The 60948-nt window shown below is 35.9% G+C and overlaps 1 protein-coding gene across 1 annotated transcript; it reads left to right on the top strand.

Moving 5' to 3' along the window:
* The first annotated feature begins 590 nt into the window (after positions 1-590).
* Positions 591-16461, top strand: CETN3 (centrin 3). Its single transcript, XM_012781486.3, has 5 exons — positions 591-748; positions 2555-2690; positions 4443-4557; positions 9930-10121; positions 16067-16461. The coding sequence occupies exons 1-5, from the start codon at positions 732-734 to the stop codon at positions 16108-16110; spliced, it is 504 nt and encodes a 167-aa protein (XP_012636940.1). The 5' UTR covers positions 591-731; the 3' UTR covers positions 16111-16461.
* Positions 16462-60948: the final 44487 nt, after the last annotated feature.

Here is a 60948-nt window from a genome sequence, read left to right as displayed (position 1 = left end):
TCCCTGTAAACAGCGTGATAACCTAACCCTGTGATAAGCCAAGTATAATCCGCAGCACCTGCTTCAGAATCACTTGGACCGCTTGTAGGGGTGGGAAAAGATGCAGATTCACATTTACTGAAATTAGAATGGAGAAAGGGACATTTCAATTTGTGTTTTAAATAAATTCCCCACGTACACAGGCCACCGAAAGTTTTAGAACACAGCGGGGCCAAGTTTCCCAGACCTCGTTCCCCAGCTACTCGCTCCTTCTAGCCAGAGGATAGTCTGCGGCGCGTCCTTCCCGGTCCTACTCTCGAACGTGTCCGCCTACTCTCCGCACACTCGCCCACAGCCCCAGGCCTATACAGACGCGAGGCGAGCTTCAGCACCCACCTCCTGCACCGCTACCGTGGGGCTCAGAGGCGGACCCCGCAAAGGATTCCGGGAAAAAGGCATCCGGCCAATCTAAAGGGCGGAAGGGGCAGCCGGAAAGGAGGGCAGCAAAATTTCCTTGATTGACGCAAAGTCTACCCAATAAAAACAGAGGATTGGTGAAACTTCCGCCCTACTGGGCAGAACTTTAGCGAATTTTCAACCAATCCAGCTCAAAAGTGCTTATCATGTGGGCGGCCCTTGCGGCCACTGAGGTCGTTTGTGTCTGTTGAACGAACGGCTTGTGGAAGTCTTTGCTGCCTTGGGTAGGGGTTAAAAATTGTTCTTGAGAAGAACGTCTTTTGTCCGAAGAGAAAATGAGTTTAGCTCTGAGGTCGGTAATAAGGAGGTGGCAATGATCTCCATACCCCGGAGCGGGACCCAGGGCGGGTGTGTGTGGAAGGGAGGCCGTTTGGGGCCAACGCAAGGAACGGGGTGCAGTTTGGGTCCAGGGAAATGAGCCTAGGGCAGCCTGCGCGGATCGGTGACGAGCGCAGTACACCTCAGCTAAGGTGGTCATTTGGCGCGTCGGGCTTTGGACAACCAAAAAGGGCTTAGGTGTGAGCGAGGTGGAAGTGAAATATCGCGAGGTTTCTACTCAGTGCTAGTGTGAGAAATCAGGCCGCAGAGCATCCTTTCATTCAGTTCTTCGTGCCTAGATTGGAGCCTTGCCTCGGCTGCACCGGTGCTAATGCAATCACTCACCTGTAAATTTTGGAAATAACACAAAACTTTTCCGTGCACTTCTCCAAGGGCCCCTGCTTAACGGTACAACCGGAGACTTGTTTTAGTGACTTCAACTGGCCATCCCTCTTTTGGATTTCCTGTTTCTTGAATTTCTTTACCTTTCATTCAGTTCTAACCTCTAGCCTCTCTTGCCCCCTCCTCCTATGTAGACGTTGTACCTTAAAAATACCTATGTAGTTTCGGCACTCTAAAAAAAGTTCCGTGTTCTGCTAAGGGATAATCGTGGTACCCTTTGGATAGGGTCAGTTGGTCGGTTCAGGATTTGCCCTCTCGGGAGCCCTGGGAAGGGAATGACTGACTCTGGGAATACCCAAGTTTTTGTCAAGTCAGGTCTCTTGTGAAAGAAAGATCTTCCTCAGATTTATTATACCTCACCCTTTACAGCCTTTTAAAAAAATTTTTTTTTGGTAGATTCAGAGACCCAAACACTTTCAGACTTTCAAATTCAAATAGATAACTTGTGTTTTAATACAGTCAACTGGTTTTTACGTTTAAAAGTTTTACAGGAGTCTGTGTTTCAAAACTCGTTCTTCTACAAGTGTTGCACCCCCATTTGAAAATTTGGAGCACTTTTAGATGGTCAGCTTTTAAGGAAGACATTCCTGGCTCTAAAATAATTTTTTGCTTATTATCTTTAAGCTTCTCCAGAGTTTGTTATGTAATTTACGTGTTAAGTGAAATTTACAAGACTCTTGATGTTATTGTATAGAATTAAGTACAAATATGTACTATTTGTGGCATTTAATATTCATGATATCTTATGTTTAGACTCATTAATATTTTGAATGATTTGTTAATATCAGTAGAGGAGATTAAAAGTAAAGTGCCAAACTGTTAGAAACATGTAATCTGAAACCGTTTTGAACCTACAATGTGAAGATACTTTATAAGTTAATAAATTATATGATTCCTTTTTTTGTAGTAATTTTAAGAACTTAATTATAAGGACTATCAAAAGTAAAATATATAGTGATCAGTTATGAATTCTATGAATTCATTTGGAGGGTTTATTTTTACACTCTTGTAGAATGATATGAATAACGAGTGCTTTGTTTTTTGTTTGAAGTTTCTGACATAAAAGTAATATTTCTTATCCACAGTACTTGTTTCTTCCACAGTAATATTAGTGGGAATAAATATAAAGCTGGGAAGAGGAAAAGTTTGATCATCATTTCTTTTAATAATAACATGTAACACTCTTCAGTTTTGGGAAATGCAAATATATAACAGTTTAGATTATGGAATGAACAGGACATTGGCTCATGGGGAAAGTTTCTTTACCTTTTTCCAAAATACTTCTTTGTTTGAAATTTAGAAAATTATTCATTGGCTAATATGCATAAGAGATTAGAATTAAAGTGGACTGAAGTATTTTTTTCTTTACATTTCATAGAAGCGAGCTTGTAGTAGACAAAACTAAGAGGAAAAAAAGAAGAGAACTCACTGAGGAACAGAAACAGGAAATTAAAGATGCTTTTGAGTTATTTGATACAGACAAAGATGAAGCAATAGATTATCATGAATTAAAGGTAATATACTTTGGAATATATATTTCTGTTTAAATGATTTGCATTTTGACAGTTGCTTTAAATAATTATTTTAACTAAACTGGTTTTGGAACTATGAAGCCATTTTAGGCATTCACAGTTAGATGCTATAATAAAACGGAATAGAACCCCTAACGTAGCTTTTTAGAAAATCTTTTTTACATGGTAAAATGAATAGCATTTTAAATGTAAAAATACATTCCTATGGAAGGTGCTTATTTTTCATTCACATAATGAAAGAATTTCAAGCTATGGAATTTAAACTGTTCTTACCATATTCTTCCCACTGTTGTTTTTGTTTAGTGACTCATATGTTTTCCCGATTGGGAGATGGTTTTTTGTCTTTAAATGTTTTAATTTGAACAAGTTAGTAAGACAGCCTCAATCTACTTTCTCTCATGCAAACAACATGAGTACAGTCTAATGTTGACACATGCTAATGGTTAAAAATGTCGACTTTAAGGCCTAGAATTATTTATAAAGAAGATATAAGGAGAAATTGGTATTTAGGGTTGTATAGGTCTTCGATTCAGTACAGTGGGAAATATAGCATTTTGAGATTTTTAGTAGCCTTCATGGATAGGTGAGTGCAAATATTTATTTGATAGTTTGAATTTTGGTGACTTTAAGCATAAGAATTCCTAGTAAGAACTATACATTGACAGGATAGACTGTGTAGAAGCAATAATAGACCTATAAGTTTAGCTTTCTCAATCTTACAGACCTCTTTAGTGCTCTTTTCCCACTATTTTTTTAGTTACCCAGATTTGATCAATTCTTCCTTTATGATGTCTCTTCTACTTGTTGCCATTGACTATCTTGGTTTGGGACTTCATTTCATACCTGGAGCTTCCTAAATGGTTTCTTCACCTCTAGCTCACTTTGTACACTACAGTTAGATTTAGATCTTTCTAAGATTCTTTTACCATATTGTTCATTGCTTATAAATCTTTACTGACTCTTCATTGCATACTGAATAAAGTTCAGTTTCCTTTGCTTTCTATTGAATGCTCTCTACACTTTTGTTACCGTCTCCTTTTTTCATTTGCTAATTGCTTTCTTCCACCTGTACTTTTCCCATTCAGAGGAGGTAAATTGCTGTGTTCAGTGTCCGAGTCTATTCTTTGTTTCAGTATCCTTTGAATACCCATCATCCTTTCTGAATGCCTTACTACTCCTCTTCCTCTATCCATGGAGAACAAGGCGAATCTCTCCAAATAAGGCTTCTTTAACCAGTTACATGTCTCTCCTTCTCTGTTACTAGTAACAAGATCTCTTTTTTCTCTAAAGATCCTTAGACTACTTACTTGATAACTAATCATTTAGGGTCTGATGGTAGTTCTTATTTTAATGTTTTTATTTCTTCTATCATAAAACACTTTAATATTTATGCCATGCCTTTTTCCTATTGTGGTTATTAATACCTTGAGAACAATTAGCTTGTTTAAATTATCTGTGCATTAAGTCAGTGCATTATAGTGTATTATGTAAACATTTGTTGATTATTTTGTCCTATAAAAATAATAACTAAATAAAAAAAATTTTTATTTAATTGCAGTAGTGAAGACAAATTACACTATTGCTTTATTATTTTAGAGATGTAAAACATGCAAAAGAATTATATTTTTAATATTAATGTGTTGTCATCTCTTAAGATATAAAAACTTAAGAACTTGAAATCACTTCTTTCATACAGAGTGCTTTATAATTTGCTTTTCCCTTTTAATCCAAAAGGTGGCAATGAGAGCCTTGGGGTTTGATGTAAAAAAGGCTGATGTACTGAAGATTCTTAAAGATTATGACAGAGAAGCCACAGGGAAAATCACCTTTGAAGATTTTAATGAAGTTGGTGTGTATTTTAATGGTCTTTGTAATCAGCAGTTGTTAGGAAATTTATCTGGTTAATATCAGTTATTTTTTTTAATTTTCTGGGTTATGGGATTTTGTTACTGAATATTGGTGTATAATGTGGCTCTTATTCAGGCTTTTTTGGTATTCTGTTTTTCCTGATTTTCAAAGAAAAAATAATAGCTTTGCTGTCAGATATATAGTTTTGTCTTTTGTTTTGTTCTGAAGATTCTAACCAAGGAACTATTGTGTAGCTTTTTATGGAAAGATGGGTTACGAAGTTATGTGTATTTATATTATGTGATAAAACTAGAAAGGTGATAAATGAATTATTTTCATTTAGTAAAACAGAGAATTTGGTATCCTGCTGTTTGGAAAATATTTCCCAAAGACCTTTCTGGTATGTGATTTTTGTTGGCAAAGTGGAGAGGAGGAACTGGTAGCTGTTAGTACCTTTGGCTATAGATGAAACACATGCCTTCAGGTTGACAAAGTTTATGAGGGGCTACATACCCTGGATGACCTTGATCTCAGTGAATAAAGTCATCTGTTTAAGACCGGGGAGAGGGCTGTAGTGAAGGAGGCAGTTGGCAGACTGGAAGCAGGAGAAAAAATTTTAGAACCACCAGCTGAAAATGTATCATAGGCTTAATATGGTTAAATTTTTGTACAGTTGATTTTAGGGAATTATTTATAGCATATAGAGGAGGCTTTTTCAGAATAGGGGATTCTGGAGGGCAAGGACATTGATACTATAACTTAAACATATTGCCTATAATATTATATACACAATATATAAATATTTCTGTTAAGTTATTTTTCTAAACCCATGGGTCATGATATAAGCATGTCATATAATTATTTTAAGATATTTAAAAAATTTGGAAGCAAATTCAATTATTCATACACAAACCCCTTATTTTAAATATTCAGTAAGAAGCAATATGGGAAGCAAAAAGAAATGGCAATTAGTAGACAGAGAAAAATTATATTCATATAATTAGTCATTGTGTGTGTGTTTTTTTGTTGTTTGTTCTTTTAATTTGAAAGCTCAAACCAAAAGCAGAATATATGGAAAGTAAATGATAAACCTAAGAGAAAGAAACCACAGCACAGAAGATCCCCAACTTAGGGACTAATAGACTACTGTTTAGAAAGGCAACTTGTCCCTTTTGGGAGCATATTCTTTTTTTCCTCTAATATGTAGAATTATTATGAAAGGGAGAGAGCCACTTTTATTCTCCTAGTATGGATGCTCTCTTGGGGTTTATGATCATAATATTTCAAGTTTCAATTTAGATTTTTATAGAAATGCAATGGTAGAATATAGTGGAAATGATACTATTAGGAAAGAACTATAATTAAGGTACACCGGTTCACTGTTGTAGTGGTTTAACATGGACTACCTTGGTCAATTTCTGGATTCAGATCTGGTTTTTGCCACTTTATTTCAGTGTATCTTGGTTATTTTTTTACTTCTCTGTGCCTCATTTTCAACTATAAAATAGGGTAGTTTTGCTCTCTATCAGGGTACTTGTGAGGATTTAATAAGTTAATGATATGTAAAGTGCTTAGAAAAGGGCCTAGCATATTGTAAGTGCTACTAAGTGTTTGCTACTATTTATTACTTTAAAAAATAGTCTTTGTTTCAGTGAATGGAAATAATCATGCACATCACTAGGACATAAAAAGTATTCTACTCTGTGTTGTATATTTTTCTCGTTATCTTTTTTTCATAGTTGAAGGCTATTTTAAGCACTATATCATCATCAGTAATTTTACAAAATAAATTATTTCATCTTAGATGAGTACAATTTTCAAACTGTGATTTTTATTAGCAGAGATCAGAGTCTCATGCCACCTAAACTATGTATTCCCCTATTTGTTGATTATTTTTAACCAATAACTGACCACAGATTAATATATATTTTATACTTTGGGACAGGTGACTCATTTGAGTCATAGTTTTATGTACCAACTATTATTGCCTAAGGATACTGTCCTACGTATATATCTGGATAAAGTTTGTCACTTAACTGGATTCTTTCCAATACTGGAAAAGAGCATTAAGATAAACTTAATGTAAGTTTAGAGTTAAGGTAGGCTGAGGCTAATGAGTAACATAGGTGTTTTAGGAATTACTGTTTTTAAAGACAGACCAAGATAAGACAAATGTTTGTATTCCATTATTTTTATCATGTACTACTTATTTAATTGCCTATATAGAATATTGTATTATTTTCTTCATTTTGCTTATTTATATAACAAACACTGAATTTTTTGGCTTTAGGTATTGTGCTGGCATGAGGAAGGGGAATTAATTAAAAGTTACTAAGATGTTTTTCTTTCAAAGAGCTTATAATTTAAATATAGGTGACAACATGCAGTGGTATTATGTGATAAATTGTAATTTTGTCTAGAGTAGGAGTCAGCAAACTGTAGCCTTGGGCCAAATTTGGCCGCTGCCAGTTTACCACCATACCTATTCTTTTATGCCGATTTTGTGCTACTATGGCAGAGTGAGTTTAGATAGAGACTTTATGGCCCTTTGTAAAGCCGAAAATATTTACTTTCTGACCTTTTGCAGGAAAGATTTGTTAATCCCTGATCTAGAGGAATTGAAGAACACTTTACAGAGGAGATTTTAAATTAAGGCCTTTGGGAATGTGAATAGGATATCATTCCAAGGAGAAATTACAGAAGGAGTAGAGAAAAGGCATTCCAGGTGTAGAAAACAGCAGCAACAAAGAATGGTACTAGAAGTGTAGTGTGTTTGGGAAACTTCAGGTAGTCCCCAGGGATAGAGAATAGGGGAATGACTGGAAAGGTAGGAATGGGCCAGATTGGTAAAATTTTGCATAATTTATAGAGTTTTGATTTTAGCAGAAGATCATTGACAATTTTTAAGGAAGGGGATATTTTATGTTTTAGAAAGATAACTGATGAGAGTGTTGAATGAAGATGGGTGGAGGGGAAAGAGACTGCAGACAAAAAATACTAGGTTTTTTATGCTGAGGATGGTGATGATGAAAAGAAAAGCAATACATTTAAGAATTTTAAAAAAGATGGTATTCTCAGTACTATAGGACCTAATCACTGATTAGGTTTATGGGATTGATAATGATTCATACTTTTCAAATATGGGATACTGGGTGTTAATAATGCTGTTATCTTCTGGGGGTTGAAGGTGGAAGAGGCAGCTACAGCTATTATGGTGATAGTGGAAGGAGTTTGTATTCTAACATGCTGAGTTTAAAGTAATTGTGGTATGTTGGGATAGAAATTTCCAAAGGCAGTGAAAAATGTATTAAATAGTTGAAGCCATATTTTTATCATTGCCTTTAAAGATTTTTAATTTAGTTTTAATGTGATGTTTTTGAATTTCCTATCTTAAGCAATTTTTGTATGTGAAAGGTCCCATGAACTACATTTCTGATAGTATAGTTAAGTCATTCGAAAATAAAATTACATGGACAGAAATTATGGAGTTTTGTGAAATAGATGAACCCACCTTAACTGCCTGTATGTCAATTGACTTATTTTTGTTGAAAATAAATATATTTCTTATAATTAAATCCTACTTTGTAGAACTTTAGAACACAAAGGCATGGAGGAGAGTCATCATAACGTTATAGACTAGGTAATGTTTTAGCTGTCCAGAATGATGAACACTTATAATTCCCAATAAAAGCTGCATTAAATGAGAGTATTGATAAAAGATTATATAGACACATAAATCTAAAATAACTAACACAAAGCACCAGTGGGATAAGAATTTATACATCTTGGAGCCCCATCTGTTCCCCAGATCACCCTGTTGCTTCTTTAAGTACATTAATACTTTCAGCAAGCTGCTTTTTTGGTTCACCTGTCATGCAAATTATTTAATTGGTGAAGAAAATTTCTTAACACTTTTTTTCCTTGTCCTGCTTTTTTGTTGGGACTAAATTCAAAATGAGTTGAGTATGAGCCATAGAGTTAAGTGTGGTATTTTATTTTGGTGTTATGGCTGTAGATATGCCAGCTCCTTTTTGACTGAATATTTATGAGCTGTGATGATTTGCATACGTATAGTAATATACTTCAATTAGTTACTTGGAAGACTTTCTGGATAAAATTAATGGATAAAAGAAAACTGTTGAGTGTATGAGTCGATGGTCTAATATTAGCTTGAATAGGTGGTGCCTATTCAACCAAATGTGGAAGAAACAGCAGCAAAACAATAACTTGTTGGAGATTTGGATTGTATTTTTTTCATTGTGGGTTCATTAAACATTCCAGTACTTTCCATCTATAAGCAGTTGCTATTTTGTAATGATTCTGTAACCCTTAACTGGACTGAGTTATTTTTAATGACAGAGTGAAAGTAATAAATACCTTTTCTTGTAATGGTAGATAGCATGTAATATTACTTCAGAGATGTTTACTTAGATAGCTTTAGAATTTTATCTACTAAGTTAAAAAAATCTTATACCATGGATTTTTACTTCAATCTTTGTTGTGGCTATTGATTAACGACTGGTAAAATAAAAAATATTTAAGTTTATTATTAATATATTGTTATATATTTATTATATTAAAATATAAATGAAAATGTATTACTATTAAGGTTTGAAATTACTCACATTTGTTTGTAGTTAGTGGTCTGAAAGTTATCTTTTTGAACTAAATGGTGAGACTTTAGAGAGACCTTCTTTCCAGAGTTGTGATTTTTTTTTTCTTTTGGTTTTATTACTATAATCAGATTCAAGCCTTTTTACTACTTTCCACATTTTGGAAAACCAAGAGGTTCTTCTAATCTTGAGGATATCAGTGGAATTTTCATCTACTGTCTGAGATTGTAACTGTATCAGTGATGGCAGTATTTTTTTTGTTAACTTCTCAGCCTTTGTGGTTTTTGTTGTTTAAGTTGGATTAAATTTGAGGAAGAATCGGTGTTAGTATTAAGTTTAACCAGCAAACAGCTTTTATCTAGTTAGCTTTAATTATTTTGTTGGTAAATCTCTCTACAACTAGGTTACACACTCCTAGACTTGTGTGCTTAATGTCAGTAGAGCCTAGTACAATTCTTGATAGTAGTATCCCTTAAGTAAATATGGTATAAATATGGTCCTTTTATTTTGCTTCTATGTGATATAGTTTTGCTTACTCTTATAGAAAAGACAAATCATTGATAATAAAAGATTATAATTTAAAATATGGATTTGGCTTTTCTAATTTCTTTGGGTTTTGAGGATCTAATCTGACATTTTATTGTTGGACTAAATGTTGACAGATTGATAGTTTTAATTGTCCAGTATTTAGTTAATTTCATATATAAATGCCTTTGTGATTATGCATGCAGGTTTACTTTTTAAATTTTTTTAACTGTAGTGACAGACTGGATATTGGAAAGAGATCCACATGAAGAAATACTGAAGGCATTTAAACTATTTGATGATGATGATTCAGGTAAAATCAGCTTGAGGAATTTGCGGCGCGTTGCCAGAGAATTGGGTGAAAACATGAGTGATGAAGAACTCCGAGCTATGATAGAAGAATTTGATAAAGATGGTGATGGAGAAAGTAAGTTTTGAGTAAAACATATTTTCTAAGTATTCCTGGTGGTACACATATAATAAATTTTGCTAAAACCAAAGAACTTTCAAGACCCTTTGTAAACTTATCACTTCTTGTAATGGGCTTTTTGCATAAATATTTTATATATTCAATTTAAATGCTTAAAACCAATTATACACATATAGTGTGAGGTTTTGTACTTTCAGAAGGTACTTTACTTTTTCTCTAAAGATAAAAACATCACCAAAAATTCAGCCAGTCAGTAAAATTTCAGTCATTGATGCCTTCTCTTTCAACCTATGAGTACTTCTAAAGTATTACTAAATTCTATTGATTTTTACTCTTTAGATATTTTGAATCTTTTTTTTTTCTTTGTCCATTGCAGCTATCTTAGTTCAAGCCCTAATTTCTAATTAGGAACGTTATAATAGCCTTATTTATCCTTTCCTTGGCTGCCTACTCGGTGTGCATAATGAAAAAGGCAGATGTGGTTTCTACCTTCACTTTGCAATCTCTCGCAGCCTCCTAATTACTTTCTAAGCATATAAGTCTCTAATCTCCTTCTTCTTCTGTCTATTGATAGCATTCTTTTCCTAAAATACTGATTTTATGATGCCATTTCTGTATTTAAACACTTGGAATGATTCTTCACTGCCCACACAGTAAAGTTCAAAGCCTTCTGTGATCTGTCCCCCCCCAAATAATCTCCTACTGTATTCTGCTTTTCTACCTTAACCCTCACCTCCCATATTTACATACTTTGACAAAATACTCATCCTGACAACTCTATCCAACACATTTTTTATGCTGTGCCTTTTGTCATTCAGTTCCTTAATCTTAGAATACTCTAATTGCCAATTTGTGTCTGCTAAAATGTTATTCACCCTCCTAGGTACCTCTTAAACATCTTTTTCTCAAAAGCCTCCCCTAAAGCTATTTGTATGAATTATGAGACTTCCATGGAGGGCCCATGGCATTTAAAGGAACAAATTGTTTTGATAGTTTCATACACATAATATGTATTCTTTTGGCTGAAAACCAAGTTTTGTGTAGAGATACATACTGCTTTCTTTGTATGTTAAATTGCTAAAGATTTTCTGCCTTTTTTGTGGAGTTTAGTAATTCTTCTGTCTTTGTGATTGTGCTTTTCGGTATCTTAAGAGCAATGAAAAAGTTTTGTTATTTTATTGTATGTATAGAGTAATAAACATGGTGAATGTAGAGTTAAAGGTAAATATGATATACTACAAGGTAGACATAAAGCATAGTAATGATAAAAAGTATCACCCCCTCCCCAAGATACATAAAACACAGTATATCTTTTTGGAAAAATGAAAACATTTGAAATACCAAAGTGGATCATCTTTTAAATGGTGGTGAAAATTGTTAACATTTATTTAACAGTTACTGTATGTTGGGTATGTGCTTAGCATGTTACATTGTGAATTATGTCACTTAATTTTCATAACTTTTGTAAAGTGGGTAAAGTATTATACCTATATAAGCATAGGATAGATGCATATAAAGATGAGGAAACTGAAGCCTCGAGAGATTAATAACCTGCCTAAAGTTGTCACAAATCTAATACTGTACACGGCAGAGTCAGAACTCAAATTCAGATATCTATAATGTCAAAGAACATGCTTTTGTATATGCTGTGTTGCCCTTTGGGCTATAAAGTAAAATATTAACTAGGCTTGTATTTTTATGGAGTTTTGAAAATTACATACTATTATAGAAAGCAGTGTATTAGCAACCTATTCATCTAACACTTCCAATGCTAAAATTTGTTTTTCCTTTCAAAGCAAGATGGTCTCTAAGTTACTTAATCTACTTAATTCTCTAAAATTCTTAATGTTAGCAAGTTGTATTAAGATTTACCCTATGAAATGATTGATTTATGAAAAATTTTATTAAAGCAGTGTAGAGAGAAAGTGATATTTGATTCAATAAATGTTTTATCAAATGCTTATTTCAAGCTAGACATTGGGCTAGATTTATTAGATACAGGAAGTTGATGTAACATACTGTTGATAGAGAAGATTATAAAACCAAATGTACAAAGGTATCACAGATTCTCTTTTGTCTGAAAGGCTCTCTGGTAGTAAAGTAGCTAATTTAATTTCCTTAGCTACTTTCTACTTTCTAAATATTACGTTTTTAGGTGTGAAATCATGGAATAGAGTTGTCCCTGGGTATCTATCCATAGATTGGCTCCCAGACCTCCCAAGGATACTAAAATCCATGGATGTTCACTTCTTGTATATAAAATGGTGTAGTATTTGTTTGCATATAACTATGCATATCTGCCCGTATAGTTTAAATCATCTCTAGATTACTTTGAATATCAAATACAATGTTAATGCTATGTAAGTAGTTGTTATGCTATATTGTTTTATGTGTATTATTTTTATTATATTGTTATTTTTAGTGTTTTTCCCCCCAATTTTTTTGATCTGCAGTTGGTTGAATCCATGGATGTGGAACCTGTAGATAGTGACAGCTTACTGCAGTTTAAGAGACTTTTGAAATGCTATGATACTTTAAAATGTGTACATATAATCAAACTAATAAAAAATTGTTTTGTGGGTTTTGAACTTCTGTATGAAGTTTAATTTGAAATTCGAGTATTGAAATTTTACAGATTGAGAAAAAGTTCTAAATCTTTAAGTAGTAAAACATACTTTTCAGATTTTGAATATTTTTTTTTTTATTTCGGCATATTATGGGGTATAGATTTTAAGGTTTCAATAAATGCCCATTTCCCCCCCTCCCCCCATAAGTCTGAGTTTCCAGCATGACCATCCCCCAGGTGGTGCACATCTCACTCATTATGTATGTATATACCCGCCCCCCTCCTCCCTCCCCCCTCCCCCCTGCCCAGTACCCTATTACTGTAGTACCTATCTATGTGTCCACTTAGGTGCTACTCAGTTAATACCAATTTGCTGGTGAGTATATGTGGTGCTTGTTTTTCCAAGATTTTGAATATTTTAATTGTGGCTCTGTCACGCTATTAAAATGATTTCTAGCCAAATTGTTCCACGGCTATTTTCATTATGTTCTTTTTCTTAAGAATACAATATTTCTTTTTTTTTTAAGAATACAGTATTTCTTCCTGTTTTGGTCTAGTTGTTTCAGTCTAGATTGCCTAAATTGAGGTTCTTAAATGAAGAAGGTGCACAATTATTAAATTGTTTAAAAATTTTGTGTATTTTGAGTCTTATTTTTTTATTGGGGTGAGAGGGATTATAGCTTTATAGATTTTGTAGTATGTTCTCACCATGTCTGTCATAGTGTCTTATAGATGTTTAATACTGATTTCTTGGATTCATTGTCTTCTGTATGCTTCTGTATAGCTCATTTTTCTTAACTCATAGCTTATTTTTGATAGACGTACACTATTCTCTTATTGTGACTGTTTCTGATGGTATTCTCCCACCCCAGCTCTCTTTCTACGTTCTTTTCAAATCCTGTATTTCTATTTTAGAGTACAAGTCATGATTTACTTTTACCTGAATTTTTGTCATCAGTAGTGATTTTTCCTACAATGATAGATTTTTTTCCAACGCTAATATTTGGTTTTTATTTTAGTAATAGATCATATTTTGTGTTATATAATATTCTCTGTTTCAGGTATAAAACCTGACTAACATATTATTGAAACTAGTTTTCTATGTGGTTTCTAGAATGAGTGCAGTATATTCTTTTTATTCTTTTTTTTTTTTTTTTTTTTTTTTTTTTGAGACAGAGTCTCGCTTGTTGCCCAGGCTAGAGTGAGTGCCGTGGCGTCAGCCTAGCTCACAGCAACCTCAAACTCCTGGGCTCAAGCGATCCTTCTGCCTCAGCCTCCCCAGTAGCTGGGACTACAGGCATGCGCCACCATGCCCGGCTAATTTTATATATATATACATTAGTTGGCCAATTAATTTCTTTCTATTTTATAGTAGAGACGGGGTCTTGCTCTTGCTCAGGCTGGTTTCGAACTCCTGACCTCGAGCAATCCGCCCGCCTCAGCCTCCCAGAGTGCTAGGATTACAGGCGTGAGCCACCGCGCCCGGCTCTTTTTATTCTTGATGAAAATGTTTTATCTTCTCAACATTTTTTAATTGGTTAAGTTTTTCTAATTTTTCATTATGAACAGTCTCAAACGTAGAGAAAAATTATTAGACTAGTATAGTGAACACCATTGTACCTTCTACTTAGAGTCAGTAATTAATATTTTACTCTATTTGCTTTATCTATGGTGTGTATATTGCTTTCTGAACCATTTAAAAATTTCCATATTTCAAGAACTTGATCTCCTTAATATTTTAGTATGTATCTACTAAGAGCAAGAATTTATCATAGCTATGATACCATTGTTACACCTAAGAAAATTAACAATAATTTTATAATATCATCTAATATTTTCCTGACTTCAATTTTAATATAGTCTAGAATAGGAAGCCTGGTGTCTGTTTTGATATATTACACAATACCTAGCATGGTGTTGGTACTCACTAGGCACTTACAAATGGTTGGTTCAACAGGGTATTTTCATATATTACCATTTAGGGCAAATAAGAGTTAGAAATAACCTAAAACATCATCTCGTTGAGTGTTTTTCAGATGAAGAAAATGAGATGAGAGCTGTGACTAGAATCTAGATCTCTTATGTCTCCGTGTAGTGTTGTTTTACCATTATCAAAATTATCATTCATAACTTTTGCCCTGTTAAGGTGTGTATTAAGTATTAGGGCCCATTAACTCATCTGTTTATAAAGAGGAAGTATTTTCTGAACATTTTTATTAATTGGTGTGTGTGTGCATTGTTTTTTCAAATTATATTTAATAAGATTATCTGATTTTCTGTTTATTTCTAAGTTGCTGTCTTAAACGTTATGCTTTATAAATTGAAGGTTCTTACTGAATTTTATTTATAATTTTAGTAAACTAACAATTAGTCCTTATCAGTGATTATTTTCTGCATTTACAACTATTTTATAGTTGCTGTATTACCTTTGTACTTAAGATTAAATCTGTGCCTTTTTTTTTGAAACAGAGTCTCACTTTGTTGCCCAGGCTAGAGTGAGTGCTGTGGCATCAGCCTCGCTCACAGCAACCTCAATTTCCTGGGCTCAAGCGATCCTCCTACCTCATTTTCCCGAGTAGCTGGGGCTACAGGCACGCGCCACCATGCCTGGCTAATTTTTTGTATATATATTTTTAGTTGGTCAATTAATTTCTTTATTTTTGGTAGAGACGGGGTCTCGCTCAGGCTGGTTTCGAACTCCTGACCTCGAGCAATCCGCCCACCTCAGCCTCCCAGAGTGCTAGGATTACAGGCATGAGCCACCACGCCCAGCCTGTGCCTTTTCAAATTGCCATTTCTGTTGATACTTTTAAAGTGTGACCTGGTTTCAATTAATTTTTTTCTTTAAAATAGCCTTTTAAAGATGTGAAAGTTAAACAGAAATTAAAATTTTTTCTAGTTTTAATATTTTTATTTTTTGGAATTGTAATTTACATGCATAATATGTTGAAGCTTACTTATAAAGGAAGGATTTGCTAAATGAATTAGTAGAATAAAGATTATAAAGAGAGTGGTTGTTGTTTAACCACTTAAGAAATTTAAAATGTCACGCTTTTAAAACTGTTTTAGCAAGTGTGTACAAATGTTATGACTATGACTGACTTTTTTTGTAACATATATCTTTTCCCCAATTAATATTATTGAGTACTAATTTATAATGTTTATCACATTTTATTTTGTATTCAAGAAGTTCTGTTTAATAAACTTGTTCAGCTTCCTATCAAAGAAGTAAAAGCAAAAAGCTATGTCATTTATTGAGAATTTTGTATAATATAAAATTTAAGAAATACTTAGTGTAAAATGGTAGTTATATTTTCTGGAAAAGTAAGATACTTGTATTTCTGACTGTTTTAATTTTTTTTCTTTTTTACCACAGTAAATCAAGAGGAGTTCATTGCTATTATGACTGGTGACATTTAAAGAATTGCAAGGATAAACACTAAGAATGTTGCAGTTACCATCTTATATTCTATTTTTGTGCCTGGAGCCATATAAAAAAAGAAACTAACTTTGTTGTTTTTTTTCCAAAAGGACCCAAAATAAGCATCTTGTGTATTTGTATTTTACTACTGTTAAGTTTCTTTGTATGAACTGTGTTATTAGTACTCAAATAGTTTAGCTTTGTATTTATAATACAGCTTTTATATAAAGTTTTAAAAAAATTGAATCATGTGATGTGCATTCTTTAAAGATTTTTTTTTAACTTAACATTAGTAATTTTTATTTTGGTGCACACATTTTTTCAGACTTTCATAAATAAAGTGTTAATTAGTATTTTATAGTTTGGTAAATTTTTATTCTGATTTCTAATATCTGTTAACCCTCAAGAGCATATTTCTTAAATCTCTTCTCTTTATACTTTTATTAGTTTCTTAAACAAAAACTGAAATACTAGTAACAATAGAGTAGCACATTTTTCCTTTACCTAAGATTTCATCAAGTTTGATTTTCTATGTTTCATACAGGATGACTCAATATAGTCTAATTCCTTTTTTCTTAAGAGTCATGTCTTTTAGTTTGGAGGGAGTAAATACTGTGCAGATAAACCCATTTATCTTCATCTATTCTTTAACTCTTGGTATCTTAACATATAAGTATGATAATTTGAATATTTCCTTTTTTGAATGAATATAGTTTGAATCATTTAGCTTCTTGACTAAGTGAAAGATTTAAATTTTGAATTTTGATCTGTTAATATAATTATCACTCAATTCAGTATCACAATGATGAAAATAGAAAACTAAACCATAGAAATGATTTAAGGCTGTTTTGCTTATTGTATAAAGGAACATTCTGTGATTCACCAGGAAACAGTAGAGACAGACCTTGCAGGTATTGGTGGCCTTTTCTGCCTTATAGAAATGTCTGTTAGGGAGAAACAAGTGGTTATGGAGATGAGTCATAGAAAAATGGTACCTTACCAATCTTTCATTCCCAATCCAGTCCCTGTTTGTTATGTGCTCTCTCAGGAAAAAAAGTTGTCTATTTCGATCTTTCCTTAGATTTCTTGTTTTAAATTTAAAGTGCAGTATAATTTGAGGCACTTTAAATGTTGTGAGCCTTTTAGAGTATTAAATTAAGAATTATCCACTAGCCTTTTAGAGTATTAAATTAAGAATTATCCACTAGAATTATCCAAAAAACCAGTAGAGAATAATGAAACTGGTAGCATTTCAAACAGTTATCTAGAAAGCAAGTTAATTGTTCACCTAGAGTAAAAATTTTGAATATGAAATCAGTGATCACTGTAAACAATATTCAGGGCAACAAATAGAACTTGAAATTTAAAAATTTTGTCACCCTTACTCTGTCTTGATAATGAAATATATTGATTTCCAGGAATGTAAAGAATAAAACAAAAATCTAGGTTTCTGGTCTTCTACCACTTTATTGGAAATATAACTCAAATTACTTTTTTGTTACACAGATACCTTCTTTGTTCTTACTATAAATGCTTCCTCCTTGGGATACTAGTACTTTTGTTTCTTCTACATTTACTGTGGATTAAGGAAGAGTGCTCACCTTAGCTCTTCATGTTTGTGAAATCTTTGTCTTATAGTAGGATATGAATTACTTTTAAATTTCTTCTAATCAGTAACTGTCGAGTTGGAAGGCCACAAAATTGGCTTAGTAGAGGTGGCAATATGAAGAAAGTTAATTTTCTGTTAAGAGGGAGGTGGATATTTGTCATATTTATAATTATCTTGATCAAGCAATGGCATTTCATGACGTGAGAAGATATATTTTCTGCGAAAGTTTCCTGGTTCCTTTATATAATAAGTAAAACAGCCTTAGATCATTTCTATGGTTTAGTTTTCTATTTTCATCATTGTGATGTTGAATCGAGTGATAAATTATCTTAACAGATCAAAATTCAAAATTTAAATCTTTCACTTAGTCACGAAGCTAAATGATGCTCTGGTGTTCTGATGAGCTTTGATAGGTTGAAATTGTCAACTAAGATCTTTTCCTTCACCTTTGTTATAAGCCAATAGAGCCTGCTTTCTAAAGAAGCTATGTGCCTATTAGCAGCTCTTAGACCAGAAGATTGGTGGGTAGGCAGTTGGAAATGGGGAGGAAATTGAAAACACATTTGTTAAGCTCTTAGTATGTGAGAGTATAAGAGATAAGGAAAACCAAAGTGTTTTTCCTACTCTCTTAGGCAGTCACTCAACACTACTGACACGAAGTTTTCCAGTATAAACTAACAGGGTGTTCTATAATTCAATTTAATTCTGACACTATGTACCTAGAGATAGTGTCAGATCCCACAAGTTAAGGTCTCAGTCCCACAAGGCTGCCCCTTCAGATGCCAATCCCAAGCCCCAAGTGACTTGTGCTCCTGACGGACTGGCTATAAGGGGTTCCTGCTACCCCTCAGGCTTGATTAATTTGCTAGGATGGCTTAACTCAGGGAGACACATTTACTGGTTTATTATAGGGAAAATTACAAATGATGCAGATGAAGAAATGCATTAGGGCAAGGTATGGGGGAAGGACTGCAGAACTTCCATGTCTTTCTCCAGGAGTGCCACCCTCCAGGCACCTTCACACATTCAGCAAGTGAAAGCTCTCCAAACCCAGTCCTTTTGGGTTTTTATGGAGGCCTCATTACGTAGCCGTGATTGATTGCATCATTGGTCATTAGTGATCTACCTAACCTTCACCCCTTACCCCTCCCTAGAGGTAGGGAAGTGGGACGAAAATTCCAACCCTCTAGTCACAAGGGTGGTTACCCTGGCAACCAGCCCTCCACCTCCCCCACCCCCCAATCCAGAGGCTATCCTGGAACCCCCAGCCACCAGTCTGTTGTGGCCCGTTTACAGGACGGAGGATGAACACAAAACACAAAAGAAAAACACAGACACACATACAAAGACGGTTACATGACTTGAGTGATGAATGCACTGGGTCAGTTTATTTTTATACTCTAAAAAACTAAAGTTAGTTCCTTATACGTGACCATCCAGGCATTACAGCAATGGCCATAAATTTTGGAACATGTAGCCTTAAGGACACAGATATCTCCTGACTCAAGGTTTCCAGGTGGTTGCTCTAGGCACCAGGCATAGATCACAGACCGAGATTAGCAAGGTTGGGCAAGGCAGCCACAGGGGGCATTTTTTGTCCCCAGTTCCTCTTAGGCTGATCCCTTGCGGCTGTCCCTGTCTTAGGTGCCCCTCCCTTGAGGGATCTTACCCGTCATTGACTAATCAGCCATCTTATGGGGCTAAGCAGCAATCAAAGGAACAATGTGTTTATTGCGTGGCCTCCAGGACCCCACTGCCATGGGGCTGGGCAGCTCTTGCCTTAGTGCAGAAACTCAGGTCCTTTGTTATGCCTCTAGGCAACAACATTGTTTGTCACAAGGATCCTGTCTGGAACACATTACTCTCAAATGCTCTGGGCAGAGCACATACATTACTCACTAAATTTAATTCTTAAACCAGGAAAGTATAATGTCAGTCCCCAACACCAGTCATCTCATTAACATACAAAAAGACATCATATGGAGATCCTAGAACTTTGGGAGCTGTGTGCCAGGAACCAAGGGCAGAGACCAAATATGTATTTCTTATATCACAATATCACAGGTAGGTACTGTGGTTGCCTTATTTAATCCTTTATTGCAGGAAATTTATATATTACTTCTAATGGGAGACTTTAAAATTTATTAATAGTTGATATATCAGTGTTAATGACCTTACATTACCAAACAGCCCATGGAGAGTAGACAGTGGCTATGGCCTCAACTCCACAAGCCATGGGATGCTAGTCTGTGGAAGTAAATTTTCTTGGGGATTTAAGAGTGGGGGATTTAACCTTTAAAGGTCATTTACAATGTTCTGAAGTCAAATATGAAGAAGGAAAATAGTTTTGAAAACCACAATATGTAATTAAATGTGAATTACATAGGTAATATATAAAAACATTCTATAAAGTAAAAGCAAAAGTTCTCCATCTCCTCTCCTCCCCAATCCCACTCCTCTCTGAATAATATCAGTATCAGGGGCCAGACAGGATGAAGAGCACAACTAAATATTTTAACAGAGTGTAATATAAGGAACAGATTAAATTGGTACTGGAGAAGCAAAATAAAAAAAAAAGCAGAAAGGGAACACTGAGGTAGTTAACTTCAGAAAGCAGCTATCACTCCTCGGCCTAGGAGAACAAGGTAGAGGTTGTCGTTATTAGAAACTAGGAGGAGAGGTTCAGAAGAGCAGGGACTCAGACATTTGAGGAGTGGGTACTGGTAGGTGGTACCAGTACTGATGAGGAATGATGAGGCTGGTGGGAGTGCTGAGAAAAAACTGGAGGCTGGAACCAAGTGTTACCACTGGAATGAAGAGCTGTTGCTCCAGGGATGCTGGCAGGAGCAACAAGCCAACAGGAAACAGCAAGATTCCTTGCCCCTCCTGTCTGCCTGTCTCCATCTTCTAGTCCTCTTGTTAGTGAGACCTAACAAAAATTCAGCTGGCAAAGGAGAAACGTAGTTTTTGTAGTCCCAGCCCTGGTATTATACAGATGATTGTGGAATAGTAGTTTGGAGGTGTAGGGGGAAAATAGTTAAATAACTAGCACAGCAGGTTATATATTTTATCATCTGAATGAGGCTACTTTTGAGAGTAAAGGAGCTTGGGGGGTGGTGAGGAGCAGTTATTTATGCTAGGATAACAGGTGTAAATCAGAACTGTCTTTGGCAAATCAGGTCATATCATCACTTGCTCTCTGGGAAAAGTAAGCATTGTTGTTTCAGAGAAGTTATATTTTTTTTCAATTTTTTATTCTTTTTTATTTTTATAAAAATTTTAAATTATATTTATTTAAAAATTGTTTTTCTATAACATTTAGTTTTGTGTCAGAAGTTATATATTTTAATCTTAGTAACCTTCTGGGTTGGATGCTGTTGGTTTGTCTTTATTTCACAAACAAGATGACCAGAATTTGGAGGGCTTTCAGTAACATGTTTAAGGTGTAAGGTAATAAGTAACTGAATTGGAATTTGATCCCAAGCTCTTACTCTAGAGCCCGCTCACAGCCACTAGGTGATTCTGTCTCCTTACTATGACTTTTATATACTCTCAAGATGTAATGGATCAGACCTTTGAAATCACAAAAAATAAAAGAGATAGAATTTGAGATTCAGAAGCTTAGCATAAAAACATTAAGCACAATTAATCTAGTCTGGCATTGTATTATGTGGTATACATTCTATGTGAATTAGTGTTCGGTGTCAGATCTCTGGAAGATTACAATCTTAGGTAGACAATATTTTTATAGTCATGAAGGCAATACATTAAAAAGTAGAAGAGTTTGGAAAAGAAACACTATAATTAAAAATACAGTGTTAAGCAAATACATATTGAGAAAGTGCACATTATTGAGTAGTGAAGGCTGATAAAAGATTTTCATTTTGAGGGAAAATTTAGGAAAACATTTTTTCCAACTAACTTCTTCATGGGGATTTTATCTTAGGGACTGCTTAAATGGAAGGAACCTTGTGTTTAGAAGTATGGTAGATAAAAGAGTGTGGGAGAGAGTCTTTGAGGCATTAAGCCGGAGAGGAGGAGGGGACAAGGTTTATGAACCTGAACCTGATAGTCTAAAGCAAAGCTCTGGTAGGTAGGTCTCCATGGAGGTGCATTGGCGGCGGTAGTGGGGGGTATAAATAAAGGTCATTTTAACTGTAGAATTATTAATTGTTCAGAATCTGGGTAAGCAAGAAATCTCAGAATGAAACATGGCAGTTGGCACTCACCTGGATGAAAGCTTACTTAAACCTGAGAGATCATGGGTAAACAGCCTAGGCCTACCCATACAATTGAAATGGGTTTTGAATTGGAATAGAAAATTTGTTGACATATCCTGATTCTGAATGCCATAATACTATGGTTAAACCATTCATTGAAAACCTAATCCTAGATGCTATGAAAAATCACCAAGTAAAGTCTAAAACTAATAAAAACCAAGTCTCTGGTTTATCTGAGATATATGAAGCTATGTTACCTTCATAAGGTGTACTCTAAATATTAGGTATAATTATTAATAATATTATCTAATTGTCTACAAAAATCCAAATGATCTTTTTCATTAGGACTTTAGAAACCTATACATCTTTTGCTATTCTGAGAATATGCGAAGTATTTTTTCATTATTTGATGATTTGGGGAAGATTACTGACATTTCATAGAGTCAAAGATCAGCATACTTACCTCCATTTTATACTTAATTAAAATATTTTAAATAGGTTTTCTTTATCCCATAATAAAAGAAATCAGGGATACTTAATAGAATCCCTGGAGTCCAATATTTCTGATTTTAATATGCTTGTAACATTTGTCCAACACACCACTGTGCTCTCTGAAAAGAGCAATCATTTTCACTGTAGGGCATTACCATAGCCTGCCTTTCCCCAGGGCCTTCCAAAAGGTCCATGTAAGTTTGACAGCAAGGAAACATGTGCCATTGTAGAACATAAATTCTGGTGACTTACTGATGAATGCCTACTTCTGATAGATGGCTCTTTAGAATAAAAATCACTCTATATATATCAACTAAATGTTAAGTGATAAAAATATTTTCAAATAATATTTCCCACCATTGAGGGTCTCCTTAAATTTAACAGCAGGTTAAAGGTTTGGGGTTTGCCTACTAAGAAGCAATCTTTCTTTAGAAAATATGCATTTTCATTGTCTTGAAATTTTATGCATTTGAAGTTCCTGCCAAACAGGTAGATACTCTAAGCAAGATCTACATTTCCCTTTTTCATTTTCTATTGAGATTAAAAATGTTCAATTAAATCTGGATAGCTGGCCAAAACTAAGCTTTCCAGGAGATCTTTTTCTATACCTGTCTTGCTGGGAGATAATTGTTACTAATCTAAATCTGAGGCGATGGTGGGATGTGTTTCAACATTGGCAATAAAAACAAAATAACTCCCTCAAAGCGGGGATGGGAGGGAGAAGCAAGATTTGGATTCTAAGAATTTTCTTTGTGAAAGTAAACTTTGTTCAAATCTAATTGGGTGGTTTCACTACTGTGGCAAAGATTAAAAGAAAAAAAAAACAAAACCAAAACTGGGAAATATTTTTTTTTTTTTTTTTTTTTTTTTTGAGACAGAGTCTCGCTTTGTTGCCCAGGCTAGAGTGAGTGCCGTGGCGTCAGCCTAGCTCACAGCAACCTCAAACTCCTGGGCTCGAGCGATCCTTCTGCCTCAGCCTCCCGGGTAGCTGGGACTACAGGCATGCGCCACCATGCCCGGCTAATTTTTTCTATATATATTAGTTGGCCAATTAATTTCTTTCTATTTATAGTAGAGACGGGGTCTCGATCTTGCTCAGGCTGGTTTTGAACTCCTGACCTTGAGCAATCCGCCCGCCTCGGCCTCCCAAGAGCTAGGATTACAGGCGTGAGCCACAGCGTCCGGCCGGAAATATTTTTAAAAACTAGAAAATTTCAAATCTCTTTACCTCATTTGGTTTTGGAAAAAATAAATGAGATTATATTTGTGAAAATATTTTGTGAATTGCAAAGTTGTATTAAAATATAAACAGTTGTAATGAGACTTATTTTGTAGTTTGAATTGTTGACCTGTGGTCCTAAGTGCCTTCAGTTCTACAATCAGATCCTGGAAGTTCTGGGGTCCTGAGGGCTTTGAAGGAACTCTTGGGTGTACCCAGACCCAGGTAGCTAGGATATTGCTTAGGGGTAAATTCTAAACTCAGTTTAGTTTCTTTGGAGTATTCATAAACAAGTGAACAAACCAGTATTCTGTCTATCTGGAGGAAATATATTCTTAGGGAGCCCGGATGAATCATATGCTGTTAACATTTGGTTGAAATCAGCTTAAAAATCATGATTTCTATTTCTACCTAAGTTATTAAGGTCAAAGGTTTTTAAAAAATTATTTTCAAAAAGGTAAACTTTACTCCTAGCAGCTATCTGGGTTAATTCATATGAACAAGAGATATAAAAGTCAAATCTGTTTTTAAAGAGTTCTTAGTTTCTTTTTATTTATCACACACACACATACACACACACACACACACACACACACACACACACACACACACACACAAAATTATCTTTTTTTCCAAAAAATAAAAACTTCTCTGGCACAAATACAGAAAGCTTATTAAATTAGAAACAATAGTTCCCAAACCAGATAGAAAGAAGAGACAAATACAGTCAACTTCAGTTATTTGGAGTCAGATGGAAGTTCAGTTTGATCGTGATTAGACCCAGCAGAGACCTGGGACAAGACTCATCTCCCAGTCAGTAATTGATGCCTTTTACTTTTGCTGTCTCCTTCTCCACACCTTCTCTCCCATGGGATTGGAGAAGTGCTGAGTTAACCAAGAAGAGGCTCTGCTGGAAGTAGGGGTGGGAACCTAAAGGAGCCTGCCTCAGCACTACAGAGAAGGGCAAATGCTAGACTTCTGCTATGCCTTAGTATTGTTCATCCGCAGACTAGTTACACTGCTGCTATATAATCAGGAATGGAGGCTGAGGTAAAAGATGAATGAGGGCCTAGGGGTAAAAGAGACTTTGACTTAGAATATGGCTTATAGTATGGACGTAGAAATTTTCTGAATTGCCAAGTAATTCACATACTCATGATTGGCTCAATGACATACCCCATACATTAATTTCTAAAAAAATAATCTAGGAACATGAAATTATAGGAATTAAGATTGCTATGGTGTTTGGCTAGTTTAAAACATGGCTCTGAATGCTGATGAATTAAGCAATGAGGAATACACTAACCATATTAATAGTTGCTCAGGGGGTTTCTAAACCTCAGGGAAGGCAGAGATTTAGCATTGATATGGGGGAAACTGGCAGGAATCACAGGGAAACAGTGAGTGGTGGTGGGAGATTGATGGCAGAGAAAGGAACACTGAGTAGTTATTAACCCATGGGTTCAAGTGATTTCCAATTCTACAATCTGATCTTGGATGTTCTGGGGTCTCCAGGACTTCTACTGTGTGGGATGCAGCTGAAAAAAGACACTATGCTCTAAATTTCAGTTTTTGCCCCAGGCTGCCACTGCTTGAACATTAGTTTTCAAGAGGTTAGGGAGTGAAATCTGAGTTCCATACTGTTCCAAGGTGATTATGCCTCTAAGTGGGCATCCACTGATGGAATTGAACGAGAGCACATGGCTCTCGTTTCATTTCAATAACTTGTTTTATTTCATGCATAGAAGAAGTTGGCACACTTATTTCTTCTATTTTATATCACTTGTTTAGGTATCATCTCATGTAATCGAATAATGAAAAGTGTGTTTTTTGGTACTTCAATTTGTTAGTTTTCTTTGAGTTTTCAACAATGATTTTTCTTTCCCATTCGAGGAGCCATTTGCCTTGTATGAATGAATATAGACCAATAAAAGGACTAGATTTTTGTAATCTATGACTCTGATTTTTAAAGGCTTCATTATATTGCATATTAAATTTTGTTAATCTCTATCAACTCAGAGTTTATATTTTGAGGGTTGTACTTTTTAGGGGGAGGGGTTTGATTTCTGCAATTATGAACATTGTTAAGTACAAATTCATAAGGAGTTGTCATTCCACAGCCGTCTAACCTCCTTCTTTAATCAGCCAGTTTTTCTCTTAAACCTTTCCCTATGCATTTCTTCAAGAAAGGATAGTACTTACTCCAACTGCTCAAATTAAAATAGTGATTTGGAAAGACAGAAAAATAGGGTAAAATATATTTTCAATCTCCACTAGGGGGACCTATTGCTGCAACTAAAAAATTGAATCTGGGGAAGAAACATGCATTTTACAGACAGTTACATGATATTATAATTTTTATTTTTTAAAGTACATACACCTGTTTGAAAAAAACTTTTAAATTACACATAATGGTATTTCTCATGTTATTTTATTTTACATTATTGAAATAATTAAAGTATAAAATTGGAGAAATAAGAGATCAGGTTTTCTTGATTTGTTGGAGTTAAGCTTTTTTAGTAGAATGACTATAAGATGAAAATATAAATTCAGTCCTTATTTGAGAACAATTTTTACGTAAAATATCCACAGAATTACCTACAGAAATCAGGAAAAAAATCTTTTTTCATGAAACACATCTTTCTCAAATGTACTAATTTAGTAGCCTACTCCACTGGCTTTTGTCTGGGATTTAAAGGCTTACAGTTTTCATTAAATATTTTTATATTACAATATTTATAATCACAAAATGGGTAAATCTGTCTTTTTGCCTCACGTCTAGTTGTGAGGACATTCTATTTTGTGCTTTCAGATTATACATGCTTTCTTAGCATAAGGTACTATCCTATTTGTTTATACTCTTGTATCTCTTAATAGTCTCTAATTTTTTGTGGTTCAAATATTCTCTTTCTGAGAGCTCAATAATTTTCTATATTCTGGATGTTTTTACCTGACTCATATGACTACCTTCTTTCTGACTTTACTGATTAGAAGTAATTAACATTAATGGTTCTCAGTGGTGAAAAGAGTTTGCAAACACTGTGCGACAGATATTAGTATTCCCATTTTTTTAGATCAGGAAATTGAGGCTGAGAATGATTATATTATTTGGCTAATGTTATGTTCTCTGCCTTGTAATTCTAGGCCCAATATTCTTAAATACACAGTTAATTTTAACCTATCCTAGATAGGTTAAAATATCTATAACTTTTAATTTCAATGTTAGTGGACCTTCTGTCCTAGCCATGCTCATCTGTATGAGAAATGGCTTGCTTTAGATAACCTATTTGAATAATTTCCATTGTCCTTAATAAATATCAACACGTGGTATTTTAGATGTAGCAAGAGACTTTTTTAATATACCATAATTATAAATTTGGCTCAACAATAGCATAATGAATGCCTTTGAACTTCTGATTACATGTACACACACACACACACATACACAGACACATAAACACACACTACTTTTCTTCCCAAAGAAAAGGATTAACTCTACATTATAAAGAATAGAAAGCGGCTTGAGCATAATGAAATGAAAATGTATCTTAGATGTATGAAAAGTTTCACTCATACTAAAAGAAATGCAAACTTAAAGTACACTGAGATACTAGTTTTACTTATTCAATTATTTTTATAATATACTTTGCTAAATGCTAGGAGGTAGAGAAAATAAATAAACCAGACACTCTTACACTCTTGCAGTTAAAAATCGGTACAACACCCATGAAGGGAAATTGGCAATACTTATCATTATTATAAATGTATATACCACTTTTGACTCAACATGTTTCTTGGAATTTAGCCTATGGATATATTTGTATGCATGCAAAATTATTTTATGTTTTGGATAATTCATTATAGGTTTGTTATAGTAAAAATCAGAAAGAAATCTAATTTCCCTTGACAGGAGGTTGATTAATTGGAATAGTATACAGTTGTTAAAAGAATGAACAAAAGCTCTGCTCTGATATGCAAAAAGAGCTTTAAGCAATATCAAATGAATACCGTAAGTGTAGAACAGTCATGTAGAAAGCTATTTCATGTAAAGAGGAGGGAAATGAGAATATATATTCATATTTCCTTTTATATACATAAAGAAACTCTTGATGGATACACAAATGACTAATAAAAGTGATCACCTGCTTGGGATGGGAAGCAAAAGAGGCAACTGGGTGGCTGAGAGACAGGAGTTAGTAAAGCACTTAATTTCTTTATTTAGAATGGTCTACCGGTTTTTAAACGTATGAATGGGTGTGACGGAAAGAGTGAGAGAGAGGGAAAGAGAGAGATAATATGAAAATCAGAGTTTAAGTTGACGCGTACACTTTTGCTCCCTAAAATGACAATAAAGGGATATTTTTAAAAGGCATACGCCCACAAGGACGAAAAGAATGGAAGAGGAAGAAATAGCAAGATTTTGGAAGCTAGAAAGCAGATGAATGAATGGTATTGACTCAGCAAACCTAGAAAGCCCAATTCTTTGCTGACAGTGGGAAAAGTGGAGAGGCTTTTGCACTGCAGAATATCCAAAATATTCAGGAACTGGCATTTCCAGGTACCTCTGGAAATGAGATTGAAGGTGGGGCTAAAAATAGGAGGATTGGTTGAAAGTCTTTTTAAGAAGCAGTTAAATAAATCCCCAATTGCACAGCTAGGCAACTTCCCTTCCCCAGCTTGACAGAATATTCGAGGTTTAGTTTCCAACGTGGATACAACCAAGCCAAACCTCTCTGGATTGAGATATGGGAAGGGAGAGGGGAAGGAGAGTAACTTGCTGAAAAAAAGTGATCAGGTGAGTATTTGTATGTTGAATATCCAGACTCTCCCTCTAAACTCTCTTTCCCCATTTGGCTCTCAGAATGTTAATAATCCAATCTAGGCAGAAGATACATCTTTATGCAATCTGACCAGTCAAGAGAAGAGAAAACTGGGGAACCCAATGAAATGACCAACCAGAGTACCCTATACTAGAGATCACAGCTGACAGTAGCCACCTGTACCCCAAGCTTCTAAACAACGTTTTAGTACCTCACTCTTAAATAGTACTCTTAAATATGAAAAAGCAAAGATTGCCAAGTAACTGGGGAAACCTTTTAATGTGAAGATAAAGACTATAGTGGATGCTGTGTTGCACTGCTAAGATTTACCCTGCAAAGCTGGGTGCGGTGGCTCAAGCCTGTAATCCTAGCACTCTGGGAGGCCGAAGTGGGTAGATTGCTCAAGGTCAGGAGTTCAAAACCAGCCTGAGAGAGACCCTGTCTCTACTAAAAATAGAAAGAAACTAATTGACCAACTAAAAAATATATATATACAAAAAATTAGCCGGGCCTGGTGGCGTATATCTGTAATCCCAGTTACACAGGAGGCTGAGGCAGTAGGATCACTTGAGCCCAGGAGATTGAGGTTTCTGTGAGCTAGGCTGACACCACGGCACTCACTCTAGCCTGGGCAATAAAGTGAGAATCTGTCTCAAAAAAAGAAAGAAAAAAGATTTACCCTGCAAGGATGGAGGCATTTTTCCCCCAGGGGCTGTAGATTGACTGCCAAGGCCTTGCAGTTGAGTGGCTAAAGATGCTATCTTGCCCAAAGTTACATCCCTCCCCCGGAGCAGTCCATATTCAAAGCCTGGTTGAGATGTGGGGTACAGGTAGGGGGCATGAAGACCTGGTCCTCTTGACTTAATTGGGAGCAACCCTAAAGAAAGCTTTATTCCAGCTCTAGAGCTCACCCTGAGACTGGCTGTTACGACTGCATCACAGTTAACTTCTCAGTTGGCCCGGTCCTACTTCCTTCACTTGCTTAAAGGTGTTGTTCCCAAAGGCACGTCCCAATTAACCACCTGCCCCTATTTTTGGTCTCAGGAAATCTTATCTATGACAGAATCCAAAACAAATAAATAAGACAAAGGTGAGAAGATAAAGATTAAAAACCTCAGATAAATATGAGAGGATATTACATATCCATGATATAAAAGGAAGACACCATAAGAAAAAAAAACACACACTGAAAGAACATAAAAGAGCTTCTGGAAATTAAAAAATAATATGATAGCAGAAATGAAAAACCCTAATAGGTGAGTTTAAAGATAGAGTGGAGGAAATCTCAGAAAATAGAGCAATAACACAAAGGAAAGAAATGGTATTTAGCAGGTCAGACTAAATATCTGGCATCTGAATAAAAGACATTTCAGAAAGAACAGAGAAATGAATGCCATGAGGGAGGACAAGGCAAGCAATTATCAGCAATATAATCCAATAACATTTCTCAGAACATAAGGATACGAGTTTCCAGTTTGAGTGCGTGGCCCAGTTATGAATGTAAAACATCCCATAGCAAAATTTCAGAATACTGGGGGCGCAAAAAGAAGAATCCACAAGCTTCTAGAGAGAATAGACGGGTCATGTATAAAACATTGGGAATCAGAATGGCTTCTTAACAACATAATGGAAGTTTGAAGACAATAGGTCAATAGGTTCAAAATGGTGAAGAAAAATTAATTCCAACCTGATATTCAAACCCAGCCAAACAATTAATTGTGAAGTAGAATAAACACATTGTTAGACCTGAAATTTACCTCCCTATTAATCTTCTCTGTAAGTTCCTGGAAGATAATCTCTTAAAATGAGAAAACAAAACAATAAGAAACTTAAAGATGTGGTGTCCATGGAAGAAGGGATCTAACAAAGTAAAGTAAAACCTCTGAGGTGTGAGTTAAGGGAGATACCAAGGTAAACACTGGAAATTGATCTAACCAAAACTTATAGAATAATATTGGGAGGATGAGGGAAGTGTGTGTGTGTTGTGTGTTAGCTGGCATTGGAATTAAAGCTGAACATTCATCTTTCATATAAGGAAATTACAATATAAGGATGGAACAAACTTTCATATTAATAACATGAACTTTGAATCCAGATGGCTTAGGTTTGAATCATAGCTCTGTGAGTTTCCAGGTAGTATGACCTCAGTCAGGGTACTTGATCTCTATGTGTCAGTATTCATCTGTAAAATGGGAATAATATTATATACATCTCACAGGATTGCTGTAGAATAATGTTTATGTGAGTTTAAAATGCCACCACCATACTGCTATATAGTAACTGCTGTACAAATATTTTCAATTTATATTATCTGTTATGGACTGAATTGTGTACCCCCAAATTCATACCTTGAAGCTCTAACACCCCGGAACCTTAGAATGTAACTGTATTCAGATATTGGGCCTCTGAAGGGGTAATTAAGTTAGAATGAAGCTGTTAGGGTGGGCCTTAATCCAATCTGACTGACGTCCTTATATGAAGACGATAGTAGGACATACAGAGAGGACACGAGGGATTCACAAACACAGAGAAAAGACCACGTGAGGACACAGCGAGAAGGGACCATCTATAAGCCAAAAAAAGAGGCCTCAGGAGAAACCAAACCTGTGGACAGTTTGATCTTGGACTTCCAGCTTCCAAAACTGTGAGAGAAATAAAATTCTGTTGTTGAAACCACTCAGTCTGTGGTATTTTATCATGGCCGCTCTAGCAAACTAATACGTGACCATATTGTTGAAAGATTTGGAAATGAATACCAAAAGATTTAATTTAAAAAGTTGATAGTAGTTGCCTCTGGGAAGCAGGGTATGATGGCAGAGAAAGAGGGATTTTTTTTTTAATGAAAAGTTTGTATGACTCACTGAGTCTATGTATATTTATAACATTGATTAAAAACACTAATGAACAAACAAATAAAAGAAAGGCAATGTGCGATAAATCAGAGTTATGTCTTACCTCTTTCCATCTGGGTGATTAAGTTTCAGTTGGGATACTCAAGCATTGTGGACTTTTGGGAACTCTATAGAACTATTAATATATATACTATATAGAGAACAATATGTACTTCTATAGGGACTAATGGCACTTTTATTTATGAAGGGTAGATTTCGCCTAGCCTCGTTAATATCCAGGTAGCTAACTGGGACTCATTGTCCATGGGTAGGAACCTGGATTCACCAGTGACTCTGTTGTACACAAGCCACCTCAGAAAGAATTGTGATGTGATGTCACATATGTCTCACATCACTTGACAAAAGATATTTATTACAGAGATTATATTTTTATGTTATATTTCAATATATTTTCCTTTATCTGGCATCTGCTTTCTCTCCCTGTGGCCCTCTGAACATTTTGACCTCAGAGAGGATAAAGTTAGCGTGCTTTTGACTGCAAGCAACAGAAAGTCAACTAGAAATGTTTAACCAGAAGGAAATATTACCTCACATAAAAAAAAAAAAAAATCTTGAGATGGAAGGTTCTAGGTAGGGTATCTAGCTCAACTGCTCAGTGATATTATTAAGGACCAGGTTTTTTTCTTAATTTTTGGCTGCCATCCTTAGCATGCTGGCTACTCTCCTCACAGTTGCAAAGTGACTGCAGCAGTTGCAGGCCTTGAGTCCTCATGAACAATATCTATCTATCTTCACGTCCCTCTTTAAGAAAGGATTACTTTGCCAGAAGCCCCCAGCATGCTTCTCATATTTCCATGGCCATAATCGCATCACATGCCAGTTCTATACCAACTAGCCGGAGTAACTGAATTGCCATATCTGGTGTAATACAAATTATATTTCACTCTCTGAAATTGGGGAGGGGCTCAGGCTCCCCTAAAAGCACCTCTGACCCATACTTGAACAAAGTCAGCATTATGTTACTAAGGAATAAAGGAAGACAAGGGCAAATACCATGGAATAGGGAAGAAGAAATACAGATTTTTAGAGACAGTTCTGGTTAGATGGGAAGGGAAAGTAGAAAATTCTTTTACCGGGAGGGAGAGAGAGAGAGAAAAGGAAGGGTCAGAGATAAATGTCCTGGTGTTATCGCCCAACTGGGTTCTTTTTGCCCACTGTTCAGAAAGAGTCAATGCACTGAGGCAGGAGGTGTTGCTGCAGACAAGGAGTTTAGTAATTTTGGGGCAGGCAGGCAAGGGGACAGGAGAAATTTCTCAAATCTGTGTCCCTGAGAAGCTGTAGGCTAGGGAATTTGGTGGACAGTGGGCTGGGGAATTGGCATTGCTGATTGGTTGAGTTGGGGGTGAAATCACAGGGATGTAGAAACTGCACCCTGGTGCTGAGTCAGTTCCTCAGCAGGGGCGAAGGGACCCATTGAGTCAACTCCATTGTATGGATCGCTGGTCTGGTTGGTGTCATTGGGCCATTAGGAATGCAGGGTCTGGAAAACATTTTTAAAAGGCAGATTTAGGTTTCACAACAGAGGTGTTATCTATAGAAGTGATTACGGGACGTTATAAATAAATCTTCTGATCAGACTCTTAAGCAGTAAGCAGTTAAAGGGAAGCAGGCTAAGGGGGCAGAAGCTGGTTAATTCTTAAATATTGCTATAGTTTGCAAAGCTTAGGCCTCTAGTAAAGCTTTAATCTGTTGGTTTCAGTTGATTTTATAGGGACAGTTTCACTGGCTCCCCACTTGAGGCTTGAACTTGGGGAGGAGCACTGTAGGTAAGGAGTTGATAGAAATGCCCCCAGATTCCCAGTGAAGGGAATCTTAGTCCTGACTGTTTAAGACATAGCCTAGAAAGTTGCAAGTCTTTTAGAGAAGTCCTGAAATGGAATGAAGCCATATCCAAACATGTTACCGTGTAGGAGATAAGACAACTGAGGGATGGTGTGCAGGTTCCATATAATCAAGTTTCTGCAGAAGGTGGACTTTATGCCGGGTGACTGAAGCAGAGGCCAAGGATTTGCCACCCAGTCATTCAAAAGAATTGACAAAACCTGCTGCACCACATGGAAGGCCCTCTATTGCCACTTCCTTGCAGGACATAAAAGCTTCACCCCACTGCACTCTCTGAGAAGAGAAGGAGAAGGAAAGTAAAAACCAGTCCTGGCAGGGACTTTGAACTTTGCATTGGCTAAGTATTTACAATTTTTAAATGCAATTAAACTGAATTGAATTTAATTGGTAAATTTCTGTCATCTTCTGGTCTGGGGCTCCAGAATAGATCAGCTCCAAGGAAAAATTACCATCTTTCCTCACCTCAAAGTATGTGAATTTTGGCCTTGCTATATCTTACATATTTCAGTATTATCTTCTTTTCCACCTTTTGGGGGAACATTGTGGGAAAGTGGAAAAGAAAAGAAGAAATGTAAAGATAGAAGTGTTATACATCTGGCTTCTTTGAGAAATGGTTAATGCTAGATTTACATGTGTCCAGAGAACATCAATTAGGATTATGCAAAAATAATATAAAATTATTTAGCTAGCCACTCTTTTTCCTAAAAAGTTAGTATGGTTAATAAAAACATTTTTAGTACAAATAAACTAAGTATGATCTCATCTAACTGGGTGTTTAAAAATGCATGCATTAAAATATTTATTATTATATAATGATAACCATGATTTAGTGCAGAAACAAGCTACTAGGTTACTTATATTTATTTTGTTTGCATTATGTTTTCTCTTTACTACATATGTTGAGCCAGGTGGAAAACAACAGAAAGTTTCCATTTTTTAAAATAAATATAACCTGGTCAGGAATCAAATTTACATTCTAATTGCATTATAATAAATCAGGAATGTTTATGGTCACATCTAGCACCCAGTTAAAACTCAACACATGTATAACAATAATAACAAAATTTGTTGGCCAAAATATTGTAATAGCTACTAAAAATACATGAATAAATTTTAATACCCAGACAGGAAACAACAGACATGCAGTGTGTATTTGAGGCACATGTATCATTTGAACAGGTGCCAGAGTTATGTAGCTAGAGATTAAAGTGTGATTTAGAGATATATCCCACTCCGTATGCACGTGCGTTGCCTCCATTAGCATTAATAGAATTTACATGCACATAGTTAGAGGAGAGAACTGAAATTTGTTGAAAGGCAAAGGAGGAATGATTTTTAACTTTGCCTATAATTCCAGGAGCGTGGGCCTGTATTATTAAAAGCTCTGTGAAAGGCCTTAATTTAGGAACTGAGATATAGAAGCTCTATATCAAACTACTACATGTATACTTAGTTGTATTATTAGAGAAAAGTGGGCCAGAAAAGCTAAAGGATTTGTCAAAGGCTGTTCTGGGATTATGGTACTGTGTAGAAATGGGAAACAATATATGCATTTTAGATGTGGATTAATTTGAGGAATGGGAACAGTTTTTAATCTGTGAGAAAATGTCACCAATGTTATTGTGGCCATTAGCAGGCGTGCACACGCACGCACACTCGCACGCAGGTACTTATATTATTTGTACTTGTCTGTAAGCGTCTATTCTCTATCCAGTCTTTAGGAAAATACAACTATATTTAGCCTAGTAAGTGCATTTCTTTTTGCTGCAAGATTATCAAATAAATTATTGAATCCTAGTGTCAAGTAAAGGTTTTGGGGAATTGGAAGGAAAAGTAATTGTGTCCTCCCTATGTACTACTTCCTAGAAACCAGCTCCTATTAAATACATGTATTCCTTTAATGAGTGTCAGGAAGAAATAAAGCAGCTAAATAATGGATCGGACCAAGATGGCAACAAGTGATAGACAAATTTCTGTGGGAATAATTGTATTTGAAAGTACTATTTATTTTGAAAAGCCCTTGGGTAATGTATTCATTCATTAATTTAGCACATTCTTAGTGAATGTCTGCTACATACCCATCACTCTACTGGCTCTATTGACTCAGAGGCAAATAAGATAAAGTTCCTGACCTTGAGGTTCTTACAAGCGAGCAATAGGCATTAAGAACTTTGAAATCTCCATGCTTTTTGACTTAATTATATTTTTCTTAGCATAATCTAATAAATAGTTGGTTATATACATGAAGATTGATATATACAAATTTCCATTAAAAACTGTAATCTTAAATGCACAAGAGTAGGAGAATTCCTTGTAATACATTCCTAAACATTTTCCCATCCACAGTTTACCCTTGAATAACAGCTTTGAACTTCATGGATCCACTTATATGTGGATTTGTTTCAATAAGTATACTGGAAAATTTGGGGGAGGTTTGCAACAATTTGAAAAATCTTGCAGATGAACCATATTGCCTAGAAATATAAAAAAAAATTAGAAAAAGAAAGGTATGTCATGAATGCATAAAATATATGTAGATATTAGTCCATTTTATTATTTACTACCACAAAATGGGCACAAATCTATTATAAAAAGTTAAAATTTATCAAACTTTATGCAGACACTTTCAGACCATCTATGGCACCATTGGTGGTCCAGGAAAATGTAGACATAAAGATGCATGTAAACAGACATAAAGATGCAGCATTAAATTGTAACTGCATAAATTTAACTGCAGTAATACTGCACTACTTTAATAATTTCATAGTCACCTCCTGTTGCTATGGCAGTGAGCTCAAGTGTTATGAGTATCCACTTAAAACACCATGTGATGCTAATCATCTCAGAGTGAGCAGTTTGTTTCTCCAGTAAATTGTGTATTGCAGCAAAAGTGATCTCTCATGGTTCTTGAGTATTTTTCATCATGTTTGGTGAAATACTGTAAACCTTGACTAACGCCATTAGACCCATACCAAGCACCACTAGTGATGCTGAAAGTGCTCCCAAGAAGCAGAGAAAAGTCCTGACATTACAAGAAAAAGCTGAATTGTTTGATATGTACCATAGACTGAGTTCTGCAGCTGTAGTTGCCTGTGATTTCAAGATAAATGAATTCAGCATAAAGACCACTGTAAAAAAAGAAAGGGAAATTCATGAAGCTGTTGCTGTAGCTATGCCAGCAGGTGCAAAAACTTTACACTTACTGCAAAATACCTTTTTATCTTGTATTTAAAATGCAGCTTTTATGTGGGTGCAGAATTGTTATAAGAAAGGCATACCTATAGACTCTAAGATGATTTGAGAAAAAGCAAAGTTATTATTCCACAACTTGAAGCAAAAGAAAGGTGAAGGATCTAAGGCTGGAGAATTTAATGCCAGTGAAGGATGGTTTGATAATTTTAGAAAGAGGTTTGGCTTAAAAATGTCAAGATAACAGGAGAAGCAGCTTCTGCCAACCAAGAGGCAACAGACAAGTTCCCAGATGCCAACAATTTAAGGAAATTATTCAGGAGAAAATATATCTACCTGAACAGATTTTATTATTTCAAAGTATTATAGGGGTACAAATATTTTTGGTTACATGGATCACTTTTGTAATGCTTGAGTCGGGGCTATAAGTGTGCCCATCATCCAGATAGTGTTAATTGTACCTGTTTGGTAGGTTTCCACCCATCCCCTCCTCCTCCTTTCCACGGTTTGATTTCCATTGAATTATACTCCCCCCTGTGCACACGTGTGCTCATTAGTTAGTTCCAATTTAATAGTGAGTACATATGGTGTTTGTTTTTCCATTTGATACTTCACTTAGGATAATAGTCTCCAGTATCATCCATATTGTTGTAAAAGACATTAGTCATCCTTCTTCATGGCTGAGTAGTATTCCATGATACACATATACCACATTTAGTTAATCCACTCATCAATTGATGGGATTTGGGGTTCATTCCACATCTATTCAATTGTGAATTGTGCTGCAATAAACATTTGAGTGCAGGTATCTTTTTGATGAAATGACTTCTTTTCCTTGGGTAACTACTCAGTAGTTGGATTGCTGGATTGAATAGTTAAGGTCTACTTTTAGTTCTCTGAGGAATCTCCACACAGGCTGCACTAACCTGCAGTCCCACCAACAGTGTATAAGCATTCCCCTGTCTCCACATGCAAGCCAGCACCTATTGTTTTGGTACTTTTTAACAAAAGCCATTCTAAGTGGGGTAAGGTGACACATTATTGTTGTTTTAATTTACATGTAATTTACATTACATTTGATGGTTAGTGACACTGAGCATTTTTTCTGTTTATTGGCATTTGTCTATCTTCTTTTGAAAAGCTTCTGTTCTTTTTTTCTTTTCCATGTAAATAGTCATTCCAAAGTTCCAGAATTTATATGACCTCAGTTTTTTTCGTATGATTACAGTTTTATTGTAGCAAAAGGATACAAATCAGAATCAGCCGAAAGAAGTAATACATAGGGTGAGGTCTGAGAGGCTCCCAGATGGGAAGCTTTTGACGTCTTCTCCCCATGGAGTAAGGATATATCACCCTCCTGGCATATCAATGTGTATTAATACACATAATGTCACCAGCCAGGGAAGCTCACTCAAGCTTGGGTGTCCAGAGTTTTTATTAGGGTTTCATTATATAGGCACGATTGATTGAATCATTGGTCACTGATTGAACTCAGTCTCCAGTCCTCCTCCCCTCGTGGTCAGGTGACACCATATGGCTCAAAGCCCCAACCCTCTGGACACATGGTTCGTCTTTCTGGTGTAGCCAGCCTGCATCCTAGGTCATTTCATTGGCAGAAATTATTTGGAGGCCCACCGTGAGTCACCTCATCAGCATAAACTATCAGAGTCCATCATGAATAACAAAGGTACTCCTGTCAGTTGGAAAATTTCCAGGACTACCTTCCAGGAGCAGGGAATAAAGGCCAGCCAAATTCTTCATTACACAGGATTCATTGCACGCCCCTCCTCCCTTTCACCAATATAATTTCTGATCTTAATTCTTTGTAATTTCAATAACATAGGTTTTTTTCAACATTTTGATGTTTTAGTTCTTTGAATTTATCTCCTTCAGTGAATTTGCACTCCAACTTACCTTAATCATTAATTTCCATAGTCATACCTTAGATCATGACTAGTAACTATAACTCCTCTATAATTTTAGTTCATATATCCACTCTCTGACCATTATATGATATGTTTCCATCTTTCTTCCTTTGATACCCTTTACTCCAATAATTCTTTAACCCTATTAGGACCTCTAATCCATTGATTTTTGGCATCTTTTCACTTCTCACCATTTCCCTGTCTTTTTTCCCTTTCTTACTTAGGGAGGGAGAGACAGTTAATACACTGACTGCCACCTAGAAAAACATTTTTTTTCCCTGGGGCCATAGTGTTCTATTAAGACAAAATGATCCTTTCTAATTTACTTATTATTTTTTTCTCTGTGTGAGTTATATGGAGCACAATCCATGTTTTTAGAATTAAATTGTCAATATTAATTGTAACAATAAGAATATCAGCAAGTGAGATTTTCACGAACGAATTGCATGATTTTTGCTTCACAAGGCCCCAGGCTCAAAACGAGCCTGAGTTAAATACAACTCACCTGGCAGTCAATGTGTTAAATCGATTATGATTCTCCCTTGCATGTACCCTTGACGCTATTTCCTCTTTCTTGAATATTGCCCTTGCTGAGCCCAAACCACATTCCTGGTTAAATTCAACCTTCTACCTGTGCAGCATGCCTGTACCATGAAGCTGGATGTGGTTACTGAAAAGCAGACTACCTTTCTGCTTGGTTTCATTTTAAATTCATGATCACAAACCTCAGGTAGGACCCTGATGCTTGCCAGGTAATCATGCTAAGTAGTCTTGGTGTAGGAGGTAGGAGAATGTATGGATTATAATTTTATACTTTTTCCTCTCATATCATACGTCTAATACTTGCCATTCTTTTTCTCAGCTAAAGACTTTTATTCCTACTTTGCTGAAAAAGTTGACGAGAACTTCACAGAATCCCATAGTCATATCGACCAGCATTTGCATCCATGGCCTTAGTTTTTACCATCATCAGAGACAAACTGGAGATGGTTAATCAAAATTACAACTCCCTGGAAATAGAATCTGAATGGACAAGCTTTGGTCTAGCATCCACACTTGGCCCAATTAATTGTGGCTTATAGCACAGGGTCACCGAATAACATATGGCTTCCAGGACCCATCTCTGGATGGAGTGGAATATTTGTTCCCAGAGAAGGAGGTGATACCCTAGAATGTGTATGTTATGTTGCAGAGAGCAGTTGGAACACTGTATAGTGGGTTCTTTTCTTAATGCTTCTTTTTTCTTAGGCTCTCCTGAATCAGAATCTCTCCAGAGTTCTACCCCAGACATACATACTAAATTGCAGTAGAATCTTTTGAAGTGGAGCCTAAGAATCTGTACTGCAGCAAGTTTTCCAAGTAATCTTCTGTACAATAAAATTTGCTCTGCTCAGTAAAACAGAGTTAGACAGATTTCCAATGGCAACCTTGAATCTATAAAAAGGATGTTCTCATTCATGGTTAGTTAACCAAGGATTATATTAAAACAAACAATCTTCTAATTGTTCTGATTAATTGAAGCTTTGTTGTAATATGATTGGTTGATTGATTCTGTTTTAAGGATTCCATTTGTATCTTTTAGTCAGACAATGAGTAAGAATGAATATTTAATGACTGGTTTTTATGAGTCAGGTATTAAGAGTGGAGCAGTAATAGGATGAACAATATAATCTAGAACCCACATCTCCTACTTTTATTTTATTTTATTTTTTTTTATTTTTATTTTTATTTTTTTTTTAGAGACGGGGTCTCGCTATGTTGCCCAGGCTGGAGTGCAGTGGCTATTCACAGGCGCGATCCCACTACTGATCAGCACGGGAGTTTTGACCTGCTCCGTTTCCGACCTGGGCCGGTTCACCCCTCCTTAGGCAACCTGGTGGTCCCCCGCTCCCGGGAGGTCACCATATTGATGCCGAACTTAGTGCGGACACCCGATCGGCATAGCGCACTACAGCCCAGAACTCCTGGGCTCAAGCGATCCTCCCATCTCAGCCTCCCGAGTAGCTGGGACTACAGGCGCGCGCCACCGCGTCCGGCTCCTACTTTTAGTCTAGTGTTATTTGTGCTAGTTTTGCATTTCTAAGATTGTTTTTTGCTTCTTATGCTCTGTTCTTAGTTCTAATATGGTTAAAACTTCATTCAACTTTTTTATTTTGTTGTTTATAGAATTTATTAAAGATGTTTCTTTTTGTTGTATAGTAGAAAGATCATTAGCTTTGAGAGTAAACTGAATGTGAATTCCATTTCTGCCATTTGCTAGCTAAATGACTGAGCAAATTTAGTAAGTTCACTAAGCCTCATACATACTAAATATCTTTGGTGTAGGATGTGGGAGAATACATACATCATGTATGTATATGCCTCAATTTTCTCATCTGCTAAATGGGGATAATAATGCCTATATTATAAACTAATTGTAAAAATAAAACAAATAGATGCTTACATACCTGTTACCTTTTTTCTTATAGACTTTTTAGCTAATTTTTGTTTGTTTAGATTAATTTAACTGGGCTAAAGGTATTTATCGTTTTCAAATTCCCATTTGTGTTTACATTTTTCTAATAGGCAGTTTGAAGATGATTAAAGGTGTTTTTCTGATTAATTGGTTGTCCTTTCTATTCATAGTATGTGATATTGATCAAATCCTTAGTAAGGAAAACATGTATTAAAATTGCAAGATAATGAGCACTTCTTAGTCTAACTCTATCTCCTTGTTTAAGCAAGTGCTGTGGTACATGCTTTAGGGGGTGCATTATAAGAGAATTATAGAAGAGAATTATAAGATATGATCTTTGTCCTCAAGTAACTGGATTCATCAACCAGGGAGACATCATAAACAAGTGGAAAGGTAAATGAAAACAGAAGATGTCAATAACATTCAAAGCCACTTTAGAGGAGCTGCCCCAGATAGTACCTGAGTAATTGTCAGGCTACCGTTAGCAAGAATATGTGCTAATGTAACTGTCTGAAGAATGGCCAACTTTTATGTGAAATAAAGGCATCCATCTGAAGCTGATACTGGCAAACAGAATTACATTTCCCCCTCCTGTTTCCAGGGTAACCCATGGAGGGCAAAGGAATGCCATCTGTAGTTATTTACCAATCTCTAGTACAAGGTCAGGAGACATAAAACAAGACCTTTCTTCTTAGTGTTGGAAATTATTTCTGAGAATATAATTGAAATATGTAGTATTTAATCTTTATTTATAATGATCATATTAATAATAGGCAAAGAAAACAAGGATTAAAATAACAAAGCAGGAAGCAGGTGAAATCATTCCATTTTTCCACTTATGGTAGTCTACTACCATATACATGATATAAAACATATAAAATAATTGGTATAAAATATATGATATAAAATAATTGCTTATGCTTTGATTCTATACACCCTTCAAAAATGGGTGGGGAAGCTCGATCTGTCTACATAGGCAAAGTAAAATCGAAAGTCAAATAAAATTAAATTAATTTTTAGTTACCTAATTTGAAAGTCAGGTATTTTTTTCTCCATACTCTCCCTTGCCACCAGTGGGTTTTTCTTTTTAAATTTTACGTATTTGCCATATTGTTTATTTCAATTAGGTTTTGTGAGATTTGTATATGTCTGTTTGTAAGAACAATATATCAGCATTCCCTATATAAGACCAGAGAAATATGAGGAAGGGTTAAAAAGTGTTAACATTTATTAACACAAGGGGGTAGGGGTTGCAGGAGGATGAGAGGGGAAAGAATTATTAACTTTAAATAAGTCTCTCTATTTTTAATTTGTTAAATTAAGTGCAGGTTTTATGTGATTATTTTTAATTAAATGAAAGGAAAAGCGAAAGGAAGGGAACACAAAAACAAACAAAATAGAAAAAATAATCTCACACAATACACAGGAGCCTTTCCAAAGCATGGACATCCTTATCAGGTTGAGTCTAGCCCCTTCTGGGTCATGGTAGGTCCTGGGAGAGTGATTTAAAAGTAATCTTGAAAATTATCTCCAGGAAATTCTGACCAACACACACTTGCTACACTTTCCCACCCAGCATTCCTATTCCCACATCAAGTCATGAGCTACTATTTAGAGCAAATAAACCTCTTGGTTTATTGATTAATACACCCTAATCCTTTATAACTTAGAACTAATATTTTGTAGCTTACTATTTTTCTCTTAAATTAATCTGATGCTGGTCATATATACAAGAGGTATGTGATCATTGAAATCAGATAACCTTTATTCTATTCTTGGTGCCATTTTTTTTCTTTCTAAAAAATTAACCTATATTTATAGTTCTGTCTCTTCAAAAGTCTTAGTTGAGTATTTGCTATGTGCTAGACTCTAAGAAAAATTCACAGAAGTGGAGTATAAGGCCTTATGTCCTTATAGTTGTCATGGGTAGATCAGACATGAGTGCAAATCAGAAGAGCTGATTCCCCTATTATTAGCCACACGACTCTTTTTTCTAATTTCTAAAATGGATAACATAATAGCTATACCACTTTGGTTTGTGCATATTTAAATTGTAACTTTCAACAAAAAGTTTGCAGAGTACCCACAAATCACTTGACATGTACCTACTTCCTCAACTCTTGAAATTTTACATAATCATAGTATAATAATCAAAATTGAAAAATTTACATTAATAAAATACTGGTAACTAATATACATGCCTTAGTAAAATCTCTCCAGTCATCCCACTAATCTTCTTTGGGATCCGATATTGTATTTAGCTATTACATCTTCAATTTGGGATAGTTTCTAGGTCTTTGTCTTTCATGAGTTGGGCACTTTGCAAGGCTATTGGCTCTCAGTTTCAGTTTGTTGGATATTTTTTCATGATTAGATTGGGTTTATGTGCCTTTGGCAAGGATGCCATAGAAGTAATATCCTATCATGCATTGTATCAAGAGATATATGAAGTCTAGTATATCTCATTGGACATACAGTAAGTTTGATCACTTGGATAAGGTGGTGTCCACCAAGCTTCACTGTAAAGTTACTATTTTTCCCTCTGTGATTAATAAGTATCTTGTGGGAAGGTGCTTTGAGACTGTGCAGATATTTTGTTTCTTGTCATACTTTTAGCTTATCAATTTTAACATCCATTGATTGATTCTTACCTGAACAATTATTACTGTGGTATTTGCCTAATGGTATTTCTACTCCTTCTGTGTTTATTAGTTATTTATCATTATACATTCTTTCTGTTTTTACTATTGGACTTCTATTATAAGGAAAAGTTGTCCCATTTCCCTCATTTACTTATTTACTCAATTATTTAATTATACCAGAATGGAATCATGAACATTTATTTTACTCTACAGATTATAATCCTTACATAATTATTTATTTTGCTGCTCAGATTGTCCCAGATTTGGCCTTCTTACTGCACAGAGCAAGGGTATATATAAATATACACATTCTGTCTCTGTCTCTTCTTCTTTGTGTGTTTAATAAAAACCATGATTTCATTCTGATGTCTCCAATTTCAATCCAACAACATAGAATCCATTCTAGCCTTCTCCTTGTCATTAATTGTACATCCTTTCTCCAATGGTGAGATAGATACCTGGCTCTCATTATCCACAAGATATCTATTTGCTTAATCCTGTAACATACCTATTTTTGTTATAGGACCACTAGGTTCTTTTGCTCACTGTGCAGTATAAGACCAATGCAATGAGACAGGAAGACTTGTAGCAGAGAAAGAGTTTGATAATCACTGGGCAGCTGAACAAGGAAACAGGAGGAACCCCTCAAATATGTCTCCTCAAAGATTTCTGGGCTGATGTTTGTAAAGGAATTTTGGTGGGTAGGGGCGGGTAGGGAATTGGCATAACTGATTGCTTAGGTTGGAGGAATGAAATTATAGGGATATAGTAATAGAAGTTCCATTTTTGCACTGAGCCAGTTACTTGGCAGAAGTCACAGGACCAGCTGATATCAGTGGGCCTATTGGAATGCAAGGTCTGAAAAATATCTTATTATTTTATTTTATTTATTTATTTTTTTTGTGGATATAGAATTTCACTCTGTTGTCTGGGTTAGAGTGCAGTGGCATTTATCATAGCTGACTTCAGCCTCAAATTCCTGGGCTCAAGCTATCCTCCTGCCAGCTACTTGAGAGGCTGAGTAGATTCATGTATAGTTTCTTATAGTCTCCATTTTTTTCTTACATGAATGGCAGAAACCATAAATGTTCTGTTGCATTATGTTATTTTTACTTAACAATACATCCTGGAAATCACTTCATGTCAGTTCATAGAGATCTTCCTTATTCTTTTTTTGCAGCTGCATACTTCTTCATTTGTGGATGTACCATGGTTTATTCACCTACTATTCTATTTATGGGAATTTAGAATGCTTCAAATATTTTGCGATTATAAGTAATGTTGCAACAAATAACTTTGTGCATATGTATTTTTCTTTTGTTGTAAGTGTATCTTCAGGTTAACTTCCTAGAAGTGGAATTGTTGGGTTGAAGGGTAAGTGCATTTGTAGTTTTGTTAGGTATTGCCAAATTCTTCTCCAAAAGGGTTGTACCAATGATGTACTTGTCGTACCAGCAAGAAAGTGCCTGCCTTCCCACAGCCTCACCAGCAGAATGTATTCTCATACTTTTAAAGTTTTATTAATATGGTTTGTGCAAATATTAAGTTTAATTCTCTTAAATTTTATTGTTGATTTAGAAATAAAACTTTGAGAATTTACTTTTTAGGATCCATCAGATAATTTATTTGACAGGCTGTCAAGTTTTATGATTTTTTTTGTCAGAATCTTAAGATTTTATTTATTCATTCACTTGCTATCTATTTAAAAAACATATTTGAGTGATCTCTATTTCCCAGGCAATATGCTTGCCCTCAAGGAACTTACTGACAGGGAGGATAAACTAAGCAAATAAATGAACAATTACAATACAAAGTAATGAGTACCTTATTATTGGGGATGGAATGGGATGATGGAAATAAGTATAAAGTATTAAGAGAGCACAAAAAGGAGTATTTCCTCCTATTTGCAAGGGGCTTCCTGGATAAATTGATTTCTTAGGTGGAGGGATCTTTAACAGGAAATAGGAAGGAAGGAGTGTTGGTGAACTTTCCAGGTTGACACATTCTGGAATTGCAAAGAATTTCGTCTGATTGGAGTATAGAATTCATGTATGCATGCATTTATGGGGTGAAGTGAGAGAGGAGCAGAAGGAAATATAAACCAAGAGGCATGTTGAGAATTTAAATTTCATCCAGAGACCAAAGGAGACTTATTAACAAGATTTAAGCATAGCATCATGATCAGGATTTTTATAGTGGGAGTAGCAATGGAATATTTCCAAAGAATTTGAGGTTTGTCCTCAAATTGTTAAACTATGTTGTATACATAAAATATGCTAAATAAAGTAAAAGAGAGGAATGATCTCTAGGCCAAGAATCAACAGTGATCTTTAAGAAGGTAGTCAGCAAGAATGATGAGATAAAAAGGCCAGCGTCCTAAAGGAAGGCTTTACCTGCTTCAGGGGTCTAAAATGCATCCTTCTCTGACAAAGGAGTTGCTTTTGGTATGCTAGGCTTTTCTGATTGAGTTTGAAGAGCACTAGTAGTGCACGTGTTGAGCTCCAAAGCTATCTGTATCCATATGGCCTACAGTTTACATTAACATGACTTTACTATTAAGATACTTCATTAGTGTAACTTCCACTGTCTTCATCAACTTGATTTTATTATTTCAGAAAGTTCTTGCCCAGGAAGATAAAGTTGCTGATAATTGTTCATTTCAGAACGTTCCTAAAAATCCATTTAAACATATATTAGACTGCTCAAATTAAAGCAGCATCAATCAACTGTTTTCTCTTCAAGAATTGCTTTGAAATCCTTTTTTTTTTCAAAACCGTCTCCTCTCTATGTCTACCAATACTAGACTAATATATCACAAAGTTGCCTAATCATAATAAAGCCCTTACATCTCACAGCAAAACATTCACCTTAACCCACCGGCCCCAGATCTCATAAGTATCCTATTTTTGCCTTTCCTCTTCTGAGACACTGCTAAGATTCTTCCAGTTCGTGGCCTCTCTTACTATGGCAAGCAATAAACTCAGGTTTGCTTTATCAATAGGTTATTTTGATGGTGTTTTCAGGTAGTGAAACACCTATAAGTTTCATTTTGTATCCCATTGACAAATGATGCGTTTTGTATAAGTGGTAACCTATAGTTTGAAAACAAGGGCCTAAATTTACAGGTCCAAGAAGATCTCGGTTAACTTTCTAATTTATTCCCTATCAGTCTGACACATGGCATTTACAACCAGAGAGGCCTCAAGGAATGTCATTTGTGGGTCAGTCAGAATTACTGCTTTTCCCATTAGTGAATCTGGAAATGTATTATGGTTACAGGAATACGTAAGTGAACTGTGTGTCCCAGCCAATCAGCCTACATCAACTAAGAAAGACTTTTGAAAAAAAGCTATATAGATTTTATGTAAATTTGGTATTTATGAGCACCAAACTTTTAGCACTGACATCTGCCTGAGAAGATACTTCATTTACAGCAGTGGCAGAAATGAAGTTCACTGTGAACTAGTTTTGGAGACCATATGCTTTAACAAGCTGAAGTGGGGGGTGGGGGAGAGAAGAGGCATTTTTAAAACAGCTTTTTCTTGCTCTCACTGTGGATGATGTCGCATGACAACATTGTGACATCATAACTTACGCTATTTTACTTGCTGTTGCACCAATATAGCATCCAGGAGTGTAACAGCACCTTGGATGCAGAGTGCTTTCCTTCCCCGGAACTTGAGGCACTTCACAGGCATTTTCTTTCTAAACCTCACAACATCTCCCTAAGGTATTGCCAAACTGGAGGCAAATTTCACAGTTTAATCATGTGGAACACATTGGTAAATATAGATGTGCCTTTTAGAAAGTTGCTTCAAAGTGTATTTTGCAGCTCACGAGACGTTTCTCAGGGTGTAAACCAGTGGTGTGATGTAAAGCTTGCGGCCCTCCCCCCCGTGAGCCGGGAGGATAGACGTGCTTGGCAGAACAGTGGTGCAGGACCAGAGCGGAGCAGAGCAGAGAAGGCAGGCTGACGGTGGCGTAAGGGGTCCTCCCCTTTTCCTCCTTTCTCCAAGGCCACAGGAGGGTGCCTCCCGGCCTTTCCTCTCCTTTCCTCTTCAGCATCAAAAAAAGAAAATGTTTATAAAATTTAACTTGTAATTAAGAATCCGGTTAGATTTTCAGGGCAGAACAAAAAGGTCCATTAAATCCATTTAACATAAATAGTCTGTTGACTATAATCTGGGCAATCTAACCAATGTTTTAAAAAATAGTTCTAATGAAAAATATGTTCTTTTTATAAAATGGGAATGTGGTGGCATTGCAGACATGCAGTGTCTTGTCCTAATCTCTCCAAATCCACAGCGAAAGGGAATGGGCTCATTCTCAGAGTACTTCTCCCTCCCAAACCCCACACTTTCCCTTCCAAGAGCCCCATTTCTCCAATTCCCTAGAAAAGATCGCTTGATATGCAGTGGAGACCTAGATGTGAGTTCTGGCCATGTCCTGTAATAGCTGTGGGAACCCTGAGCAAGTCGTTAAACCTCCCTGAACCTTCGTTTCCCCATTTGTAACTTACAGGTAGCATCTAATTCACAAGGTTGTTGTGAAGATAGAGTAAGATAATGTATGTTGTAAATTCTCAAGTGTTCTCCAGAGGAAATGCATTTTTTTTTCAGCACTAGAGAGCTGTCCAGCAGATAAGAACAAGGCCAATCAGAAACGTTTTGACGGTCCATTTTTTTGGGTGATTTACTGTACACGTTGGGTATCATCTAAACCAGGACACTTCTGAGAGTGAAAGAAGGAGTGATTAATGATTACTCCACGATAACAACCGGCATAAACTGCGACTGTCCTAGCCAAACCAGGATGTATGCTCGACCTACATATAAGGAGAAACCTCTGGTTCGGAGGTGCCTGTGCGTAATTTTATGTGATATTGTGGTTAGGGATATTTGCATTTTATGAAAAAATGCAATTTTCCAAAATGCCTGCATTTATTGCCCACATACTACTTGAACCTGTAGTACATATCTCCTATTTGCACAACTCTTGTATAGCTTGTATTTCCAAAAATGTGGTATGTGGATAACTGGTGGTACATGAGACCATTTTAAGTGGTATGCAGCAAACATTTTTTATCCATCATGTCAAAGCTCTAATTTTTTATCCATCATGTCAAAGCTCTCATTTTGGAAGTGAAAGAGTTTTGTTTTAAAATAAATTTATTTAGGTAAAATTTTGAATTGATTTAAAGAAAAATATTAAACAAATTATACTGTATTGGGTTATAGACATATGAAGGTTGACCTGGGATTATTGACAGGTAGGAAGCATTGCTTGATAAGATACAGCCAGGATGAAAGTTTATACTACTCAATATTTGAATAAACCGTACAATAACATATCACCTTTCATTCAAGGAAAAGTGCTTTGCCAGTGTTGAATATAAGTATCTGATAGTGGCCCAAATGCGGGAAATAAAAATGGAGTAACTGCAGCTAGAGGTTAGCCTTGGATGCATTTCCTGTTAAGTTCTGGGCCTCACCATCACTTTTGTATATTATTAATCTATGTATATAGAATTTATAAAAACTGACAGAATTCTACACATGCTGGTTGATTCTTCGAGAGACACGATGTAGGACAAGAGACTGAGTTGGTCTCATTTTGAGAATTTCAGGAATAAAGACTCCTCAAAGTCTTTGAGTAGTTCATTTAATTCCCTGGTAATAAAAAAAAGTTCTTTATGGTATCTTGCACCAGTTCCTTCTTCTTTAAGTACAATCTCTACCCCTCTATATTAACTAAGTTGGTTATGGGGACAATGACAGCAGCAGAAGTTCTAATCCTCACCTTGCTTTGTTTACACTCAATTTTCTTTTTGTGATTTCTGTCAATAGAAACAAGAATGCTTCTTACTGTTTTTGTTTGCTGAAAATGGAGATAATTTAGGTAATGTATTAAGATACTTGGTATGAATGATCAGAAATTAGTCATTAGCAATTATACCCTTTCCTAAAACACATCAAAATATTTGAGAAACGGTCATTTACAGATATCTGTGTGCACTAGAGCTCAGGGTTTGTAAAGGTTTACAAGTATTTGTGTATGATTTTATGTGTATTTTCAGAGATCTTTTTTTTTTCTTATGGAACTTTGAAAAATGAAGAGAATTAAGTTGTTTCTAAAAAGCCAAAGCAGCCTGCCATCTCTTTTTCTTTTCTGGGCTACGGTCCAATTTGCACAGCAGTTGCAAAGAAAAAGCAAACGCATCACTAGATTCAGCGAGAAATATTGTAACAGTATGTAATCTCTGTCAAGATAAAATTGCTTTGTGATTTACATTACAATAAATCCTGACCTTTAAGTGCTGCAGACTAAGCTAATCTGTGAAGTACTTTATTTCAACATTGAATCAGCGAGTGCAGCTCAACCACAGTGACTGTATTAGTCCCACCGTGGTGTGTTTAAAGAGCCTATATATATCGAAGCAGATTACAGAGCATTGTTCTATGTGTACTATAATAAGTAGAATAATTGAAATATTCAGTCTGTTTCATCATTGTGAAATAATAGAATTATTTTAACCTCCCTTTTGTTTGCCTATTATGGGAATTATAAGTAGCTACATTTAAATATCATTAGGGCCTGATTTAGATTGATTAGAACAAGGAAATTTAGAATTAAGGTTAAAATACCACATGACATTTCAGCCTTAATTCACTTCTTAGGGCTGTTATTTTTTCTTTTTCTTTCTCTCTCTCTCTTTTTTTTTTTTTTGGTAAAGCAGTTAAGATGGCACATTGAATTTCCCAGTACCAGCTTTGAATTTTTGGCTTTTGTCTGCCCCGGTCAAGGGTTAGGCTCATCAATCACTGGTGAGTGAAATGTTCTCAGAGATGATATAGATTTAAAAAATAACTAGAATTTATCACATTTGGTAGATATTTAGCTGTTAAGTCTTCAAATATTTTTCTCCTCCCTTCTCTCAGCTTTCCTCTGGGTTTTGATTATACATGTATTAGACAACTTGATAGTATCCCAGAGGTCACTGATACTATTTTCCTGTCGTTTTTTTTCCCCTTTATGCTTCATTTTGGATGGTTTCTATTGCATGTTTTCAAATTCACTGATTTTTTAAAAAAAATTTTTCTGAAGTTCCTACTCTGTTAATCATATCTAGTATATTTTTAATTTTAGGAACTAAGTATTGCATCTTAGAAAATTTCCATTAAAAAATATCTTCCATTTCTTTCCTAGTCACATTCATATTCACTAATTCTATCATCTCTGTTGTAAGTGTGCCTCTTCTTATGCCTGGTGATTGTTAGTTGGATATTATATATTGTGATTTTTTTTCTTTTTTTTGAGTGCTGGAATTTTTTTTTATTCCTTTAGATACTATTAGATCTTGTCATGGCATGTAGTCCTTAGGAATCAGATTTTTTTTTATTTTTTGAAGCTTGTTTTTAAACTTTCTTAGGCATATGCAGAGCAGTGTTTAGTCTAGGGCTGATTTGGCCTCAGTTCTAAGATAGTACCCTTTTGAAGACTCTTCCGCATGCTCTGTGCATTATGATTGAGGTCTTTTCCACTCTGGCTGGTGGTAACACGAACTCTTTCCAGCTCTGTAGGAGCTGTGGGAATTGATTGGCTTACTGCTTTCTGCTGCTTCCTTATATGGCCAGAATTTACTTCCTTTTCTTGCTTGTAGAGATCAGCACTCAGCCAAAGATTTATTTATGTATTTATTTTTGAGACAGGGTCTTACTCTGTCACCCCAGCTACCATGCAGTAGGGTCATTATAGCTCACTGCAATCTCAAACTCTTGGGTTCAAGCTATCCTCCTGCCTTAGCCTGCCAAGTAGCTGGGACTACAGGCACGTGCCACCATGCCCGGCTAATTTTTCTATTTTTTGTAGAGATGGGGTCTTGCTCTTGCTCAGGCTGGTCTCAAATTCAAGCAATCCTCCTGCCTCAGCCTCCAAAAGTGCTAGGATTATGGGCATGAGCCATCATGACTGCATCAGCCAAAGATTTGAGGGGACTCTCTGCAGATCTTTGGAAGTGTCTGTGTAGTTCTCTCCTCTCTAGTGTTTTGACCACACATACTAGCTGTCTTGGCCTCCCTGAATTCCACCCTGTCTCTTCTACTCAGTGAGACCACAGGGCTCAGTTTGGGTTCCCTTTCCTTGCCTGGGGACTGGAAACTATCTCCAGGTAATAAGTGGGGCAACAGTAGAGCTTAAATTGTGTGTTACTCTCTTCTTAGGGATCACACTCTTGTGCCACCCCTTATTGAACATTTGAAAATGATTATTTCTAGTATTTTTATCAAGTTTTCTCATTGTTTAAGGTGGGAGCCTCCCTGTTACTTTATCATGGCCTGAGAAGATGTGTCAAATAACTAGAATTTAAAAGGTATTTAAGATTTTTATTTCACTATTTACTGAGCATTATTGCCAGAATATGTTTCTGGAGATAGCAAAGTATTAATAATTAGAAAGTTATTAAAATAAACTCTGGACACAATTAGCTGTAATAATTGTTAATATATATCGTCCCACTGCAAAGCAGTATAATGATTGTAAAGCACACGGGGCACCATACCCACTTCATCTCCTTAAAATCAGAATTTTTCACTTCATTCAGCCAAGAGAGTGTTCTGTGGAGAGCTAGAGGCCTTTTCCCATTGTTTCTCATGCTAACTATTGTTCCTTACTCTATTTTAAAGTTACACTGAGTGAGGGGAATACTTTTAATTTTAGTAAGATAAACTTTTTTGTTATTTTGTGTTTTTCTATTTTAGATTTTTATAATAAATTTATAGGGTGCCTTCAGGGCAGCTCCATTTGCATTGTAGGGGGCTACCTAAGAAAATCACCTGGGACAGACCACTCTGTTCTGCCTTGGAGCGCTGTGGCCTGGAACCAGATTTGTTCATGAGATACTTCACATTATAAATAGAGATATCCTTGGGGCACCATATCAATGCACACCGTAGGGTCTTCTTATGCATTTTGATGGGAAAACAGACTTTCGATGTGCCCAGGATGAGAGAGAGTATTCCTAACGCTAAAAGGATACCTGAGCGCTTAGCTGAAAGATTAGTAATTTGAAAGGTCAATTTTATAGTTCCAAATATTTTTAAAATTAAAATACAGTGATTTTCTAGAGTCATTTGCTTTAGTGCCAAAAAAAAAAAAAGAGTATGAAACTAACCGTTTATAGAAGGGATTGTACAAAATTGTTGATTGATTGATATAGGTAAAGTTACATACACACATGCAAGGTCTTTAAGGCTGCTATTTATTTTACCAATTTTTAAAATACTGGCAACTAATAGAGAGCTGTAACCTGATGATTTACTGATACTTAAATTTTCTGTAACCTAATCTTCAGGCTGGGCATGAGAATATCTCATCACTCTTGTGCTATCAATTAAATCAACTAGTATCTCTAAAGCAGCACTTTTATTTTTATTAATAAGAAGACTTGTTTTACCCCAGAACACTTTCCAATGCTCTGGGCGCTTTGCTGTCCTCAGGTCTGTCAGGCCCCTTTCCACTTCCTTACACACAAATGCCACCCAACACAAGCCTTGTATCTGCTGACACTTTGTCCCCACCTGCTGGATTTTGGGGCTCAGTGCCATACCTCATTTGCCTATTTTGTTTTGGACGTTGGTCTGTGGGTTGTCTTCTTTTTTTATGTTGGAATTCTGGGAGATTTAAAACTACCCTACTGCCACCACTATCTTCCCAGAATGTCCCCCTCCGTGACTTCTTAAAGGGCTTGTCTCCTCGCATCTGTTCAAATAAAGAGAACCAAATGATCTAATATCCCTTCCAACTCTAAGATCTGCGTCTGAATAAAGTAAGCCTGTTTGGACCTAACTAGACTCAAAACTGTGAAGGAAGGAGTACATGAGCTATTATTACCTCACCGTCATGTTTTCAGACTCTGTCTGTGATTAAGTCCCTATGCACTGTGATTATATTTTGTCCTCTGAGCCAATATTCATCCTAATATCCAGTCATCCCTCCCTCCCTCCATCCATCCATCCTAATAACAAACACTGAGCCTCCGCTATACACTGGCTCTTTTTCTCCATGTACATATTAGGTTTGCCATACTATTTGAAACTATAAATAGCCACACTAAAAATGTCATTTCTGAAATACACGATCACCTAAGCCGAATTAATTGTTACTTGGAGGTGAAATGTGAGTGAGTGTTATGGGAATTTTTTTTTTTTTGATAAACTGTTCCAGCTTTTTGATATAGAGGATTTCTTGCCTGCCCCCGTAATTCTGAACCACTTAGCATAATCAAACCAGGAATTAAGATTTGTTCTAGGATTTAATAACCAGCTAAAGAAAGCCAATTGACCTCACCTTTTGGCTAGTTGCCAGATGCTATGAGCTTGGAAGAATTGAAAAAAATCCAGCCTATGATAGGTCATTGGGGAATATTATCTACAGGCAAGTCATGTTTTTGTGTTATCAAATCGTCTTAAGTAGGCAGCTGCCCACTCTGCTCCGTGAAGGGACAGTTCTGCTGAATGCTTGGCAGGAGAGACTCTAGCAAATGGGGCAGAAGATACACTCGGGGAATATACAAGGCAATACTTCCTTCCTCCAGAAGGATCCTGGGCCCAACGAATATAGATCACTTGTCTGTCACCACATGCTCTGAGGCCATATATTTAATAATTCATATAATAAACATTTATGGGCTACCTACCATGTGCCAGTTACTTTGTTAGAGATTTTCTTTACTTTTTTGTGTTAAGGCAGATTTTTCCTATAAAAGTTATACCTGCACATGCTCAACAAATCAAATAATACTTTCAAACTCATAAAAAAAATGCTGTCCCTGTTTTCTCTCTTCTTCTAATTTTTTTTCTCCAGAGGCTACTGCCTTAAATTATTTTTAGGTGCTTATTCTAATATTTGCTTCCATATATCTAAATGGTAGCTGTTATTGCTATTTCTTGATTTTTCGGTTTTAAATATTGTTTGTTGTACTTCCTGCTATAGAAGATTATGGTTTAGTTCTCTTGTATCCCTATCTCTTTAACACAGAAATATGCACCCCTTCCTCAGCCTTCTAAAATGTTATTAATATGTAATCATTTTTATTTAAATCAATATTTGTTTCTATTGTTATGACCATATAACTATTATGCATAATTAGTGAACCATGATTTTATTTTTTTCCAGAGAGAATTTTCTTTTCTTTGATAAGGAGTTGGGGGGGTGGCTCACCTTAGTTCATCTGAAGAGAGTCTATTTCCAGTCTGTTCATACTCCTAGGGCATTTCTTTTTTGGGTATCTCAGCTAAAAGTCTGGAGATATTTACCAAGACCTCTTATCTTTTGTGGATATCTTTTGTGAAGTCTTATTTTTGTTTTCTTAATGCTATCGTCAGTTGAAGACTCTGCTTCATTTTTAGTTTCTAACTGCAGATTTCTGCTTGGGTTCTTGGCTTCTAACTCTGTGCAACTTGAGAACCTACAAATACCTTGAGGGGGAAAAAGTTCTAAAAGATATAAGGTTGTATTAGTCAGGGTTCTCCTGAGAAGAGAACTAATAGGCTATATATATATATATATATATATATATATATATACCTCCCATATAATAGATGAGATAATAGATGAGAAGAGATCTATAACAAGGTGTACCACCATGAAAATTTAGTATACTGACTATAAAGATAAAGAGAAGAAACTAATTTTCTTGTGTTGTATATACACACACACACATATGTATATGAATGAGGAAATGAGATTTGTTATGGGAATTGGCTCACATGATTAGGGAGACTTAGAAGTCCTACAATCTGCCCTCTGCAAGCTGGAGAACCAGGATTGCTGGTAATATAAGTCAGTGTGAATCCAAAGGTTTGAAAACCAGGGGAGCTGATGACACAACTCCTACTCCAAGGTTGGGAACCTGAGAGCTGGGGGCATTGGGGTTATGATGGTATAAGTCCTGGAGTCCGAAGGCCCAAGAACCAGGAGCTCTGATGTCCAAGGGCATGAGAAGATAAATATCCTAGTTCAAGGAGAAAGAAAACTCACCCTACCTCTGCCTTTTTATTCTATTCAGTTCCTCAATGGATTAGAAGATGCCTGCCCACACTGGTACAGGTGGATGTTTTTTACTCAGTCTACTGATTCAAATGCTAATCTCTTTTGGAAATGTATTCACAGACACACCCATAAATAATGTTTTTATCAGCCATCTGGGCAACCCTTAGCCCAGTCAGGTTGACACCTAGAATTAACTATCACACATGTGTACTACTCTCTGTTGTCACCTTTTCTTCAGGATAGTGGCTCCTCAGATTTGGGGAGCCTAGGTATCCCTGACCTTGAATTTGAGTTTGTTGAACCAGAGGGGCTGACACAAACTGTAGGCTACCCTTTTTGGTTCAATTTCAATGCCTCACAATGAAAATCAGCAAATTCTTTGAGGGGAAAAAGCAGCAGTGAATGTAAGGCTCATTTTAACTCATGTCCCTTTCTTTCGTGGCCTTGGCTCTTTGAGTCTTGGCTACCTCAGTTATTTCTAATGCCTTAAAACAGCTGTTTTTATAGTTGTAGGTAGAAGGCTTAGGTGGAGAGACACATGCATGGAAGTGGACTCTAATTGTTACTTTGTATGTGATGGTTTTGTTTTTCCTTTACTTGGAAACTATTACTATAATCTTCTCTATCGCTATAATCAGTACTAAATTTTCATGGTGGTGCACCTTGGTGTAGGTCTTTTCTTATTTATTATGTGGGAAGCTCAATAGACCTTCTCATTCCAGAAACTCATGACTTACAGGATTTGAAAAATTTTTCCTTATTAGTTCTTTAATAATTTGTGTCCCTCTTTTTTTTTTCTCCTTCTGCAATTCATGATATTTGATATAGGACCTCCCAGATGGATCCCTTAACTTTTTTCTTTCTCATTTCCATTTCTATGTGTTTTCCCTTGGACCAGTTTATTCGGAGAAGAATCTTCCAATCTTATGTCTTGGAGGCTTAAGTATGGCTGTTAGTGTTCTGAGAGCCAGGTGGGGAATAGGGGGAGGGGGAGGTTATTCAGAATGTAGACTTCCACTCAATGCCCATGTGTTGCCCATATCTTCAGCTGTATCTTCTATTGCTGAATACAGAGCTTCCCTGGTTCTCCCTCCCCAGAGAGTAAACCTCAGTCTTCAGCACAGATAGAGGAGAGAGATTTATCTAAAATTTTGTCTTCAGTCCCACTCCACACCCAGACTCCAGAAATACTTGGTGCTACTGGGTCTTGAGACTTTCCAGCTCTCTGGCACAAGTAGATTGTAGACGTAGGTTTCAGCTTTCTCTGATACGTTAAGACATTTAACCTTCATCTATTTGCTTTTTAAACATTAAAATCATCTCGTCATCTCTTATCTCATCATGTTCTTCTCTTCCATTTTTGTTGTTCATATGGATGTATGCCTGTTTTTTTTTTTTCTTTTCTTCTTCTTCTTTTTAAATCTAGAATTTTAGGGGGAAGAAGCAGAGAACAGGTGTGTTCAATTCACCATACTTAACAGGAATTTTTAGGTGCTTTATATATATATCACAGCAGGTATTAATATAGATAAAGAAAACGCTGAAATAACATAGTAAATGACAAGGTTAGAATTAAAAATCAGTTTATGGCATCAAAGCCCTATTTTGGAATGAAGGTTTTTTTTTTTTAAGTTAGAAATTTCCAAATTTTACTCACAACTATGAAGAAATCCAATACTTTCCAAAATCAAGTGATTTATGAAATTAAGAATTTTTACAATGGATCTTCACCTTCTCTACTTGATAGTAAATTCTTATGTGCTTATTATACTATCATGAATTATAAATTTTTGAAAATGTATTATAATTTTACCAATACAATTTTCACTGTTGCTTTTGTTTTGTACTTGAAATTATTAAAACTAAGCTCTAGAGAAATTATCCTCTAATTGAAACCGTTCTATAAGTCACAATTATGTTTCCCAATAGATTACTTCTCTTTCCTCTTCTAGAGAATAATGTTCGTTGTTTAACCTTTGAATTATTCTTTGCTAAAGTCTAAAAATTTATGGTAAATTTCTTATTCTGTTTCCTTTTGGGCTATTCCAGATTTTCCTTTTGCTTTCCTTTCAGCATATCATTGGCCCTGTTTCTGGAGATCGTTGGTAAAATTTTCCCTGAATACTAACCACACAATTAATGATTTACACATTTAATGTTTCTTAAGGGAAACAAGTAAGTTCTGTGTGAAACTAGTAAGAGTTTTTTTTTTTTTAAATACAACTTGAGCATTTTGCAACAAATGGAACATAAAATGCTTGGAAAGTTTCTCTAGGAAATCTCCATCCAAAAATTGTACCAGCTTGTACTTTCCTATTTCTACTAAAGGATGGAGAAGGCCTTGCTTATGGGACAATTTCACATGAGGAAATGGAGTTATGATGGGCTGTCATCACTTTCAAACATTTTTGCTCCATGAGAGTCTTAAAGGAACATGCTTTTCTTTTGAAGCTGTCACCTACTTTCAGGCAAAACCTCTTTGTCTGTATTTCCCTCCCTACTTTCAAGAGGTAATGTGGCTTATACCTGCTAAACGTTTACAGGAGAAATATCCAGATAATCAGAGAACTGAAGCCAACATGGAATCATCTGCTGCTGTATAATATTGTTTGAATCGAAAATAAATTAGACCTCAAATTATTTCATTGGTCTTTGAGTCTCTCGGCCTTCTGAAACCTCCACATTATTGCCTGTTTTAAAGGAATCAAAAAAACTTCCTTTTGTTCAATGCCTAATGGAGTTTTTAATTTATTTTTCAAATTTCTACTGCCTAGGAACTCTCTTTCACCCATTAGATCAGAAATACTCTCTTGCTCTGTTTCCCCTCTGAGTAATTTGTATATTCAGTTTATCTACTTTTCTCACAAACTTGTAGTTCATTTTTTGTGGTGATCCCTGAACTGTTCCATGTGGTTCTGTCTCGTCTAGTTAGATTACAAATTCTTAAAGTTAACAAAGGAATGCCATGTTGACATTATATGAAAATATGCTCAAAACATGTTGGTCTCCTAAGTATGGAAAATGTATGTTTGTGTTTTAATTTTATAATGTGTGTTTTTTAGTGAAGAAACTGATGAAAGATCTCCATGTCCACATGGGATCCTGGGGGGTTAGTCATGAGCGAAGAGACAACAGGTGGCTCCGATTTGAAAGTAAGAGAGTGATATTTAGGATATTCTTGCTGAAGTCCTATTGATATATATAGACCATATGAAGATAAAAATTAAATAAATAAAAGGAAACCATTTCAAAGTAGAGTACTGCTATCCTAGCTGACTAAGTGATCAATTAGCAGAAAGAGACAGATTGAGGAGTTTTCCAAAACAAGTAAGCAAAAGGAAATCTAGAAACCACAAAAGAATACATGTATACATATATTATAAATCATGGAGACCTTTTCTATAATAAGGGCAGTTTCCAACAGGCTACTCTGGATACAAATTTAAAAATTGGTGTTAAAGCCAAGTGGAGAAAATTAAAAGCATGAGCAAGAATAGCTTCAAAATGATTCTGTTTCAAAGACTTTTAATGACAACAAAATAGTAGCAAAGAGGAATAAATCCCTGAAGGAAGAAAGTTACAAATAAAGATTAAAAGTACAAATCTTAGAAAAAGAGAACCACAAATTAATGATGCAATTTCCCTCCAAGGGTAGCAGAAAAAGAGATTTAAATCATTTTGAGGAATTGACTCTCTCTGATGTAGAAATTAGTTTTCTTTTTTAAATACATAAGTTCTGCAGAAGAACTGGTTCTTAGTCCAAACTTGGATCTTCCCTACCTTGCCTCATGTGTGTTTTCCTCATGTCTTTTCATTTGGTCTGTAAGAAAAAAAAGCTTGTATGATCTGACATGCATGTGAGGACTTGCTGACATTTTAGCCCAGACTGGAGAGTGAGGTATCAGATATTATGGGAACATATAAAAATTGAGAAATAGCAGCTAGTAACTCAGATGATTAGAATCAGGCATGGGGAGGGTGGTGTAGTACAAGCAAATGGTCACAAGGACCTCCAATATAGCAATGTCCAGTAAATATTTGATGTAAAAATGAAAAAAATGAATACAATTATTAATGGTAGAAGAAATTGCCCCAGAGTTGATTGGGATATCAAAACGTATAATATTAATAAGAATAGCTACCACTTATTGGATTCTTTCCACATGCCAAGCTCTGTTCTAGGCATTAAATATATCTTATTTAATTTGGAAAACACTTTTAGAAGCTAAATATTTTCCCCAATTTACTGATTGAAAAAAAAACAAAACCAAGGCTTAAAGATATTGAGTGTCTAGCCCAAGATCTCTCAGCTAGTAACCAGTGGAAACAAGACTGGAACTCAAGTCTGCCTAACTGCAGAGCCTGAGCTGTCAGGCAGTATGCCCCTACCTCTTCTCCCTGAACAAAATGAATAAGGTAGGACTCCCTCCTGCTGTGTCTAGGATGAACTAGTTTCCACTGTAGCATGCTTTAGAGGTTTTATTTTTTTTGACTATCAGTATTCTGTCTGCCTTGTGGACATCTTCATCTGGACGTCCCATAGGCCAGTAGTCCCCAACCTTTTTGGCACCAGGGACCGATTTCATAGAAGACAATTTTTCCACAGAAGGAGGGTGGGGGTGGGAGGCGGAGCTCAGGCGGTGATAACAGGCTGCAGCCCAGCACCAGGCCGCCACATCCCGGGGCTTTGGGGAACGCAGCCATAGGCCATAGTCAATGATTAAAGAGTCTGAAACTGAGCTCATAGTCTTGCCAGCAAACCTGTCCTTTCTGCTGCTTTCTCTTGCATTCTCCTCCATTACAGTTAATGGCACCATGGTCTGCTCAGGAACCTGTGAATTATTCTGCTCCCACAGCCTCCACAGCCAATTTAGTCAATAAGTCCTGAGTTTTCACCTCTGCAATATCGATGGAGCCTGAACACTCTTTCTGTTCCTGCTGCTGATGCCTTTGTCGGGTCCTCATTGTCCTCTTGCACTACTTTCAGGAAGCTTTTGATTTGCTTCGCTGTCTCCTATGGTTGCCATCTCCAACTCAACCTCAGCAATGCAGCTGGAGTCATTGCCCTGGTTACAAAACTGCTGCCCTAGGGGAAAAAGTAAAAATCTCTTTTGCTCCTATGACCTCATTCACCAGCTGTATGCTGATAAATCACAAATTTATGTCTCTAGCCAGATTTCTCTTCAGAGCTTCCACACTAATACTTCCAACTCAGTCTCCATCAGCCGCCCAATACCTCTGATTTTTTCACTCTAACATACACCAATTATGAGTTCTGGCAGTTCTACTTCCCGAATAGCTCTCATTTCTGTCTATTGTTCTGTATCCTAACTGCCACTACTCAGTCCAGTCTCACACTTCTGCCACAGACTGAGCACCTGAGGCTGCCTTGACAGAATCTTTCTCACTAGCCACTCTGCACCCACAGTTTCCTACTTCTAATCTATTTTTCCCATGCATATTA

This window comes from Microcebus murinus, chromosome 11 (genome assembly GCF_040939455.1).
Source record: "Microcebus murinus isolate Inina chromosome 11, M.murinus_Inina_mat1.0, whole genome shotgun sequence".
In the NCBI taxonomy this organism is placed as follows: domain Eukaryota; kingdom Metazoa; phylum Chordata; class Mammalia; order Primates; family Cheirogaleidae; genus Microcebus; species Microcebus murinus.
The sequence above is the reverse complement of the archived record's forward strand: the minus strand, read 5'-3'. Positions and strand labels throughout refer to the sequence as shown.

What these genes read in the sequence shown, in the direction of transcription:
- CETN3 (XM_012781486.3), top strand. An exon ending in TAGATTATCATGAATTAAAG is followed by an intron (nt 2,691 to 4,442) that starts GTAATATACTTT and finishes TTAATCCAAAAG; the next exon opens with GTGGCAATGAGAGCCTTGGG. An exon ending in TAAAGATGGTGATGGAGAAA is followed by an intron (nt 10,122 to 16,066) that starts GTAAGTTTTGAG and finishes TTTTTACCACAG; the next exon opens with TAAATCAAGAGGAGTTCATT.